Here is a 72,089-nt window from a genome sequence, read left to right as displayed (position 1 = left end):
TGAAATCAGTTTGGCAAGCAGCATCTCTGATTTCTGTAGCTGTCTGTGTCTGCATAGTTGGTACACCTGTGGGCTTCTGGAAGACGGGTTAGAAAAACATGTTCAATGTAAATCCAACATACAGTATATGGCACTTTAGATTTTTCTTAAAGCATGTTATGAAGGCACCAGCACAAAATACTGTTTGAAAATGAAATTTCTTGTTACTTACCCTTGCTTTCTTGGTTTTCTGTGAAACCTTCTTCTTCACTGTAACAACTGCACCAGCAAGCTGGCGCGCCAATTCGGATCCACGTGCCTCCTCTTCTATATCCCGATCTTGTATACATCCCTAGAAAAGAGTATTCATTAAAAATAAATAATTTGTATTCGAAATCAAATTATTCCATCGCACATATCGCTTACACAGATACCCTCATACACCGTGTATGTCACTTAGTCAAAATATACATTTTGAATTTCACCTGATTGATGGCTAGTTTACTCGATCAAAGATTACTGTGCAAAACCCACTGATTGAGATGTTGCACTGAAGCAATTTGCAAAAGATGCTCATTTATAATAATGTCACTGTCTAATGGGATCAGATCTAGGACCAACTTTCGTTCATTCGAGGGAACTGTCAGTACGCATACCTCTGGCTCTGTATCAGCTCTGAAGGATGATGTAATTGTGGTAGAGGTACCAGCATCACCCTGTAACACAGTACTTGTTTTAGTATGGATGAAAACAATGAAATTGAACACACAATGTGATGCAGACAATGGTACACATCAATAAAAACCCATAAATGAAACGTTATGTAAACAAACGACAGGATAAGTACATTTGAACATATTAGAACAAATTCCATGCATACAAAATTTCCGGAACTGAATAGCTAGATAAAACTACCTAAATGGCGCTAGAAGTTGTTGTTTACTCCAGGAAAGACCCGGATGCAGAATCTTGCTCCTTCATATTCAGTGCATTGTCATGGAGTTGTAAAGGGAAAATAAGATTTGATTTAGAAATGCTAACCTAATAAATTGACTTGTAAAGCAACCGATTACGAAAAGATTATGCTTATTTCCAAGGTAACTATAGCATAGTTCTCTGTGCCCATACATTGTTTTCTATGATGCTCCTAAAACCAAGGACAGATGTTTAGCAAAATGGGGTTTAGTTATAAAGCAATACAATCTTGTAAATATGAAAAGTATTATAAGGGACATATACACCTAAAACACCAATAAGTCCATGTAGTTACCTATTCAGTACCCCAAGGCCTACAGCTAAATCAGGAACTGTGACTTACCTAAGGCAGTGTGTGCATGAATAGAGTCGGAATTGCATTTGGAAGCAATTTACGAGACGTTCTGAGTCGATTCATTTTTGTGTACTGCGATTGGTTGTACATATTTGTGACAAAGTGCAGGTAGCAGATGTGGAATTGGTCACCCCTTGAGTCCCCGAAGACTTCATGGGCTCTACTTTCAAGCTCTTCCAGATCTAATCTGCAATATCTTACCCATTCTCTTATTAGATCTATAATCCTCGGGAATACATGCAATGTAGTGCCTTTAGGTTTGTTATTGGTCTTAGAGCAGCAACCGTAAACCGTACATGCAGGCATTGTTGGAAATTCTGTAAAGAAAAAGGTCAACATCAACAGAAAATGCACACAGGTGCTAACAGTCATTGATTCTGGAGGGGTGAATGGAGGGGGCTGAGGCATGCAGGAAAGGGCCGGAACACTGCTGAATGGAGACACACTTATGTGGATTGCAGGGGAGCAACCTGCTTCAGGGGAGCCTGGCTGGAGACACAGGGTCTGAGGAGGGCATGTGAACAATGATCCCTGCGCGTAAGGTACCTTTGAAGTGTACATGGTGTTTGGCACCTTGGCCGTTCCAACCCCTGCCAGCCCCCTTTGGAAGTGCACATCCACTGGTGCAAACTGCCTTTGATAATGGAGGGGGCATGGATGGGCATGAGGCGTGCAGACAAGGCCCGGAACACTGCTGAATGGAGACACACTTATGTGGATTGCAGGGGCGTGGCCTGCTTCAGGGGAGCCTGGCTGGAGACACGTTGTCTGAGGAGGGCAAGTGAGCAATGACCCCTGCACATAAGATACCTTTGAAAAAGGGTACATGGTGTTTGGCATCTTGGCCGTTCCCACCCCTGCCAACCCTGATTGGGAGGGCACAGCCACAGGTGATAACAGTCATTGATTCTGTAGGGGTGGATGGAGGAGCCTGAGGTGTGCAGGAAAGGGCTGGAACACTGCAGAATGGAGACACGCTTATGTGGATTGCAGCGGCGCGGCCTGCTTCAGGGGAGCCTGACTGGAGACACAAGGTCTGAGGAGGGCATGTGAACAATGACCCCTGGCGTAAGATACCTTTGAATTTACATGGTGTTTGGCACATTGGCCGTTCCAACCCCTGCCAGCCCCCTTTGGCAGCACACATCCACTGGTTCGAACTGCCTTTGATAATGGAGGGGGATGGATGGGCATGAGGCATGCCGACAAGACCCAGAACACTGCTGAATAGAGACACACTTGATTCACTGAAAAATTGAAACAACCATTGATAAAAGTTCTGTTGTGTTTTATTTTGTTACTGATTTTGATGGCACAAATGTACTACACATTGGAAACTTCGGGTTGCAGCACAGTGTGGGGAAATCCCATGTACTGACCGCTGTCACTGGGGAAAGTTTCTCTAATGGCACCAACGACACAGGCAGGTATTACTCATCGAACGTGGTGTCCGAGCCCCCCATGAAGCCACCATGTAAACGAATAATAGGCCACCCGCCTGTACCATCGGCGAAAGAGAAAGATTCAAACTGTTTTTAAATGAACAAGATAACTGTATTAAACCTTAGTTGACAATGACAAATCTTGTATCCAATGGCATTGTTGCCAGTACGAATGTAACTTAGACACTGTACAATATTGAATGACTATGCATTCCATTACATTTGGGACACAAAGAAATATTGCTTCATGGTTGTACATGAAATAAACATAAGGAGACCACTATGATTTCCCCAAATTGCAAGTGATGTATATGATTGCAAGACTACTTTTGTTTGGCATTGATAGATCAAAGTTACGAAAACATAGGAGACAACCATGAAATGTTAGTGGCCTAAGTGGCATCACAACTAGAGTACACTTACTCGTTACATGGATTGCGAGGGCAAACTGTTGCTCGAAGTTCGTGCATAAGCACCATCATAATCCTCAACACGGACTGTGTGAGGCAGGTTGCCCTGAAGTCATGCAGCTCGATAACGCATTGCAGCCGTGCCTCACCTTCCGGTATGTATGACAAGCATCCAGAGTTTTCTCGGCAGCAGCAGTTCTCCTCCTCGGTTGGCATTACCGCCCACCGATTGCAGGTACACCAGGTGGAAACATCATCCATGCGACTAGGCTCAGGCTCTTGATCTGTTGAATCATCCTCCCAACTGTCGTCTGAAGCCCCATCGTTTGCGCATCTTTCTCTTTCGAGTAATTCCGCCTTGGAATACCCCGGCTCGTACTGGTAGGGCTGTATTGTTGCCATTATGGGGAAAAATAAAAATGGATAGTAATGGTACTAGTATCTGTTTGCACGGGCTACGAGCAACGAAGGTAGCTGACCAGAGCACAGAAACGAGGCACAGAATACTCAAAATAAGACAGTGAGACAAATGGAAAAGCAAATCTGATGTGGTCTGATGAGAAGCGGTCTGTTTATACTTATTGAAGAAAGAGGCGTCCTGCCATTTCCATGGAGACACGTCATTAGCTGAAGCACAGAGAATGTTGACACGAGACGTTCATTGGCGTTGTGAAATGGGCGGTACGCATCTAGTGATTTCAGCCTCAGGGGCGGGGGATATGATTTAGTGCCACAGGGCAGTCCACCTTGGGCGATGCAGCAACAGATAAGATTATCACAAGATGGCTGAGCCCTGCTGCATGATTTTGCATGTGTAAAAAAGAGGAAAACTACAGTAAGGTGCATAGGAAATGTTTGAACGATCAATCAACGTATGCCTATAAAACACATTTCCGAACCCTCTGGACAATAATTATTTGGAGTGCACTATTCCTTTAAAAGCAGCAGCGGGGTATAGTAACCCGGTATATGCACCCCCACCCTTATAGTAGTGATGACAGTCCAGAAGAGAGTAAAAGTAGGAAGACGTGTGTAGGTTCATACTAATAGATATAGACAAGGAAATTAAGAGATAGAAAGGAGAAAAGGATAGGGCCGATGAGGTAACGCTTGTACAGAATGAATGGATAGGACAACAGATATTACTCAAGTTAGATGGGAAAAGCATCGTGGAGGTTAGGCAAAAGGAATACAAAGAGGAGCAAGAAAAGAAGGATATGGAGCGAGAGGAGCGGTTTAGGGAGGACGAGCAATGAAGGAAACGCAGGGAACGATGGGAAAAGATACATACAGAAGAACAAGAGAAAGACGAAAAGCGGGAAGAGTAACAAAGGAAGTATGAAAGTCAGAAGAATGAAATAGAAGAAAGGGATAGGAGAGAGAGAGAGGAAGAAGAGGCACAATAAGTGAAGAAAAAAAGATTACAGAGAAGAAGAGAAGAAGAAGAACCAAGAGAAGAAACAAGAAGGGAAGCCCGGAAGCAAGAAGAAGAGAGGGTAAGAAGAGATGTGAGAGAACGAAGGGAAGTGGAGGAAGGAATAAAACAGAATAGAAGGCAGTAAGACCTTGAAGACAGGTTCATTCTTAAAGATTGAATGAGAGCGAGCGACGAAAAATAGGGGCAATGGGAAATGATAAGGGAAGTTTTGCCAATGAAAGTAGTGGTTCAAGAAATACCTAAAGTAGTACATGAACAGGAAAGATATGATGCAGAAGGTATTGGAGACAGGATCGATATGTTATATCAGCAAATAAGGCAGAATAATGAATATGAGACAGGTGATCCCTGACACCAAAAGCACGGGATGAGGAGGAAAACATGTTCATCGATGAATGCAGAGCATTGTATTTGAGTAGATTAGATTTAGATAGGGAAGAGGAGGATGATAGCCACACCAGTTGGGGGGAGGGGGTCTGTAGCAATGTCAGATGAAGAAAGCGAGTCAAGACGTGAGATAGAAGGGGAGGGTGCATGCGCCCCCTGGGGAAGTCAACATCTGGATAAGGAGGTAAAATGGTCAGATCTGGAAGATCCTAAAGAAAAAACACCAGATCCTATACCATATCCCAATCTTTACCAAAGACTATTGTGTAGTTTGAGAGGAGAATACCCACCCTATTTTAGTAGGTTAAGGTTGTTACCAGCACAAAGACGAACAGGGGTGATTACCCCTCCATTGAATAACTGAATAATGGCATCCAGTTATGGGATGTGGTTCACACAATTCCCCTTTTTAAAGAAGGGGGGCAAGACCGCAATATATTCCATGGCTTCCGATGGATAAGGATAAATTAAAATGCAAGTTACCTAGTTTGACTTCGGGGCTGGAAAATGAATATGCGAATTAGAGAAAATGACAAGGGGAAATACGTTGGCCATAGGGGACATAAAAGGTCTATTGGCAGCTATTCTTGGAGAGACAGCGAAGGACTTTTGGAAATGAGCGGGATAGGCAAGTGTGACAGCACAAAACATGGTACATGATGGAATGTCATTTACTAATTGTAGTGCAGATGTTTGGAGGGCTCCAGGGTGCAGTATCCCGATATGTCAGATATGGGTGCAATTATGACACATAATATGAAAGAAGATGAAGACCCTATTGCAGTGGTATTCAAACTGTGGGTCGCGACCCCCTAGGGGTCCGCGGGTGCATCCCAGGGGGGCCCTGAGAGCTCAGCATGAAAAAAGATTTTTTTTTTTTTTTTTTAGATTGGAAGAAATGGGCAGGGGTGGCCCACATGGGCGGGCTGAAGCATGAAACTGTCTCAGGCAACAATGAAAAAGTGGCCCACAGTTGTAAATGGATATTCATTCCTTTAGTCACAGACTGGGCCTCATTACTACTATGGCGGACCAGTAACAACGGTGCTGGTAAGCTACCGGCACCGTTGCTACCGTTCCGCCATAGTAAGAGTTGTGCTCGTGGGTGCTTGACAGCCCCCGCCAGGTCTGACCTCAGCTCGTCGGATGCACCAGCACCGTTATTAACGGTGCCGGTGCATCCGAGCTCCCCCGTCCCATTTGAGCCATATGGGGCTCAAATGGGAATGGGGATCTACCGGCACCTTCGAAAGGGCAATTATCATGTCCGCCTAACTCGGCATGACCTAGTAATTGCCCATTCGCGGGTGCCAGACCCGGATGCAACTCCAGTGGCAGCCGTGCCGGTTTTACCGGCACAGCTACCGCCAGAGTAGTTATGAAGCCCACTGTTTCAATAGTACCCAAAGGGGTGCTTTGTGTTAAAATGTAAGTAAATTGTGATATATTCAGCAACAATGGTCAACATTACTAACTGCATAGTGGCCCCTCACCCATTATGGAGGAGCTAAGGAGCCAGCCCAGTGAAACAGTGAGCACTCCCTCAGCTGCTTTATCCAGCTAATGGAGTGCTCCTGGCTGGCTGAACTGTCAAAGGGAAACACTGTTTCCCTTTGACAGTTCAGTTTAGTTCCCCAGCCGCACATGCTCACTGAGCCATGCAAGTGCTGGGGCGTTTTGCTTCGCCAGCATTGCATAGCTCATTGGAAATGCTGGCTGGGGCACTGCATGTCTGTATGTCCGAGGGGGAGCTCCTGCGCCTCCTCGCACATACGGACAGAGCAGCTGGAGCAGCACCCACACACAGGCCAATGCAGAAGGTACGTTTATGTTCATTGTTTTTATTTAAACATGTGTATGGATGCGTTATGAGTGAGTGTATGGTGATGGATGCTCATGTGAATGATAGAGTGATTGCTGTATGAATGTGCAGCGCCTTGCATATACACATAATCATGTTCATTGTGTTAGGACCAGTGGGGCCCAGGGGACAGGGATGGTATCTTTTTACCGGACATCTATCATTCAAAACCCTCTGCCTTGTCCACAAGGCTTTCTGGGGCCTCGGTCCAAAATACCTTCAGCTATTCCTCCGCAAATACCTCCCCTCTCGAGCTCTTCACTCCTCTACCTCCAACTCCCTCAGGGTCAGTCGTTTATCAAAGAAACGAGCTGGGGGTAGATCTCCGTCTTCGGCTGGGGCCTCCCTCTGGAACAGCGCCCTGCCACTCTAAAACTTGAGGAGAACCATCTTTCTTCCTGCACTTATCAGACCTACCCTGTCTGCTGCCTTAAACGTAGCACTTGCAAATTGCTGGCTGCACTACCACTGTTTGTTGCCTTTATTATTTATTTATTGTTATTTATCTGTTTCTCCTCTGCTTCGCACTTTCCACTTCTCCCCCCTTCCATGCACTTTTCCCCTCACACTTGCGCGTTCTCAATGTCACTGGGCCTAGTAAGATCGCTGTTTTGTTCTCCTCTGTTCCCCTCCCTTGCCTTGTCACGCTCTGAAACACTTGTGTACGAGCGCGATAGAAATAAAATATCAATGCCTGCCCCCTGGACTCCCAGCAACAATTGCAAACTGTTTGGCTATTTACCCATTTTTTGTTAAAAGTATGCTCTACAATGCAACATTTTAACCTATTATTTAAAAAAAAATTCACAGGGGGAACCCCCCCGAACCTCCCCTTAATGCCCCTCCACTTAAAAAAGATTCACCAGCCGCCACTGGCCCTCAGACTGTGTTGGGAACGGGATGGGGGAACCGAGGGACTATGGTGGGAGCACAATGGGTGGGAACCATGGGATAGTGATGGGAGCAGAGTGGGGAGAGCCCTGGGTGTGTGATGGGGTGGGGAGAGACCAGCGACTGGGTAGGAGTGGGATGAGGGAGCCCAGCGACTTTGATGGGAGCAGGTGACGGCGCGCAATATATACTGTCCATTTGGCATTTCTGGGGGGTCCCGACCTGCCCAAATTTTGCTCAGGGGGGCCCTGGCCAAAAAAGTTTGAAGACCACTGCCCTATTGCCTATATTCAGGATATTCAAGAGAGATGGCAGCTTGAGATGCGTGAACCTTGGGAAAAAACAGGCATTATTCTATAATATGTTGTGTCAGGGATTGCCAGATGCAGTACAGAGACAAATGAAAAAAAAAATATGAATGGAAGCGAAGCCGTGGGCTGAAATACAGTTGACTATTGTGCATCATTGCCAATTGTTACAACAGAAGAATAGAAAGAAAGATGAGCATGGGAAGGATGAGGAAGCCAAATTAGTTCAGAAGAAAGTGCCCACATTTTCTATAGAAAGGGCAGTACTGACAAGTGGAGAAGGACAAGGAATGCAAGAAACATGTGCATCACAAGCAAATAATGTACACCCAGGGATCAAAATGGGTATGGCTTTTGGCCACAAGGTAGAGATGGAGGATTTAGAACAGCGGAATTCAAACTGTGGGGCATGCCCCCACAGGGGACGTGGCCGCATCCCTGGGGGCTGTGAGAGCCCAGCATGAGGAGTACAAAAAAATGTATTATTATTTTCTATTTATTTTTTTAGATTGGAAAAATGGGCAGGGGCGGCTCACATGATCGGGCTGAAGCATGAAACTGTCTCAGGCACCAATGAAAAAGTGGCCCGCAGTTGTAGATGAATATTCATTCCTTTAGCCACAGACTGTTTGAATAGTACGCAAGTGTTAAAATGTAAGGAAATTGTGATATTTAAAGAATATTTATTCAACAACATCAAACTGGCCCACATTGGCCAAAAAGGTGGCACATTTTGAATAGCCCACACTAGCATTTTGCATTTTTGATACAGGCATTGCCATATTTCCCTATAGGCCAGTCCGAGCCTGGCGGTTCATCCATACTGGTGATGGGGCGCCCACCCAGTGGCACCCTCACCCATTATGGAGGAGTTAAGGAGCCATCCCAGTGAAACAATGAGCACCCCCTCAGCTGCTTTTTCCGTCTGAGGGAGTGCTCCTGGGCTGGCTGAACTGTGAAAGGGAAACACTATTTCCCTTTGATAGTTCAGTTCAGTTCCCCAGCCGCACATGCTCACTGAGCCATGCAAGACTGGGGCATTTTGCTTTGCCAGCATTGCATAGCTCATTGGAAATGCTGGCTGGGGCACGTCAGTATGTGCGAGGGGGAGCTCCTGCGTCTCCTCGCACATACGGACACAACAGCCTGGAGCAGGGCGTTTAAGCACCCACACGCAAGCTAAAGCAGAAGGCATGTTTATGTTCATTTTTTTTAATTTAAACATGTGTATGGCGGCATGTATGCTTGTATTATGAGTGAGTGTATGGTGATGGCTGCTCGTGTGAATGATAGAGTGATTGCTGTATGAATGTGTGTGTGTTATTTTGTTTTGGCCCTAAGAGCTAATTTTGGCAAGTGGTGGATGGAGGGGGGAAGGAGGGTTGTTCAACAAAGGCATTTTAGAAATGCCTAAATGCCTTTGTTGCACAATCCCCCTACCCACCTGCCAAAATCAGCTCTCCTTCTGAGGCGCTGTGGAGCCCAGGGGACAGGGATGGTATTTTTTTACTGAATTTCTATCATAGATGTACAGGAAAAAAGATGCTTTTCCCCATGCCACCCCATCACCTTGCATACATACATAATCTTGTTGATTGTGTTAGGCCCAGTGAGGCCCAGGAGACAGGGATGGTATATTTTTACTGGACATCTATCATAGATGTCCAGTAAAAAATGTCATGCTTGCCCCCTTGGCCCCCCAGCACCAATTACAAACTGTTTGGCTATTTACCCATTTTTTTAAAGTATGCTCTACAATGCAACATTTTAACCCATTATTTAAAAAAAAGATTCATAGGGGAAAACCCCCCAAACCACCCTCCATTGGTTCGGTCTCCCTCACTGGGCACGGTCGCCATGGCATTTTTGGGGAAATAGTTATGTCCCTCCACTTAAAAAATTCACCAGCAGCCACTGGCCCTCAGAGGGTGTTGGGAATGGGATGGGGGAGCCCAGGGACTGTGGTCGGAGCAGGATGGCCAGGAACCATGGGATAGTGTTGGGAGCAGGGGTGGGGAAAGCCTAGGGTGTGTGATGGGTGGGGAGAGCCCAGGCACTGGGTAGAAGTGGGATGAGGGAGCCAAGCGACTGTGATGGGAGCAGGTGGGGGAGCCCAGGGGCTATACTGGGAGTAAGGTGCGATGATGGCGCACAATACATACTGTCCATTTGGCATTTTTCGGGGGCCCGTCCGCCCAAATTTTGCTCAGGAGGGCCCAGGCCAAAGAATTTGAAGACCATTGATTTAGAGGAAGAGGTGGTGGATTTCGGAACACACATGGTGGAATTGAAAATGCCAAGGGTGGAAGTCAGAACACTCACTGAGAATATAATGTTGATTTTGCCAGAGGGACACCGCCATTGTGTTGGAATTGTGGGATAGTAGGGCATATTGCACGTGTATGTAGAAGCTGAGGAAACATGCAACAAAATGGTAAAAATTAAAGACTGGGGACAGGTCATCCACTGCCATACAGCACACAAACACAAGAGGGTTGTGCCCAGGATCACACATCCTATCAGACACAGGCACCATAAACACAGCATGCACAACAGCAGGGGCCAGTGCAAATGTACCCACCAAAAGGGCAGTCGCAACAAGCACCTATGCAGACACAACAGAATGCGAATGCAGGGCAAACACTAGCACCTAGGATAGGGGGCATCACTATGGTAGGAGGGAACCCTTTTACGGAGACAGGGATGAATTTGTACCCTCAATAGGACAGCTCACAGGGTGACATGATGTGTTCAGTACTATCAGTAACACCAGACCCCCAAGAGGAACCAAGGGTCGATGTGACAAGAGGAGGCAAATCTTTTTCTTTTCTTGTAGACACTGGGGTGACTCACTCTTGTAAAAGGGAGGGAAAATACCCAATGTCAGGTATTGCGATGAATGCTCAAGGGTTATGATATGATATGTTATGATATGATATGGCATTTATAACTTGCCTATACACAAGTGTTTCAAGACGTGACGAGGCAAGCGAGGGGGAACAGAGGGAAGACAAAGACAATGATCCTACTAGGCCAGGTGTCATTCAGATCGTGCAAATGCATGGGAAGGGGGAGGGGGAAAGTGCAGGGGGAAGTGGGTGTAGACAGTGCAGTACATGGGATAATAGAATAAATAACAATAAATAAAAGTACGGCCAGCTGGTGGAAAGTGCAATGGTAAGTGCAGACATTGGGTGTCAAGTGCTGGTTGTGGGACTGAAGGGATACAGAAAACAGTCCCCAAGTGCGGGGGTTGCCCGGAAGGCAGTGCATGTGTGTGACTTGCAGGGGAGGCGACCTGGGTCCGAGATAAGAGGGTGACAGGTAACCAGTGCAGTTCCAGTTTCAGCCAGGAATTCAGCAGGGGAGAGGAGGAGAAAACACAGCAGCAAAGATAAAGGTTTTGAGGTGCTTCGGGAACGGAGATGATTCTCCTCAAGATTCAGGGCGGCAGGGAGGCTGATCCAGAGGGAGGCCTCAGCCGAAGAAAGAGATCTATCACCAACTCATTGCTTGTAATAGCTACTGACCCTGAGGGAATTGGAGGCGGATGAGCATAGAGCTTGAGATGGAAGGTATTTACGGAGAGAGAGTTGAAGGTACTGAGGCCCCAGGCCCCAGAAGGCCTTGTGGACAATGCAGAGGGTTTTGAACTTAATCCTCGCAGTCACTGGGAGCCAGTACAGAGATTTCAGTCCTGGAGAGATGCGATGCCTGGACTTGAGGCCAAGGACGTGTCTCGCAGTCCTGTGCTGAATGAGTTGCAGATATCAGAGAGTAGAAGCAGGCAGATTTAGAAAGAGGCTGTTGCAATAGTAGCAATAGTACAGCCTAGTGTAACGTTCACCTGGTATCCACGGGGACATCACTCAGCCTGTTCTGACCTCTTATGACCTCGAACCCTTCCCTGGTGTCTACTCGACTGTAGACTGAGCCTAAAACACAGGATTGGTAGAGTTTAACTCCCTATTGTCTCTGTGTGCTTGAACCCCCTCTTCCCCGGGGTCCAACCCTTCCCTTTGATCCACAGCTCACCTTGTTTTCTTGGAAAGTGTGCCCTCCGTCCTGCTTTCAGCGCAGGGGCGCATTGATGATTGCGGGCTCATTGCTGCCTAGTTACTTTACTGGCAAGAGTCCAACAGGTAAGTATAATGAGTCTTTTGAACAGTTCTCTAACTTCGTTCCTTTCCTTCCTTAGATGATGGCCGGCGTCCGGTGATGGCGACGTGCTGCTGAGATTAGTAGCGCTGACGGTGAGAGAGAGCGCGATGTGCGATGCGACCCTTTCGTATTTGTATTGAGCTGAGTTATTTTTCTGGGTCTTTTAGGTGCCGCAATGTTTTCAGCATGAATGCCGGTTATGAAGAAATATGCAGTGAGTAAGCGCGGTATGCAGCGCCTCTAGATGTTTTCACGCTAACCTGGAGTGTCTTTTCCTTTTTGCAGATGGATGAGAAGTTCCAGAGACAGAGTTCCCCCAGAGCGTCTGGATTCAGGTAAGCGTTTGAAGCTCGTACAGTCTTTAAAAATAAGCGAAGATTTGCTGAATGCTTACTAATACCTTTTTTCTGTTCTTTTCCCTTTTTCTTAGGAATCAGCGTGGTGGGATGGGAATGACACCTCCGAAGATGCCCGCAGAACAGAAGGAGCAATGAATGATGGGCAGAAGCGCCGCAAGGTAAGGCTGTTCCCAACGGTGTTCTTGTTCTTGCAGGAGTTGGGCGCAGAAGAAAGATGCAGGCCTACTGGAGACCGATCCGAACACGGTGAGTGTCATGCTGCAGGTGCAGAAAACACAAAGCATGTTTCTCAGCCTAGGCATGGCTTAAATAGTCTCTCGGTATCCCAGATGGCTCTGTGCTGAACCACACCCAAAAGACTAGACTGCACATGCAGTTCTGGGAACCGAAATATGTGGGGCCATCCATCTTGTCCCAATCAATGCACTACAAGTCCAATTCCCCAATGTTATCCTATGGGAGTGAGTGAGTCTGGTGCCACAAGCGCCTAGTCTGACTCCAAGTGGGTCTTTGGAGGGATGGAGAGGCCCTTGAGGGCCATGTAGGTGATCGTGGCCTGGCTCCAGCCTGACATCTTGGAAGGCTGGGGACATGAGGGGCAGGAATCATGACACCTAGAGAGAACCAGAACTCTGGAGACAGTGAACTTCTGGGGGAAGTAGAAGAAAGGAAGAATACCTCTGAGGAGGTGCAGCTGGTAGTGTGACTTCTAAGAGATGTCAGATATGTGAGGAGAGAAGGAAAGTGGGGAGTCGAAGATTACCCAAAGAGTAGGGTAGTTTTCTGGAGCTACACATTTTAGTTCCTTGTACTAATGAATTACCTGTTTCTATAGGGAAATGTGACATGTCTGCCCCCTTGGTATATAAATGCCGGTTAACATTTTGGGTAGAGATTTGATGACGAAACTTAACATTACGTTTAAATTCACGGATCAAGAATAGTGTGCTCCACTCCAAGAATACACTATTTAAATGTAGCAGAGCCTATACTGGCATTTACAGGAAAAGTGGCTCTATGAGGAGTTCCGGTAGATCAGGAAGTCTTCATGTATGGGGTGAGCATTTTATTCACATGGCTTCCTGGATTAGTAGCAACATTAGTGAGGATACCTGATGAGTTTTTATTTCGACCACAAGTACCTAGGGATGAGGAAGAAGGGCAGATGATTCCCATAGATTTGGAAGCAGCTACAGTACAGGGGGAAATAGCAATGCTTGAACGAGTAGATGACGAAGGCACAGCATGGAGAACAATGATAGCTCTTGAGGAGGGATACAGATTACTGATATAATAGAAGAATTATGTTCAGAGATGAACATATAAATAATGAGGTAGTGTTTTCTATAAGTACGTACTTGTTAAAGATTGAGAAAAGGGAAGTCCCACAGTGAATAGCACTGATGCGACAAAGACCCGCGCTCTTTCAGGAAGACATAGACAACGTGCCAATAGTCCTCTGGACTATGGGGCCAAATGATGTTGGCCTATTAAAGAGAATAGGGGAGGTTAAAATAAAACTCAAGCCAGGAGCAATTTTACCCCGGGCAAAACAGTACCCTATGTCTCGAGAAGCTGATGAAGACATATTTGAGACTATCTCGGCCTTGATGAAACAGGGAATCGTAGTGCCATCAGACACCTCATGCATCACTGTGTTGTATCCAATTAAAAAATCAAAAGGGGGGTCATGAAGATTGTAGAAGTGGAATTTCCATTAGTTCCAAACCATGAAACAATATTGCGTAGCATCCCAGTTGAAGCTAAGTATTTGACGATGATCGATTTAAAAATTGTATCTTTCGCAATGATCCCATTGCACAAAGACTCACAAGACCTTACTTCCTTTACGTTCAGACAAAAAAGACCAAAACATACTTGTTTGCCTCAGGAATACTGTGAGTACCCGTCTATTTTTAATAGGGTCCTATAGATGGATTTAGGCAATATTGAACTTAAAAGTGCGGTAATTCAGTACGTAGATGATGTATTAATCCGTGGTAAAAGAGAGGCTGCTTGTAGGCAGGACTATGTTCAGTTAATGACTGCATTGGAAGACAAGAGATACAAAGCAGATAAGGAGAAATGACAGTATTGCCAGGAAGAGGTGTTGTATATAGGCCAGTTAATTTCAGATGAAGGAAAGAAAGTGACACCTGATGTATGGGCCTATGCAATTATTGTAGGGTTTGGGTGTTCGACTACGGTGCATTCACAAAACAACTTATGCAAGCACTTAAGAAAGCACAAGTTGGTAAGGAAAAGATAGAATGGACTGAAGAAATGGAGGAAGGATTTGAGGAATTAAAAAAGCAATTTGTACAACTGCAGGTTTGGGAATTCCCAATTATAATGAAGAGTTTTATTTGTTTTCACACACAAATGGATCAGTAATGACAGCAGTATTCACACAAAGAACAACACTAGGGTACAAACCTTTGGCGTATGACAGTGGGATTTTAGATCCAGTTATGAGAGGACATTTTCAATGCAAACAATCTTTAGCTGCTGCTTCATTTGCGATTGAGTAGTCCACAAGTATTACTATTTATTTATTTTTTCATTTGTATAGTGCACATACAGCCCTTGGGCATCACAGTGCTGTTACTTGTTGGTAGCTTAGTTACAGATGAAAAATGTATGCATCCAAGTCATATATTCATAACAAACAATTGAGCACAGCATACATTACATACCTTTGAACATTCTAATCTTGCGGAATAGATCTCAGGTTAGCTGGGGGTGGTCAATGCTTATGTAAAGAGCAGTGTTTTCACGGCTTTGCGGAATGCTAAAAGAGAGTTTTCTCCTCGAAAGGGTGGTGGTAGGGCGTTCCATTGCAGAGCTGCTAGGTATGGGAAGCTAGCTCCCGCTGCTCAGGCTCTCTTGATTTAAAGTACTGTGAGTATGTCTGTATAGGGTGTTCTGGTCGGTCTTGTGGAGAAGGTGGGGTGAATTCTCTTGGAGAAGTGGGGGGCATTGTGGTGGTGGGGGGCACTATGGATATGAAATGACGATGTATGTGGAACACGCATTATTTGCCATTTTAGAGAAACCCAAAAGTACCTTGACGACACAAAGAGCCTCTGCATATGAAGTAATGATTTCTAATCCAGCGATTAAAATTGTGAGATGTAAAATAGTGAACACAGCCATGTTTTTAGCTGAACCGATAGAAGAAGGTGATCATGTACACAATTGCACTAACTATGTTGAATTTCATGATGATATACCCCATGTGAAAGAAAATGCTTTAGCGGGAGGGGAGATTCTTTTTATTGATGGTTCATAAAAAATCTATTAAACTAGTGGGGAGAGGCATTCAGGATACGCGGTTGTAAGATACAAGGTAAATAGTGAATTTGAGGTATTGGCGAGTGCAAGACTACCATCCCATTTTTCAGCACAGGCAGCAGAATTGGTAGCGCTTATTGTTGCGGTTGAGAAACACAAAGATCAGGAAGTGCCGGTGTACAGTGACTCCGCCTATGTGACGTCAACCGTACACGCAGGGCTGTCACGTTGGAAAAGGAGGGGTTATCTCCACGCAGACGGCACTCCAGTGCAAAATGCATCTTTATTGGAAAGGCTCAATAAGGCACTACAACTCCCAGTGCCCATAGCAGTCATAAAATGTACAGCACATACTAAACGAACAGTCCTTATTTCTCACGGAAACAAAGCTGCAGATTTAGAAACCAAAAGGGTTGCATATTCTTCAGAAGTTTCTAGTTTCTTAACTGAAAATTTTAAAGAAGTATTACTAGAAGCATGTTAGTATAAAAGGGGTTTAATATTCTGTCAATTATGAAACTAATAGAGATGCAGGGCAGAACCCCACAAGAACAGCAGGAGCTATGGCGACATAGGGGCTGTTCTTTATCCCGCAGGGAAGCACTATGAGCAGCTGCATCACCCCGTGCATATAACCCGAGAAAGTCTTGCTGCCACTATTGCAGAGGACTGGTTTGTTCCCAATATATTGGCACACGATGCACAGTTCATTGTGAATTGCATCGTGTGTTAGAAGTTCATAGCTGGGCATACACTAAAAATAATCAGAGGAGTAATATCCCATCCAAATGGCCCATTTCAGCATTTACATATTGACTACATCGATATGCTGCAGACATGTAATTGATATAGATATCTATGGGTGGTGGTGTGTCCCTTTTCTTGATGGATCAATGTCGGTCTTTGTACACATCGTGGTGCCACCTGCACAGTGAAGTTCTTAGTGCAGGAGGTATTTCTGAGATGGGTTGTGTGTACGAAGTATTAAGGTCTGATAATGGGCCCCACTTTGTCAATGAGCTATTTGAACAAATGCAGCCTTTATTGAACATAAAGCATATGTTTAATTCTGCTTATCACCCACAAGCAAATGGGATATGTGAGAACCTCAAGGAAAGAATAGCAAAGATCAGATTAACTTCAAAAAAAGGGATGGCTATATTGCCTACCCCTAGCCTTGTATGCCCTTCAAAATCAGCCAGATTCAGACCATCACCTTACGCCCCATGAATTAGTAACTGGGTGCTGCATGAGGATGCCCCTCACGCCCACATCTACAGTTAGGTGTGATGCCCAGAGTGTAGCACAGACTTTAAGGGATGAGATGCACGATTATTTGACATGTTTGACTACCAGTGTTTCTTTCATTTCAGATCAAGTCAAGCATCAGTGGGAGGGGTTGAGGAACACGGAAAGTATGGCCCAGTAACTGATCCAAGTGAATTGTTGACACCACCAAAGTAGTATGTTGGAGATCAAGTGCTTATTAAACATTTTACACGTAGATGGCATGAGCCAAGGTTTAATGGACCGTACCAAATATAGGAGGTTTCCCCTACTGCAGTTAGGGTGTCTGTAAGAAGAACTTGGTTATATTTGGGTGACATAAAAATCTACAGAGGCGAGACCCTCCCTCTAGCACCCGTTGACTGGGAAGCAAGACAAGGAGAAGAATTGCTGCGGGTGCAGACTTGATCGATGACCAAGAAGAAGGATTATAAAGCAGTGTGAGTAAAAAAAAAATCTTTTGGACTGGAATTCATTGCACACTCCATAAAAATATTAGCAGGAAATGCATGGGCTTGCAGAGAATTCCAGAGCTTAAACATACTTTTTAGAGATTCTTTTAAAAAGTAAAAACACATCAGCACTATGACCAAGCACCACTTCCTTATCAAAAACTGGAAGAGAGATCAATACCCAGATTCATTTTGAGAAAATATATAGAAAAAATAACACATGACACCAGCCGATAGTGACACACATAGGTTTGTGGTTGTAGATTTTCTGTTCATACTTTGTTCATACCTTACTCTCTTTAGAAGAGATGTTAATGGTCTCACCTTTCTCCAAGATCCAAAGAACAGCCCAGTTATTATAAGGCTTTTGAATGCAATAATCGATCAGATTGCACAACTACGAATGATTCAGGGAGTAGAAAATGCAGTTGCAAGAAGGTTAGTAATTCCACAAGAAATGGCGTGGCACATAAAATGTTTTTAAAACTCGTATGCATGATATACATATGCATATGCTTTCTTTTCTTCTTTTTGTATCTTACATTCCGAAGTCTTTATCATTTTTATGGTTCAATTGAAAACACGACACATGTGATTTTTCCCAGTATAAGTACAAATGATGATAATTACTTTCACCTATTTAAGCATGTAAAATGACATAAGAGGGATGCAGAAGAAGATAACCAGGAGATAAATAACTATCTTGATAATTCAGCTCACTTGGGTAATACTATGTGGTACCAACATATGAAAAAGGTGGGTAAGGGGGCATCTGATGAGAGCTGTTATGTCTGCTCTCTCATCCCCTATGCGATGAGTACAGTAAGTACATTAATTTCAAAAGAGATGCCGGCACATGATGCCAAGTGCCTCAGCCATCTAGCAGCATGTACTACCAGAGGGCAGTTCCAAGGGAGCTGGGCAACCCCGCAATGGAAATCAAAACAGACATTCCTGTACCTGGATGATTATATTAAGACAAAGCAAATGGAAAAGGAGCCTGGATGGACAGACAAGATTATTATTGTGTATCCTTCTAAGGAACAAGACAAAGTAATAATTGAAGAAATGAAGAGGATGAACTGCGCTGACAAAACTGAAAAGACTGGAATGTCTGTATGCTGGGAGCACTCACAGCTGTTAATCTATGGACAAGGGATTATGACCAAAGAGTGGGAAGATGGGATGCTGTCCTGGGCAGCTCATCTACTAAGGAAGGAAACAGTGCCCAAGGTGCAAAAAGTGAATGATGACTGCTCAAAGTCATGGGCCAAGAACTCTAAACTGCTGACATGGGTGGATGATGAATCAGGACCAGTGTCTGTAGTCCCATTGACTAATGCAACAGTGTGCTTTCATAGCAAAGGTAAAATCTCAGTTGGAGAGAATAAAGGGTGCAAGAACATAATTGATATACCAGGAATAAGGAGAGGGACTGCTGTCCTAATGAATCAATATTGGGCCTGTGGATCTTGAGAGTATATGAAGTTGCCCAGGAACTGGGAAGGAGTGTGTTCTATGGTACTCATTCATGTTCCAGCCTTGGTGATTCCCAAGAGTGATCTGAATTTTGCGGGATTCCCAAAAGTGGATGAACACCTGAGAAGAAGAAGGTCACTTGCACTCCAGTGGATGAAGAGGGATAATTATTTCTCAGCTAAGCCAATAGAAGTTTATCATGAGATTCCGGATGAATACAGGTTGTTCTGTAAGACTGCTCTGATAATGACATCTATATTTATGCCTGGACTCCAAGCAGCTGTGATTGCCAAATGGTTACAACTTACCAGATGGGAGATGTTACAGACAATCAATGCCACTATAAAAGGATTTAACACCATAAAAGAAGAGTTGAGGGTCATAAGGTTAATAACGGTCCAGAACAGGTATGTCCTTGACATGATTACAGCAATGGAAGGAGGTGTTTGCACCAAGGTTGGGCCTTCTTGATGTACTTTCATACATCCCATGATGGTGAGAACAGGTTTCTGATGGATGCTATAACTATGTTGACAGAACTGCACACGAAAAAAGGAGGAGGAAACAGAGGCTATTGGAGATAACGATTGGTTCTTATTTCTGTTTTCATGGATTTCCGAAAGGATGGCAAATGTGTTCAAGTTCCTTGGAGCAATATTGGTGATGATAATGTTTGGATTCTGTGTTATAAGGATAGTAATTGGACAAAGCCAGAAAACAACAAAGAAAGCAGTGGGAATGAAGATCATGACTGATGTGACGGATGAAACAGCAGACAACGCGCAGACTGAAAGTACCATTAGAGACCACATAAAAACAAGTATTGTGGCACCTGAAGGAACGAAATTCCTGTACCCAAGAGATCATAAGAATTATGTAGGACGTTGGGTCTTGTGTACCCCAATGGGAGAATGTAATTACCTAGCCTGGAGTGTGGACGAATACATCTAAAATACGGGCACCCTGAGGGGTGATGAAGATATGGATAACAAAGAAACCCTTCTTTAAGAGAAGATTCAAAGATGCAGGAAAACTTGAGGAGGTGTTCAAGGACACGACCAGAGGGGGGAATGTAGAGGAGCAGACATACACATCGGCAGGGGATCCTACTCCCCTTAATCCCCTGTATTGGAGACATGTGACCGTGCCCTGTCTAACACCAGCTATTGTACCAATACCGCAGCAAGTATTAGGTAGACGGTATCCATTAAGACAACCATATCGAATGTACTCTCGAGTTGACAACAGCCTTCAGTAGGAGATCCCTGTTAGGGAGAATTCTCATAAATGTGCTAATTCCCTTCACCTTAGAGAACCCCAGCCACTTTGCTGGATTTTGAGGACTTGATTTTCTTTATCTGGAAAGAGTGTGAGCCTTTTCTCCCACTCTTTCATGTATTTTGATGTGTGTTTTACACTTGTGTTCTTTTATTATGGATTTTTAGACGAACTCCATAGGCATAATTTTATCATGTGTGTTACACAGCACCTTCAGTGCAGTGACACAGGGATGTCTTTTAGACTTCCCAAAGGTTTAAATACCTTCTCTGGGATAAACTACTATTTCCCAGAGAATGTAAAGTGAAATTGGGCCTCATTACGAGTCCGACGGCAACCGAGGCGGTAAAACCTACTGGTTACCACCGGGCTCGTATTACCATTCCGCCTCAGTGATTCCCGGAATTACAACCCCGGTAACCCAGGAATTCCGGAGGCGGAATGGTGTAAATCCCCGTTCCCATTGAGTCCCATAGGACTCAATGGGAACGGGGATCATGGAAACAATGGCACCATCTCGTGATGGTGCCGGTGTTTCCTCGTTCGCCTGCAGGCGGGCGGTGTTAAACCCGCCAGGTCAGACCTGGCGGGATTGACGTCTCCGCCTGCAGGAGTTGTGATCACCCGGTTTGGAAACAACGGTGGTGGCGGGTTTACTGCCACCGTTGTTTCCATACCCGGTGAGTTGTAATGAGGCCCATTGACTTTACTAGTCTTTGCAAATTCCTAGACCCAGCACACACCATCTTACAATGGAGTGCTGGAGGAGTTACATAGTATCCCCTGTGTCTAAATACTCATGTAGCAGTCAAATGCTACCCTTTTCCTATTGAAAAAGCTGGTGGCAGTAGTTTTACAATGAACTACCATGATTTTTCTCGACCGTGAACACTGGTAGCTAAAAATCATGGGAGCCATGTTTTTCATTATGGAACCTTAAGCCCCATTGTTTAAACAGGTCGCAGTCTTCTTTTTTCACTGTTTCTTTTTGCAAAGGTCCTTCTAGAGTTTGTCTCTGGGCGCCAAACCAGTTTAGTCCCTTTGTTTGTGTGCCTTTGGCGGGCTTCAGGACTGAAGACCGCCTCTGGCGTCTGAGTGTCTGGGGTGGGCAGGGAGTGAGGGAGGTGCTTGAAACTCACTGTGCTTAGTCTCCTAGGAGACCCATATGCACTCTGGCGTGATTGGCTGGCTGACTGTCCGGCAAGGACAGCCACCCTGCTGGGTGAGTGACAGCTAGGCTGGAATGAAAGGGAGAGAACTGTTTAAAAGGTGAGTCTCTTGGACTGGAAAGTAGAGTCAACCACTGGAACAAAGGAACCGAAGAAGAGCTGGAAGAGGACGGCTTCTGCAACTCCTGGACCATTGGTTTGCCCGGTGAAGCCCTGCTACAGGTCTGAATTGCCAAGTGCATCTCGACCAATCAACTCACCTGAATACCATTCTCAAGGCTGGTTAACACTAACCAGGGAGAGGGACACCAGCTTGTATGCTTGAATTACAGCTACTGGAACTGAAGTGACTCCATCTTGTCAGTCTTTTCCGACGATCCCGTGTAGTGCAGGAGTCACCCAATGTCCTCCCTCTTGTCCCCATGACTGAGGCTCAGGAACAGTGAGATCTGCAGGAACCAACGTCTTCAGCTGCATTTTGTTCTTCATATTAAGGTACTGTGCCAACCCGATTGAGAGAACGCCACTCTTGCAGTGAAGATTTGTGAAACATTCCCAACTTGCAGGCCTAATCAGCTCTTTCCTATCCAAGACACTAGTCCATTGACTTTGGCATAGGCCTCTTGACGTGTGCCTTTTATTACCATTGAAAGTAACTGAAGCACCATTTTGCTCCTACTTCAGGGGATCCTAACTTGTTCAGAAACATATTGGTTCAGTACTGAAGCGTGTTTGTGTATAATATTAGGTTGCCTCCTTCTAGGGAATGTTTGCTAAATGATTGTGTAATAAATTAATAAGTGTTTTACCAAGAAACCTTGAGTATAAGTGTCTACTTGAACCACTGTGATTGAAAGACCTCTGTGTAACCTCTTGTACAGCTCACATTCACTCTTGAGATGAGCCGGGCTGCTCAGCTTGCTGCCAAAAACTGTGTGGTACAGACTTATACCAAAGGTTGGTTTGGCTTACACCTGTAGTCCTAATTGTATGTGGTGGTCCCAGAGGGTACTGCATGCAATTCTGTCTAACACTGGTGGCAAGCGGTGAGGATAAAGTTTAGTTGTTACATTGAGAGTGCTGCTCTTACTTTTGTTCAGTAACATTCACAAGACTAAGCACCACTAGAAAAGCAATTGTTTTATAATGCCAAATATGGATAACTTCAAACAGGAAGCCCTGATCATTCTTACAGTATATCAACTGAAATATATGCGTAAAGTCAGGTCTCTATCTGTTAAAGACAAGACAAATAAATTGATTGAGAGCTATAACCCCTACCCCCTCAGCAAATGTGGATAGTGTTGATGAGGATGATAATGATTCAGAGTCCAGCTCTAATGTTATTGATGAGCTAGAAGAGCCAGAGGAGTCTCAGAATGTAAGCCCCACTGCACTTCTACCTGCTTTAGCCACAGGGACCCTACCAGGTCCAGTACTGAGTCCGGAATGTGTCTCTCTTGAAAATATGAGGCTTGAGTTAGAGTTCAAAAGAATCCAAATGCAAACTGACAGTAAACATCAAGAAATCAGACTCAGACAAATGGAAATGCATCATGCTCTTGAAATGAAGAAATTGTCTCTTGAAAATGGTTCTATCCCAGAGTCTTCTAGGTCTTCCAGTCCAAAGAGACCTTGCATGCCTAAAGAAGCTGTGAGTATGTATGAGGTGAGACTTGATATTTTGGATTGGTTGGCTGCTTTTGAATATAACTATGGGATTCAGGGTTTAACAGGGAATCAGTTGATTTCTTGGCTTTTGTCTAGGCTCCCCCAGGTTGCAACTGATGCTGTAATGGAGGGAACTTGAAAGATTGGAGTATGAAAATGTGAAGCTAGCTCTGATAGCTAGATTTGTGAAAACTCCTTCCCAGTACCTTAAGAGGTTTAGGACCCTCAAAAAGCATGATGGTACCCCTTGGGCTACTTGGGTATGTGAATGTGTGAAGAACTTAGATGGTTGGGTAAAGGTTTACAGAGTCAACACTTTTGAAGGAATTAGAAATCTATTTTTGTTGGAATCTATTTTTGATGCCTGCTCTCCTGAACTGAGACAGCACTTGGCTGACTGTAAGGACATTTCTCCAAAGAAGTTAGCAAAGGCTGCTGACTTGTGGGTTGCCAACAGGGCTACTCACAAGGATTATGGGGCAACTCAGAAGAAGGATGATGGGATGCAGTAAAAGAAAGATGGCAAAGCGAATTCTAATATCTCCAATCCAAAAGAGGGCCCCAGACATAAGAAGGGTAAGCCACAAGGGAAACCAAATCAGGCTATTGAAACCTCTGGTGCCCGACCCGAGGGAGGTCAGCAGAAACCCCAATTTCTCAAAACATTTGGAAAATGTCATGCTTGTGGGTCTACTGACCATGTGAAAGGGGATCCCAGATGCAAGGGTAAACCTTGAGGGGTCCACACTTTCTCCTTAGCCTTCTCCCTAGAGGAAGAAGTACATGTGACAAGTGGTAACTGGTGTCTCTACCACTGTTTCTTTAGTGTCCCTGGGTCTGTGGGAAAAGCAGAATTTAGATGTCTATAATTAAATTCCAGATAACACAAAAGAATATTACAAGGACTGTGTACTTGTAAATGGTCAGGAGACCCCTGCCATTAGAGACACTGGGGCCAGGATTACAGTAGTGGATGCATCTTATTTCAAGGATGAGGATGTTGCTAAGGCACCCAAAAGCCTCACTAAACTTTCTGGAGGCCCTGTCCAAAGGCCTCCTAGACTACCAGCTCTCATCCAGTGCAACATCATGACTGTGAACATACCTGTTAGTGTGCAAAGTGAGGTGCCTGGGAGAGTCCTGCTGGGGTATGACTTAAAAACTATTGGAGTTGTATCAAGCACCCCCAGGCCTCCCAGTAAAAGGAAACAGGAGCAGACAAGGAGGGCCAGAGAGGGTACCTTAGATGGCTCTCCAGAGGATGTCAGAGAAGAATCTAAACCCAACCCACAGGAATTACTAACTGCTATTTCTAAGAAGGATGAGACAAAGGGGAAACCCAACGTTTCAAGGAAAAAGCCAGAAAGCACTCCTGTGCTACCAAGAAGGACATCCCCGAGAGGACTGTCCCAAGTCACACCTGTGACTGATCCACAAGTTGTGGCAGAGTGTGAGGAACAACCAGGAAAGGTTGAATCAGCTGCTGAGGATTCAGAGCAAGAAGAATACATTACCCCTGTTGGAAATCTGGATCCTAAAGACCATCCTGAGCTGCAGTCTTTACTGGCAGAAGGTAGCCCCCATAGGGCAGATTTCAGCAAAGGCCAGAGAGAGTGTCCTACTCTTGAAGGTCTTCGCCAACAGGCAATTTCCCAGCTGGACGGGCAAGAGCCAGGGAAGCATAGGATATACTGGGAAGAATACCTCTTCTGCAGTGAACCCACTGAGTCTATCACAGGGTACTACAGAAGACTCGTAGTGCCTCTAGAGACAAGACACCAGTTCCTACAGTTAGCCCATGAGATTCCTTTGGCTGGTCACCTGAGCTTCAAGAAGAGCAAGGAAATGCTTTCTCTATATTTCTATTGGCCTAAGTTGGGGTCTGATGTAGATACATTCTGTAGGAGCGTCACACTTTTCAGACATCTGGCAAGAGTGGAGCCAAGAATGTGGCACCTTTGGTGCCTCTCCCAGTGTTGGGAGTCCCTTTTGAGAGAGTAGGAATCGACATTGTTGGTGCTTTAGACCCTGCAACCTCTTCAGGCAATCAATTTATACTGGTTGTAGTGGACCATGCTACTAGGTATCCTGAAGCTATACCTATGAGGACTGTTACAGTCCAGGCTGTTGCTAAGGCCCTAATTGGTATTTTTACCAGAGTAGGTTTTCCTATGGAAGTCATCTCTGACCGGCGACCAAAATTTATGTCCCACTACATGCAGGCCATGTGGAAAAACTGTGGAGTGACTTACAAGTTCTCAAATGCCTACCATCCAGAGACAAATGGGTGGGCAGAGAGGATTAACCGTACTATGAAGAGCATGATAGGTGCTTTAGAGGAACCCCTTAGAAGAAAATGGCACCTTCTACTTCCATGCCTTCTATTTGCTTACAGAGAATCCCTCAGGAGGGAGTTGGATTTAGTCCCTTTGAGCTTCTCTATTGTCATCCAGTTAGAGGTCCATTGGCCCTAATTAAGGAGGGGTTGGAGAGTGCTCCTTCTCCCAAGCCAGTAAGAGTCACTGACTATGTGTTAGGTCACCGGAGGAGAATGACACACATGATGACAGAAGCATCTGATAACTTAAAAGCAGGTCAGGCTCTGGTGAAGCATTGGCATGACCAGAAGGCCAACATGGTTGAGTTTACTCAAGACCAGCAAGTTTTAGTTATGGTACCTAGAGGGCAGAGGGCCTTGCAGGACAAATAGATAGGACCCTTCAAGGTTGAGGGAAAATTTGGAGAGGTCAACTATCTGGTGGATTTAGGCAACCCTAAGGAGGCCCTCAGGGTTGTTCACACCAACCGTCTAAAAGCCCATGTCTCATGACCAGAAGTGGGAGCTTTGCTTCTAGCTTCAGCTCAAGAGGAGGAAGAGAGTGAACCTCTACCTGATCTCCTCAGAGGACAACCTTTATATGAGAAATGGAGTTAATCTCTCTTCTAATATGAACTGGAACAACAGGAGGAGTGCAAGTTGCTGTTAATCAGTTTGCCTCCCTGTTTTCACTAACACCAGGCTTGACCCCCTGGGGCCAGCATGATATTCTCACTGGTGAATGTTTACATGTTAAAAGCCAAGGTTACAGGATGTCAGACCATGTAAGAACCCACATAAAGGAAGAGGTCAACAAGATGCTTGATCTCGGGGTAATATAACCCTCTACCAGTCCATGGTCTAGTCCAGTTGTACTAGTACCAAAGGCAGGATCCAAGGAGTTGAGATTCTGTGTGGACTGTAGAGCTCTAAATGCAGTCACTAAGACTGATGCCCATCCTTTGCCTAGGACAGATGAACTGGTGAACAAACTTGGCGCAGCCAAGTACCTCAGTACATTTGACCTAACGTCAGGCTATTGGCAAATAGCCCCGACAGACCATGCCAAGGAGAAAACTGCATTTTCAACCCCAGCAGGCCTCTACCAGTTTAAGGTAATGCCTTTTGGATTAAAGAATGCACCTGCAACATTCCAAAGATGGTTAATCAAGTTCTGAATGGGATGGACGACTTCTGCATGGCATACTTGGATGACATTGCAGTGTTCAGCCCTACTTGGAAAGAACATGTTGACCACTTAGGATATGTTTTGCCGGCTCTTGATCAGGCCAGTCTGACCATAAAGGCAAGTAAATGTCAAATTGGTTAGACCAAAGTGGTCTACCTTGGACATGAGGTAGGAGGAGGTGAAATGAAGCCATTGCCTAGCAAAGTACAAGCTGTACAAGAATGGGCCACCCCTATTACTCAAGCCCAAGTGAGAGAATTCCTAGGTCTCACTGGTTATTATAGGAACTTCATAGCTAACTATGGGTCCATAGTGTCTCTCTTGTATGTGATCTACTCACCCAAAACTTCCTAAAAATGTCGGATGGAAGGAGAAGTGCACCAAGGCATTTGAAAGACTTAAGAAAGCCCTTTGTCAAGCTCCAGTCTTAAGAGCGCCTGACTACAGCCAGGCCTTCATTGTGCAAACAGATGCTTCCAATACAGGTATAGGTGCAGTTCTGAGTCGGCTGGATGAGAAAGGTTGGGCGCACCTCATCTGCTTCATCAGCAGAAAGCTGAAGGAACCAGAAACAAGGTGGGCAACCATTGAAAGAGAATGTTTTGCTATTGTGTTGTCACTGAAGAAGTATAGACCACACTTGTATGGATCTACTTTTGTGATTCAGACTGACCACCAACCCTTGAGATGGTTAATGCAGATGAAGTGGGAACATCCTAAATTGTTAAGATGGTCAATCAGTCTACAGGGGTTTGATTTTTCCATTAAACACAGGTCAGGGTGTAAGCACCAAAATGCTGATGGTCTCCCCACAATGTTTGACGGACTGGAGTAAGGAGATTCATCCAGGGGTGGATTAAATCCTTGTGTCCCTAGTCTGGAGGGGACGAGTGTTAGGGAGAATTCTCATAAATGTGCTAATTCCCTTCACCTTAGAGACTACCAGTAACTTTGCTGGATTTTGAGGACTTGATTTTGTACCTGGAAAGAGTGTGAGCCTTTTTTTCCCACACTTTCATGTATTTTGATGTGTGTTTTACACTTGTGTCCTTTGATTATGGAGTTTTATACAACTCCATAGGCATGATCTGTTCATGTGTGTTACACAGCACCTTCATAGCAGTGACACGGGCTTGTCTTTTAGACTTCCCAAAGGTTTAAATGCCTTCTGTGGGATGAACCACTGTTTCCCTGAGAATGTAAAGTGAAATTTACTTTACTAGTCTTTCCAAATTCCTAGATCCAGCACACACCATCTTACAATGGAGTGCTGGAGGGGTTACATAGTATCCCCTGTGTCTAAATACTAATGTAGCAGTCAAATGCTACCTTTTCCTAATGAAAAGGCTGGTGGCAGTGGTTTTACAATAAACTACCATTATTTTTCCCAACCGTGAACACCGGTAGCTAAAAATCACAGGAGCCATGTTTTTCAAAATGGCTCCTTAAGCCCATTTGTTTAAACAGGTCCTGGTCTTCTTTTTTTGCCGTTTATTTTTGCAAAGGTCCTTCTAGAGTTTGTCTCTGTGTGCCAAACCAGGTTTGGTCCCTTTGTTTGTGTGCCTTTGGTGGGCTTCAGGACTGAAGACTGCCTCTGGCGTCTGAGTGTCTGGGGTGGGCAGGATGTGAGGAAGGTGACCAAAACTCCCTGTGCTTAGTCTCCTAGGAGACCGAAATGCACTCTGGCATGATTGGCTGGCTGACTGTCCGGCAAGAACAGCCACGCTGCTGGGTGAGTGATAGCTAGGCTGGAATGAAAGGGAGCAAACTGTTTAAAAGACTATTCTCTTGGACTGGAAAGTAGAGTCGAACACTGGAACGAAAGAACCGAAGAAGAGCTGGAAGAGGATGGCTGCTGAAACTCCTGGACCGTTGGTTTGCCCGGTGAAGCCCTGCTACAGGTCTGAATTGCCAAGTTCATCTCAACAGAGAAGCCCCTTCAAGGACGACTTCTTCCTTTGAGTTGGTGGGCCAATCAACTCGTAAGCCACCTGGATACCATTCTCAAGGCTGGTTAGGATTAACCAGGGAGAGGGACACCAGCGTGTGTGCTTGAGTTACAGCTACTCGAACTGAAGTGACTCCATCTTGTCAGTGTTTTCCGATGATCCCGTGCAGTGCAGGAGTCCCCCGATGTCCTCCCTCTTGTCCCTCGACTGAGGCTCAGGAACAGTGAGATCTGCAGGACCTGCCAGGAACCAAAGTCTTCAGCTGCATTTTGTTCTTAATATTAAGGTACTGTGCCAAGCCAATTGATTTAACGCCACTCTCGCTGTGAAGGTTTGGGAAACTTTCCCAACTTGCAGGCCTAATCAGCTTGTGACCCAACATATGATTCTTTTTCGTCTAACCTACTTCTGAGAAGTTTTACAAAGACTTTACTGTTTACCACAAGAACTGCTCTTTCCTATCCAAGACACTAGTCCATTGACTTTGGCCTAGGCCTATTGAACTGAATTGAGTCTTCTTGTGAACTGAAACTATTTTCACTGCCTAAGAAAGCATTTATGATCTGTTCTACTAAACTTGTGCCTTTTGCTACCATTGAAAGTACCTGAAGTGCCATTTTGCTCCTACTTCAGGGGAGCCTAACTTGTTCAGAAACTTATTGGTTCCGTACTGAAGTGTGTTTGTGTATAATATTAAGTTGTCTCCTTCTAGTGAATGTTTTGTTAATGATTGTGTAATAAATTAAAAAGTGTTTTACCAAGAACATTTGAGTATACATGTCTACTTGAATAACTGTGATTGAAAGACCTCTGTGCAACCTCTTCTACTGCTCACATTCACTCTTGAGATAAGCCAGGCTGCTCAGCTTGCTACTAAAAACAGTGTGGTACAGACTTATACAAAAGGTTGGTTTGGCTAACACCTGTAGTCCTAATTGTATGTTGTGGTCCCAGAGGGTACTGCATGCATTTATGTCTAAAAACCCTGAAGTAATATGAGAAAGAGCTAAGATAATTGACTGTTGATGTCATAAGAAAAGTGTACACAAAGTCCTGAAATACTGAATGAAGACAATATATAAATCCTAGAGGAGAAATGACGACGCAAAGAATCAAGTGAACCTAAAAGTGTAAAAGAAGAAGATTACACATTAGAAAGTACTGGAGAAATCAGAAGTATAATGAATTTACATACGCTGAAACGAAAGATAGATCACACCATTGTATAGGGTAGCTACAAGTAGTCAATAGGATGCAGATGGAGCCGCCATTGTATATAAACTGGACATTGGTATAATGAAATAATTAAGCCAAAGAATCATGAAGAGAAAATGAAAGGCTGTGTCGCAGTAGAATAGCAGGTCGTTGGAGCTGCGTTGGGAGGCTGTCTGGACTGAAGTCAAGAACTGAGAAGGTGAGGTCAGCTATCTACGCTGAAGAGGAACATTTGTGCGGAGGATGAATCCTCTAACGTTAAGGTGCAAGAAAGAACACAGAGGATGCCAAGTCTTAAATTCATGAAAACATGTAAAAGCTTGCAGAATTAACAGAATAATGGTCTCTTGTCACATGAGTCGAGGCTGAAAATAGGGTTCTAAATGATCCGACCTGGCTGATTTTGCCGCGGCCAGAATGTTCGCAAGAGAAAGGTGCTAACCACCAAAAGTTTGCACCTTTCTCATGCAAACACAAGTACATACTACGGGGGATGCAGGGGTTTCCCCCGCAACCCCAGCAACCCCCGCTCACTATACTATAAAGTTCCAGGGGACACCTCCGCAGCCCCCGCCATTTTTTTTTAATTACCTGCAATGGTACTACCAAAGGTTTGAACTTTTGGTGTTCGAACCTTTGTTGGTAGCATTTTTAGAACTTTTGCTCCTTCTGACCATTTATAGTCAGTCAGAAAGTATATTTCCGAAAATATGGATTGAACTTGGAGTTCCAAACATGATAGCGATTGCCCTCACTCCCATTGCATTCCTAGGACAAGAATACTCTGCAAGGTCAAGTGCAAAGATATGTTCATGGCAGAAGGCATGGGTGATGAGAGAGGCTGGGCTAATTTGGTGGTATGGCAGCTTCATGTCCTATCTACTTGCACCTGGGTCTTGGTTTATGGCCTGCTAATTGAAACAAATGTTCCAGACATGGCACAATCATGCCAAACCAATTGTATTAGTCCATATAATAAAGGTCCTTATAGCTTGAGAAACCAATGAAACATTGTGTAACTGATTTTTCTTAAATGACACGTATGAAGAGGTAGGTATAAGTTTTCCATCTGATATCTGACAGCAATAACAAATCCAGTGATTGTATATCTATATGTGCTGCTTAACAAATCCCAACCCTTGATAGGTTTTTCACTATTGCCACGTAGCATGACGTCATTCTGACGCATAAAGAAGTGTATAATTGTATTTCTTATGCAGAGAATGAGCATATGTCTGTTGATGTTCGTTTTGTATTCATTGTTTTAGATAATTGCTAATAAAACAGCAACTTGCCATCTTTTTGAGTTTGTCCAGCTATTTGGAGTCAGAATTATTCTGGTGTAATCCCATCCAGTAACAGATGCGCGTATCATATCATATCATATCACGTTTCCAAGGGCCATAAGCTCAAACCCAAAGAAGAATCTGAGGTAGCAGTTGAGATAGGACCAAAAGAAGTTTTGTTTTTTTGAGACACAGGGGCCACCAAGTCATGAGTAAAGGCGGGTGGATTTCTGGTGTCAAACCAAGTTATGGACACGCAGGGGTTATCTGGGGCTGTCATCATGATTCCGATAACACAAGATGTGCCACTAATGATAGGGAAGCAGCATATAGTGGTAACCCTTCTGTACTCAAAAGACACAACAATAAACATTGTGGGGAGATATTTACTGTGTAAGCTGAATGCAACTATATCATTCACGGACAAGGGGATGGTATGTTCAACACCGGGAATGCACTATGCCTGAGTGGCAGTGCTCCTTCTGTCAACATACGCACACAGCAAGGACAGCCTGTGTACCCAGAAATTCCTCATGTATGGGGTTCACATACTGTTGGACTAGGCACCAGGAATACACTGAGAGGTGTTCAGATTGACATCAGAATATCATATTTTGACTGCAGTGTCAGAAGGAAGGAGCAAGGGGCACCACCATAGCATTACAGCTAGAGGAAGTAGTGTTCCACAAGGACATAGTTCTCTTAAGCAAGACAGATGAGGAAAACACCAAATTGTATTTATTTATTGGGTTTTTATAATGCGCCGATACAGCAAAGAAGTGTTTCAAGGCACAAGACAAAAGAGGGGCGGCAGGGATGAAGAAAAACAAAAAGCAGTCCTACTAGGCCATATGACTTTCAGATCATGCAAGTGCAGTAACATGAAGTTCAAGGCGGGGAAATGCTGGTCAGGGCGGAATGGCTCATGGGTTATGCGAGCTCCAACAGGAGGCCAGGTGGCCAATTACCAGTGGATTGCTCAGGGGAAGATGGACACATGCTAAGTTTGAGGGACGGGCTGAAAGGGAACAATGGGGTGCAGGCCCAGCCAGGGTAGTGTAGAGGGAGGGAGCCCAAAAGGAAAGTGCAGGTTGGGGGGTGGGATCAGGGGAAACCAAGTGCAGGGGTAGACTCATTCAGGAGGGCCTAGTGCCCTGAAAGCATCTGAAGGAACCTTGCAGCCAGTCAAAAATAAGCAGAGGGGGACATTAGTAGGGGATGGGGAGAGTGAAGGAGGAAGAGAAAATGAGGGTTTTGTTGACCAGAGGGCCCCAGGATGTAGAGGTCCTACAGGGAGCAGGAGAGATGAAAATAAAACTGAAAGAGGGAACTCTACTGCCCCGAGCAAATCAATACCCACTATCCTGTGAGGCTGAAAAGGGATTTACTCCACTCTTCTCGTTATGGCAGCAGGGCATAATATAGACATCCACATCGCTGTGTAACACTGCGATATACCCGATAAAGAAGTCAAAAGGGGGTCTTGGAAATTCATACAGGATTTATGCTCCTTAAACAATATCTTGGAAGCAGAGTTCACTATTGTGCCGAACCCTGACAGAATATTATGCAACATCCCTACCAAGGCAAAATACTTCACGGTCATTGACCTGAAGAATGCCTTTTTCTCCATCCCACTGCAACCCGAATCTAGGTACCTCACAGTGTTTACATATCGGGGGACTAGATTTGGATATATGAGGCATCCACAGAGGCACTGTGAATCACCCAGTATTTTTAACAGACTAATCCAGATGGATCTAAGTGTAACGCTCACCTGATTCTCGCAGAGGCGCCGGTCTTGACTGGGCGACTACCGTATCTTCAAAGGTGATGTGTAGCACCCGGTTGGCTCTTTGGGCTGGACCCCTGTGCACTGTATGCCTGACGTGTAGAGTAAGATGTCTGCAGATAGAAAAGATGGGGTTAATGAACTGGGGTTATTGGGGTGTCCCTATCTCTTTCCTCTTCTCCTCTCCTGTAGACCCCCAAAGGTTAACGCTCTCACCTTAGGTAAGTGAATGCCGAGCTCTCCATCTGCCTCGGGGCAGGGTGCTGTAACCAGTTTCTTCACTGGATAGGTAGCGCAGGCCTCTTGACTTCAGAGGACTGCTGTCCGTCGTTTACTGCACGAACGGTAAGTTTCGAGTCATTCAAATGTCTTTAAAGTCTTTAGTAATGATGTCTCTTGTTTTGCAGGGTTCCGGCGATGGCGGATGACGGGCTGAAGTGAGTTGAAGATGGAGCCCGTGTGATGAATAGAAGCGCCTGGAAGCACATAAGTAAGCGCTTGTTGCCTGCTTCACTATGCGCTCTAACTGTCTTTTTATTTTGCAGGTACGAGTTCGGAGCGGCTGCAGGGTGCCGGAATACCCACTGTATTAGATGTGGAAAGGAGTAATGGCACGTGAGTATTAAAGTTCCCCAATGTCTTTAAACGCACCTTGTTTTGTCTTTCAGATGCGGGATGCAGCGCCGAAGGCCTCCGGAGCGTGCAAAGAGTTGGTAAACTTTTGTCTTTCAGATGCCGGAATGCAGTGTGAAGACCTCCGGAGCGCACGAAGAGTAGGTAAGCCTTTGCCTTTCAGATGCCGGAATGCTAACCTGTTCTTTCTTGTCTTTATAGGTGTTGCTGAAGACTGGATTCAGGATGGTAAGCCTTTGCCTTTCAGATGCCGGAATGCTAACCTGTTCTTTCTTGTCTTTATAGGTGTTGCTGAAGACTGGATTCAGGATGGTAAGACTTTTTCCTTAGGCCCAGGACCGGATGCAGAAGACACGATGAGCGTTCTGCTGCAGAGGTTGCAGAATAACGCAAAGCAAGATTCATCCACCGGGTGTGGTTTAAATAGCCTCCTGTAGTGCTTAGGTGTCTCCTTCCACAGCCACGCCTAAGTAAGAAAAGAGTTCCTGGTAAGAAAAGAGTTCCTGCCTTCCAGAAGAGTTCCAGTGTTCTGAATCTAGGGAGTGGCTCCAGCCCCACCCAACAGGAAAAGTAGTTCCAAACAGAAGAGGATCAGAGGCTCAACTGGCAGGCAAGTAAGCAGCATGGTCTGCTGAAGGTAAGTCCACCCAAGCATTATGAGCCCGGCGCTTCCAGCGCTGGGACTGGGCATATTTATGAGCCTGGTGCCACTTGCGCCAGGACTGGGTCCAAAAGGTCCCAATTGGGACTGGTTGGCACTCGGAACCTGGGTAATGGATCTGCTTCCAAGGGAGTTGGGAAAACCCTGACCTTTTGGAAGCAGAGATCATGACAGTACCCCCCCTCAAGGCCCCTCCCAAACCGGGCTTCTCCGGGGGTTTTGGCTTGTCAGGAAATGTTCGGTGAAATCTTTTGATTAGGCGAGGAGCGTGGACATATTCAGCAGGTTCCCAGGATCTCTCTTGGGGGCCGTAGCCTTTCCAGTCAATTAGGTAGAATAGTTTAGATTTGGAGATCTTGGAGTCCAGAATGCTTTTGACTTCAAACTCGAGTTCTCCATCCACTAGGATAGGTTTTGGAGATTTGGTTAGTCGGGTTTGAGGTTGCACGGGTTTTAATAGAGAGACGTGGAAGACCGGATGTATCTTCATGTGCGGGGGCAAGTCCAACTTGACCGCTACTGGGTTTACTATGGTAGCGATGGAATAGGGACCAAGGTATCTTGGGTTGAATGTGCGTGGCCCTTTTAGAGATAGATATTTGGTGGATAACCAGACTTGATCCCCTACTTGATAGTGAGGGGCTTCCTTCCGATGTTGATCTGCTCCTTTCTTGTATTGTTCTTTAGCCCTTTGAAGGTGAGAAACAGCTTCCTTAAAGGCTTGGGTGATTGTAGAATGCAGGTAGTCTACTGCTGGTGTTTCAAGATCTTGGAGGGGATCCAACTCCGAGGTTCGAGGGTGACTGCCGTACAAAAGAAAAAACAGGGTTTTCCAGGTTCCCGAATGGACAGAGTTATTGTAGGCATACTCGGCTATCCAAAGGATATCTTTCCAAGTTTTTTCAGTTTGTTGCAGCATGCAGCGTAAATACTGTTCCAGAGTTTGATTGGTCCTCTCGGTTTGTCCGTCGGTCTGAGGGTGGTGACTGGTCGATAGTCTCACATCAATTTGAGCCGACCGACAGCAACTTCGCCAAAAATGAGAAATAAATTGACTACCTCGATCCGAAATTAGAACCGAAGGAAAACCGTGCAGTCGGACGATGTTTTCGAGAAATTCTCGGGCCAGAGTTGCTGCTGTTGGCAAGCCTTTGAGCGGAATGAAATGCGCCATCTTGGAGAATAAGTCCACGATTACTAGAATCGTATTGTATCCGGAGCATGGAGGTAGATCGGTGATGAAGTCCATAGAAAGCGTATGCCAAGGGCGAGGTGGGATGTCAATAGGGCGTAAGAGGCCTGCTGGTCTTTCCTTTTGACTCTTGTTTTGGGCGCATACTCCACAGGACATTATGAAGTCTCTGATATCTTTTTTCCAAGACGGCCACCAGAAGTAGCGCTTGATCTTTTCTGAGGTCTTGGCTATACCGGGATGACCTTCCATTAAAGAGTCGTGATAACAAGAGATTACTTTTTTCTGTAAATCTGTGCTGGGTAGGTATAATCGTTCTTGGAAATACAATAAATTGTCCTTTACTGCAAAGTCCTTTCCCTGCAGATGCCAATTCTGTATGTCTGCTGGAGTTACAAGTTGCCTGGCTTTATCCTTAACTTCCTCTATGGATTCTGTGGCGATTACACCCAGAATTCTTTGTTCGGGAATGATTGGTACAGGTTTAGGGTTGACCAAGTGTTCTTCCACTCCCATCCGAGAAAGGGCATCGGCTTTACCGTTCTTTGTACCAGGTCGATAGGTAATTATGAAGTCAAACTCGGCAAAGAATAATGCCCAACGGAGTTGTCTAGAGGATTGGGCTTTTGCGGTCTTCAAATATTGCAGGTTTCGGTGATCCGTAATCACAGTAACGGTGTGTCGGGCCCCCAGCAGATAATGCCGCCAAGCCTTAAAGGCAGACTTGATAGCCAGAAGTTCCTTGTCAGTAATCGTGTAATTGATTTCAGGAGGCGAGAATTTGCGGGACCAAAATGCCACGGGATGCAACTGATTGGTTACCGGGTCCTTTTGTGATAGAACTGCCCCCATGGCAAGGCTTGAAGCATCAGTTTCCACGATGTAGGGGAGTTCGGGGCGAGGGTGTTTTAAGATTGGTGCAGAGATAAATTTAGTCTTCAAATCCTGGAAAGCTTGTTCCGCCTCGGTAGACCATTCAAAACGTTTGTTTTTCTTTAACAAGGCAGTGATGGGCTGGACTATTCGAGAGAATTCGGGGATAAACCTGCGGTAAAAGTTAGCGAAGCCTAACATGCTTTGCACACCTTTTACGGAGGATGGTGATGGCCATTTGAGAACTGCATCGACCTTCTTTGAATCCATACGCACTCCGCCAGGTGATAATATGAATCCCAAGAATTCAACTTCAGTCACGTTGAAAACACATTTTTCCAACTTAGCGAAAAGTTTGTGTTGACGCAATCTTTCGAGGACCATTTTCACGTGTTTCCGATGTTCAGATTCCGATGAAGAATAAACGAGGATGTCGTCAATGTAAACAACAACACATACATCTATGAGCTCTCTGAGGACATCGTTCATAAAATATTGAAAGGCGGCTGGGGCATTGCAAAGTCCGAAGGGCATGACCTGATATTCAAATAGCCCATACTTGGTGCGGAAGGCCGTCTTCCATTCATCGCCCTCTTTTACTCGTACCAAGTGGTAAGCTCCTCTAAGATCCAGCTTTGTATATATGCATGCTTTTCTGACTTGGTCCAGGAGTTCAGGGATCAAAGGTAACGGATATCTATTCTTAATGGTGATCTGGTTCAGGGAGCGATAATCGATACAAGTTCTAAGGTCTCCTTCCTTTTTTGGAACGAAGAACAAAGCTGAAGAAGCAGGGTACTTGGAAGGACGAATAAACCCATTTGCCAGGTATTGATCCAGGTATTGTCGAAGGTGAAGGTTCTCAGGCTCGGTGAGGGCATAAATTCTACTACAAGGAGGAGTAGATCCAGGTATCAGGTCTATCTGGCAGTCATAAGACCTATGAGGAGGTAGAGAGTTAGCCTGATCCTTCCGGAAAACATCTTGGTATTCTAGGTATTCGGGAGGTAACTGGGGAGTCTCTGAAGAAATTGCGGCCAGTGCAACACCAGGTGAAGGGTGACAAGTAGAGACACATTCTGGAAACTGGACCGTTCTTGCTCGCCAATCGATCAGAGGATTGTGTTTCTCTAACCAAGGTATTCCTAGAATAATCTGAAACTGAGGGGCCTTGATCACATCGAACACGATCTTCTCATGGTGTCCATCTTGACTTACTAGCGTCACCTCTTGAGTGGTATGCGTTACTGGCCCGGAGGCTATCTCCGTACCATCCACCGTAGTAATGACGTCCTTTACAGCCTTGGGACAAAGAGTTAGATTCATCCTCAAAACCATTTCATGATCCACATAATTGCCGATGGCACCGCTGTCGACGTAAGCTTCAATTGCATGTAATCGATCCGGATTATCAGGGCTAATGAGGACCATAGGTATCACGAAATGTGAGGTCACGGAACTGGTTTTCACGCTCGGCAAGAGGACCTCTATTCTTGTCGGGCGAGGTCGTTTCCCTGCTCAGAGTTTGTAACTTTGGTAACTGCAGCTCCTACTGCCTTCTTGGCAGGTTTCACCGGACAGTCTCGAAGAAAGTGCCCTGAGCTTCCGCAATATAGGCATAATTGCAACTGTTTCCTCCTCTCCCGCTCCCTTTGTGTTAGAGGACCTTTCAGACCCCCTATTTGCATGGGTTCCCCGGAGTCTACTCCTTTGGAAGGAGTTGGCGGTTTGGAAAATACTCGAGCATCAAACTTGGAACGATCGGCCTTCCTGTTCTGCAGCCTGTGATCTATTTGAACGACCAAGTCTATATAATCCGAACAGTCTTGTGGGGGATTCACTACTTGGGCTAAAACGTCTTTGAGCTCTCCACGTAGACCTCTATAAAACAGCGTAATCCTTTTGTCCTCAGGCCATTGAGTTTCCACTATTAGTCTATTGAAAGATGCAATATAAGCCAAAAGGTCTTGATTACCCTGTCGCAACGAAAGAAGCTCATTGTCCAAGGCCTGCCCCTGTGAATGTCTTGCGAACAGTTTTTCCATACTAAGCTGAAAGGCTTGAAAATCATGGAGAACCGGATCATCTTGATTAACTAGAGGGATCGACCAGTCTGCCGCATTGCCACTAAGGTACGAAAGTACAAAAGCTACTTTTGCTTGATCAGTTGGAAAGGCTGCTGGCCGGCATAAGAAGTGCAACCGGCACTGATTGATAAATACTGCAAACCTCTTTGGGTCACCAGAAAATCGTTCGGGCGGAGCCAGAGGTACATTCCCAGGTAGGTTGATCTGCACTGGATTCATAGAGGATGTTGAAGGAAGATTTGCCCCTGATGCGGGTAACGGGGTCTGTCCGGCTTGTGACTGTAGCACTTGTCTAGCAAGATTGTCTGTTCTCTCCTTGGAAATAATTAGTTCCCTTCTTAGAGCATTCGTTTCCTGATGAGCTGCATGCACTTCTGCCCTTAGTTCCCCAAGTAACCGGGCTAGGGGGTCAGTATCCGAGGTTTCCATAGCGCCTGGGCGAGAGTTTTGCGGTAGGCTTTGCGTTCTGTAACGCTCACCTGATTCTCGCAGAGGCGCCGGTCTTGACTGGGCGACTACCGTATCTTCAAAGGTGATGTGTAGCACCCGGTTGGCTCTTTGGGCTGGACCCCTGTGCACTGTATGCCTGACGTGTAGAGTAAGATGTCTGCAGATAGAAAAGATGGGGTTAATGAACTGGGGTTATTGGGGTGTCCCTATCTCTTTCCTCTTCTCCTCTCCTGTAGACCCCCAAAGGTTAACGCTCTCACCTTAGGTAAGTGAATGCCGAGCTCTCCATCTGCCTCGGGGCAGGGTGCTGTAACCAGTTTCTTCACTGGATAGGTAGCGCAGGCCTCTTGACTTCAGAGGACTGCTGTCCGTCGTTTACTGCACGAACGGTAAGTTTCGAGTCATTCAAATGTCTTTAAAGTCTTTAGTAATGATGTCTCTTGTTTTGCAGGGTTCCGGCGATGGCGGATGACGGGCTGAAGTGAGTTGAAGATGGAGCCCGTGTGATGAATAGAAGCGCCTGGAAGCACGTAAGTAAGCGCTTGTTGCCTGCTTCACTATGCACTCTAACTGTCTTTTTATTTTGCAGGTACGAGTTCGGAGCGGCTGCAGGGTGCCGGAATACCCACTGGATTAGATGTGGAAAGGAGTAATGGCACGTGAGTATTAAAGTTCCCCAATGTCTTTAAACGCACCTTGTTTTGTCTTTCAGATGCGGGATGCAGCGCCGAAGGCCTCCGGAGCGTGCGAAGAGTTGGTAAACTTTTGTCTTTCAGATGCCGGAATGCAGTGTGAAGACCTCCGGAGCGCACGAAGAGTAGGTAAGCCTTTGCCTTTCAGATGCCGGAATGCTAACCTGTTCTTTCTTGTCTTTATAGGTGTTGCTGAAGACTGGATTCAGGATGGTAAGCCTTTGCCTTTCAGATGCCGGAATGCTAACCTGTTCTTTCTTGTCTTTATAGGTGTTGCTGAAGACTGGATTCAGGATGGTAAGCCTTTTTCCTTAGGCCCAGGACCGGATGCAGAAGACACGATGAGCGTTCTGCTGCAGAGGTTGCAGAATAACGCAAAGCAAGATTCATCCACCGGGTGTGGTTTAAATAGCCTCCTGTAGTGCTTAGGTGTCTCCTTCCACAGCCACGCCTAAGTAAGAAAAGAGTTCCTGGTAAGAAAAGAGTTCCTGCCTTCCAGAAGAGTTCCAGTGTTCTGAATCTAGGGAGTGGCTCCAGCCCCACCCAACAGGAAAAGTAGTTCCAAACAGAAGAGGATCAGAGGCTCAACTGGCAGGCAAGTAAGCAGTATGGTCTGCTGAAGGTAAGTCCACCCAAGCATTATGAGCCCGGCGCTTCCAGCGCTGGGACTGGGCATATTTATGAGCCTGGTGCCACTGGCGCCAGGACTGGGTCCAAAAGGTCCCAATTGGGACTGGTTGGCACTCGGAACCTGGGTTATGGATCTGCTTCCAAGGGAGTTGGGAAAACCCTGACCTTTTGGAAGCAGAGATCATGACACTAAGCAACCTGCAGATGCCCAACATGGTGATCGAATACGTTGATGATTTATTAGTGTGCAGTGAAACAGAGGAACAGTGTCAAGCAGATTCTCTTAACACTTCTAACAGACAAGGGGTACAAGGTGGACTATGAAAAGTTACAATACTGTCAGGAGGAGGTATTGTACTTGGGGCAAATTATACCCACAGAAGGCCGCAAGATAAGGCCAGAAAGAGTAGAGACAATACACAAGTCCCAACGCCCCCGTACGGTGAGAGAAATGCAACAGTTTCTAGGATTGTGCAATTATTGCAGGGCCTGGGTGTTTGGCTATTCCATCTACACAGAATCTTTACTACAGGCACTCAAGGAAGTGCAGAAGGATAAAAGGGCAATACGGTGGACAGCGGAGATAAATAAAATGTTGCCGTACTCAAAGAGTCATTGGAACACGTGCCAGTGTTGTGAACCCCCATTTAGAGAGAGAAGTTCTATCTGTTTTCTCATTCTAACAGCTCCGTAATGATGGCGGTCCTCACACAGAAGAAGCTGCATGGGCACAAGCCTCTCGCCTACTACAGTGGTCTTTTAGATCCAGTGACGCAGGGTCACTTCCCCTGCAAACAAGAGTGTGTGGCTGCAACGTTTGCAATAGAAAAGGCATCAACTATTACTATGGGTTACCCAGTGTTTCTATATGTGGAGCACTATATTTTTGCCATCTTAGAGAAATCACTGAGCATCCTGACCATGCAGAGGGCTTCCTTTTATGAAATTATCCTGACAAGTCCAATAATTAAGGTATTGAGTTGCCGGGTGGTTAATCCAGCAACATTTATAGAAGAACCGGTGGAGAAGTGGGACTACATGCATGACTGTGCGGCCAACATGGACCGCATGGAAGGATATATACAGGTAAAAGAAGAAGAGATTGAGGGAGGAGGGATGATATTCGTTGACAGGTCATTGAGCATAGATTCAAATACAGGAAACAGACATACGGATGCTGCCATAGTTCTTTACAAAGACATACAGTTTCTGATACAGTCGCAAGTAAGATTGCCAATGAACTGTTCAACACAAGCAGCAGAATTGGTGGCCATGATCAATGAATTAAGCATGATGGAGGGGCATGTAGGGAACATCTTCTCGGACTCTGCATGCATCACATCCACTATACATTCTGGACTAGGACAATGGGAAAGGAGGGGATTCAGGAGGAGTGACAGGTCCCCAGTAAAGCATGCAGAATTACTAAGTGAACTAATAGATGCACTGAAGTTGCCGGTGGAAGTGACAATTATAAAGTGCACTACCCACACAGGGGGGCAAGACCTAAGTTCTGAAGGGAACAACATGGCTGGCTGAGCAACAAAGGAAATGGACTATATATCCAAAGGGACCCCTAGAATATACCCAGGCACAGAAGGGAGGATACCAATGATGGTTGCAGGGTGAAAAATAAACACAGAATACAAAAAGAGCACAGCCCTTTAATTACATGCCAATTGTACAGATAGTTGACTTACGGGGGAAGTTCCCCAGGCGAAGAAATATGTATGGATACAGCAGGGGTGGTCACTCCTACCCACCGATTTGGCTTGGAGCCACAACAACTTGGGGAAACCAGTAATGCCCAGAAAATTGTCAGCTATTTCCGTAGAGAAATTATATTTTCCCACCAATGTCTCTGAAGAACATGTGACAGCAGAAATAAATGAAGGGTGGAATGGCCCCATTACACGATTTTGTTGCAGAGTTTACTCTGAATTGTCTGGTGTGCCAAAAATGTCTGTCTTGTCTTGCACTGAAAACTATCTGTGCGCATTACCATAACTGGAAGGACCCTTCTGGCACTTGCATATCAACTATGTTGAATTGCAAGACAGATGTACCTCCTATAGGTACATGCTTCTTGTTGTCTGTCCTTTTTCACATTGGCTTGAGGCATGACCCTGTGCACACAATGATGCTAGTTCAGCTGCAAAATTATTGGTGCGGCAGGTGTTTCTGAGATGGGGTACTTGTGATGTGAAATAAGTTTGGATAATGGGTAACATTTCGCAAATTAACTTTTTAAGGAGATAACTAATTTATTGGGGATAAAGCAGTGACTATGCACAGTGTATCTGAAGCCAGTGAACGGGCTTGTTGAAAGACTAAATGGCTTGCTTAAGGAGCACTTAGCTATGCTAACTACAACTTTGTGCAAAAAACTGGCTCTATTGCCTCCCTTTGGCCCTTTTTGCTTTGCACAATTCTCTAGGTGCGGATCACCACCTGAACGCATTAAATGTTCAATGCCAGGACGATGCATGCATCTGTCCCTCCTGCTCATTCAATTTTGGATGGTCAGACAATAACACAGGTTTTAGGAGATGTAATGCAACTGTATCTGACAGAACAGACCAATACCCTGAAACACGTGTCTCGTCAGGTCCAACTTTCAACAAGTAAGCATCCCAAAAATGACACACCCACAACTGTTCAAGATACTGAGACTTTGCCACAAGCAACACCCCTCTATCTGGGAGACAACATTTTTGTCTGCAATTTCATGGGGAAGTGGAAGGAGCCGCGGTTCTCATGGCCCTATGTTGTAGTATATACAACTGACACAGCGGTAACTGTTAAAGAGAAGAAAGCATGGATCAACATATCCAAAGTTTTCAAAGACAGCAGAACCGCCTCTCAGGAGAAACAGGGAGGAGGCAAACATAATGGTAGTTTTAACACAATTGTCATTAACGTTCTTTTCTGTTATGCCATGATGCAAAGGCCCGTTAAGGTAGAGACTGAAAGGCAAATAGACATGGGGGGAATGAGAGGAGATGCAAGAATAATGCATAATTTCTAGGGATAGGATTGTTTTGTCTTGTTTTGTTTTGTTTCTTTCCTTTCTGGCTTTTATTGCACAAAGAGTACAGTAGCTTGGTCACCAAAAATGAAAAATCACCCATGATAAATTAAGAATATTCAGTGCGGAAAGGTTTCATGATTCAATTGGGGGAGAGCGAGACACAGCACCTGGAAACATTTGGTATGACAAGATGAAACATTTGGGACGAGAGAGGGCTAATGGCAACTGCTATGTGTGCTCAATAAAACCATTCGTTTCAGGGACACTGAAGCAATTCTCCCATCAAGCGCTAACTGAGAGGGATGGGGGACACTTGATACACCTATCCTTGTGCAGGACTAGTGGGTTGTTCCAAGGACAGACGGTGGAGGTCCCGTTGGTAGAAGAAGGATAGAGGGTTTACTCTGACAATGATATAAAACTAGTAAGCATGTCCAAAAAAGAAGCCACATAGCATATAATACTAGAATATGGTGCCCAGGGGAAATCCTACAGGCTTTGGTTGACCTCCATACGAATAATGAGGACTGCGTACGCAGTGGCTCTGGGGGGCATTGCACTGCTTGCTTTCAGGTGGGGTGTGGTGTGAGGCAGGGTTGTGTACTGGCCCCCATTTGCTTCTGCCTCTACATTAATGGCCTTTCACAGGACCTGATTGGTGTATTGGCTGATTTTCTAGTTTTGGGAGGAAGAGTGTTCCCAGTATTGGCCTATGCTGATGACACTGTCCTTCTCGCAAGAACGCCTAGGGCCCTACAGATATTGATTAATGCTTATTCAAGGTTCATGGATAATTTGGGCTTAAAAATCAACTCTAAGAAATCTGCAGTAATGGCGTGCGTTGGTAGAAAACGTCCTGTGCCCATGAAACCCATGCTATGTGCAGATGAAATCATCCCCAGAGTTAGGACTTTTGATTACCTTGGAATATGTTTTTCGGAGGCCTTAAATGGTAAAGACCACGTGGCCAAACAATCTGTTAAAATGAGTCAACAGATAGGCGGAATCTTTAGATTTATGTCGAAGTGTAGGGGCCGGCCTTTGGATGTGATCCTTAAGATCTATGGTACCCAAACTGCGGCTTCCACTTTGTACGGTGCAGCTATCTGGGGTTTCCCGAATGCAGCGGAAATCCAGAGTAAGGAGAGCAAATTCTTTAAAAACCTGCTCGGGCTCCCGTCCAGTGTATCTGGAATAGCCGTCCATAGGGAGTTGGGTGTGGAGTTTTGGGAAGATCAGTGGGCGTTGGCCACTCTTTTATTTTGGGTCAGGCTGTGGGCTAATGAGCATGCTTCTTTGTGCCATACTATTATTCGTACTGTGCTAGGTAAATGTGGCTAGAAAAAAATTCCCTGGCTAGAGTATGTCTTTTCTATTTTGGGTGAAGCCAATTTAGGCGCCCTTTTTCCGCCTGATACTATTTTGTACAAAAGTGAGGGGTCTGTCTACAAAGCCATGCTGGGTGAAACCATAGTAAGTAAAAGAATTTTGCTAGAGCGTGGCCATAGTAACAGTGTATTTCACTGAAGCATTAGTTGCCTAACTGGAATCCAACCTTACTTGCTTTGGAGTACGCTAAAAAAGGACAGGTGGTTGATTACGAGGGCACGGTTCGATTGCCTTCGGCTGCAAGGCAACACTCATAAATGGAAGGGTTTTCCCGACTCAGCGGGTTGCCCGGTTTGTGGACACGGTAGAGAGGATCTCTCTCATTTGCTATTCTTCTGTATAGGGTATGCAGGTATACGTAAAGTGTCCCTGATTCCTGCCCTTAAGAAGTCGATGATCCGCACACACAGGGCTGCTCTTGTGTTTCTGCTGAGCGCCAAAACAGTTTACACCGCATGGGCTCTTTTGACGTTCCTGAAAAGAGCGATGTATTTTAGAAATCGTATTCTGAAACTGCAAGGTGGTGAAGGTCTGTAAGAAAAACTTTATAGCACTCGTAATGGGTCAAAGCATTCTGTACTGTTTTTCGTATGAATCATCACTAAAATATCCTTTAATGTAGTTCATGACGAGGCAACCGTCCAATTGCTAAATGTATTTGTATGCTGCCTTTGGTAATGTTCATTGATTCTATTTTTATGGAAGTGTAATTTTAAGATTTTGTAATTTGGATCAGTGTAATAATTGTGTTTACTTGTCGTTTAATGGTTGCTTTATACAACCGAATAAACTTGTTTGACTGACTGACTGACTGATATAATACTAGAATATGTCACGGAAGAGGCACAAAGAGCAGAGATGCGTTTCACGAACCATCAATATATCCCGTGGTGCCACACCAGACCACTGATGAGATAATGGGGTTCAGTGTTTCACGACGGAAAAATGGGAAAGAGGTATGGTGCAATGACGTGCAGAGGGATTGGTGGGGTTGGAAGAAGCAGTGATCAGAAAAATAAATGAAAGTTGTCTGGCATTTGGAATACGAATGTGCAGGTTTTGACCTGGATAGAGGAGAGATGTCAATCAATCAATATAAAGCCTCTTACACACCTTTCTTTGTGTTTCAGAGCAGTGGGGGCGACTAAGCTGGGGGTGAACACTAGCTGCCAGAAGACAATGAGCTTCTCAGGACTGTAGAGTGGGATGGCGGTGATGAAGGATTGATGGTGGGCCTGTGGGTATAAGGCATATGCCCAGTTGCTTACGAACTAGGGGGAGTGTGCAGTTTTATCATGCTTGACAACCCTGATTTGATCAAGCCTTGAGCTGACTTACTGCTGTTTATTGACCCCTCTATACTACAGTGAAGGAGGATGGTAAATGAGCAAAGAAAAGATGGAGATGAAAGCAAGAAGACAAGGAGCAAAATAAGTAGCAATTAGTGTCTAAAGAATCCCCACAAGGTCTGGATATGGATACCATCCTGCAGCACTTAAGATTGTTTAATAAGGCATTTATTTTTTTTACATCGTTATTGCTACCTGGGGTGTAAGCAGCTACACATGCCAAGTGGCTGCAGATCATCTGGTATGAAGGGCTACAGCTGGTAAACGTGACTGAGAAAGGACTGAACGCAGTAAGAGAAGAACTCTGAGCCCTGCGGTTGGTAGCACTTCAGAATCATTTTGTTCTCGATTTAATGACAGCAATGGAGGGAGGGGTCTGCCACAAGATCGGCATCAGTTGCTGGATGGAAGTACCCACTAATGATGCAACGAAAAGGACATTTACAGAGGCGGTCAAGGAGATTTGTACAATGCATGAAAAAATGATTAAAGAGACGGTGGATGTAACATCAGACAGTTGGTTGAACTCCTTGTTTGCCTAGGCACCAGAGTGTTTGTCTTTGTTGTTTAAAATAACTGTCCCCATGCTTGTCATGATGCTTTTTGCCATCTGTGCAAGACATTGGATCATCAAAAACTGTAATGGTGCAAAGAAAAGGGTTCAAAATATAATGTTGGCTAATGAGGTGGGGAAGGAGGGCAAAACAAGGGAGAATAAGCATCCCAGAGGTCTGACCTGGCGGGAGTAACGCCACCCGTCTGCAGGTGGAAATAGAAACACCGGCTCTGTCATAAATGGAATTATCGGACTCCATGGAAAGGGGATTTCCGGATTCTGCCTCCGGAATTACCGGGTCAACAGGGTTGTAATGCCCCGGTGATTTCGGCAATCATGGAGGTGGAATTGTATTTCTGGTCCGACAGCAGCCTGTCGTTTTTTCGGGATGGCTACCGCCGGACTCGTAATGAGGCCCTATGACACCTTCTGGGTGGCCTGTTCACAAGGTGGGAGGGAGTGCTTGGTTATAGGGGACACTCGGAGGGGTATAAAGAAGAAGGTGGGAACATTTATAGGGTAACAATAAAGTGTTGATCGATAGATCAATTGAAGGGGGGAATGTAACAATAATGCTGATACAGCAGTGCCTAGGGGGGCACATCTAACAGTTGCAGGAATAATGGGAGAGGGGGAAGGCTCCCCCGGTAGGGGACAGGGCATCAATGACGGCTGTGCACTGAGTGCCTAGAGCACGAACACAGCCTAAGGCACTAGAGGACTGAAGGCAGGAGGAGGTGCTTGAGGGGGGACCTAGGAGGCACACACGTAATGTATACACTTGTGCAAATTGTAGAGGGTGATGCTGCACTTGTTGAAACAGGTGAAAACTACAGGTGAGTAGACTGCATTGGGAGGGTCCAGACAGACTCTGCACGGTAGGTCACCAAGTAAAAGGCACAAACGTTTGACACAAGGGGGTGGGGGGAAAGAAGCACACAAACCGGCTGTTCCCAGGAGATGGTCAGCACTGGTAGCAGAATCAGTTGATACACACAAGGTCGCAAGCCAAATCCTGGGACGCTTGCCAGGACTTGGCAGAAATTAAGCATGCAGACACTTATTTGGGAAGGTGCAGTCAAGGCATGATCAGTGGTTTCCAACTACCCCTTGACAGGTAGATCTGGCAAGATATATGGGGGGCGAGGGATGATATGCAAAGGGGCCAATCATAATGTAAGTTTTGATATCCCTGAAAAGCAATAAGAATCTTGTGCTCTCCCTGATGCCCATGAAGCACCTCATTGGTCAGACGCCGTGTGAATGTCTTCCTTCCCACATGCTCAGGATGTCTTGTGTTGTTCTCAATGTGTGCTGACCAATGGCAGGTGATTAAAGTCCCAGAGGTCAGCATGATTATTAGCATGCAGTAAGAACTAACGATTGGGCTGCGGTAGGAAGGAATGTGGCGCCACAGGCGAGCTGATAGACAGGGGGGCAGTGGACCCTGTATACACCACTTTCAACTACATACATGGTCAGCTTGATCTTCATGTCATTCCCACTGAACGACATTCAATGTTCAACTGGAGACTGCTCAGACTTGCTCACCATGATTTTTCCAATTCACACCAACACCTTGTTCCTGACTGTCTTCCATGTTCATGGCATTGCTGTAACAGTGCATTTTCATCACTTGGACCGATCACAGTGTACAGTTTTGTCAACACATTGAAGGTTCCGTCCCGTTCCTCCTCATGAACACCCTAAAAACCCTCTGTCTTGGGTGTCCAATGATAATGTAATTATTGTTAAATGTGAAAATGTACTTTCACGTGAGTCACACCACCCCAGTCCTCCACATGCATGGGTAAGGCAGCAAACAGGCTATGGGATCATTCAGTGACTTCTGAGTGTTGGCTGTCAGGTAATCCTAAAATATATTCTCCTCTCATGGGGCGATGTTTATGAAAATACCGTAACTAAAGGTGGCAGTTCCAATCAGTATTCAATGGTGTTGCTGACAATGTGAACCACCATTCACATGTGTGTTAACACACCCGGTAGCCTTGTACTTCCAAAGACTCATACAATGAAGACCTCATTCTCTGCAATGGAGAAAACTTTAGAGGAGGAGTAACCATCCACCTGAGGTAAGTGTGCTCAATTAACAGTTATCTGATGTCCAGTGGAATGTGCAAATGATGCAAATGATGCATTGGCATCATTGCCCAAGAGAGCAACAGATATTATCCTCAGTAGTGTGTCCACAACACACAGATGCATTGGTCCATAGAGTATTCAATGCTATGGGATGTGTATTCATGTTTTGTATTACATGGGCTCACATGCAAATGAATCATCAACAGTGACTGGCTATGTTCAGTGACAGGGGCATTGTCCATGGTGGCCATCCTTCCTTTATCCATACTCCTGGCCTTTCCAACTGCAGTAGTTGTCCGTTAGCACACAATCATCCACAGCTCCCTCAGTCATGGCACCTTCATGTCACAATTGACATCTGGAAAGTGCTTGTAATTGTGAAGTAACCAAGAGTGGGCTCCAAGTGGCTTAATCAATATTGGCACATTCTGTTTTGAAGGGTTCCTCCTTGAGAATCCAATGTGCACACATGTGCTCCAACAGATGTATTCTGACTACATATTTAAGTGGAAGCAATGTTTTCTCAGAGTCAAGAGCTGCACAGGCACCACTACCATGAGTACTGTAGTTTGACTTGTTTGTGATATCATTGGCTTCACATCATGGTGCTGTTTGTTGGGGTGACACTCGCTAACCAGTCCCTCGTTCTGGTGCACCTGCTTGTTCTATTTTGAGCACTTGCATGATAGATCCACTCACATATTGTCTTTGACTGGTACTTCTGGGTTGAGTGGGCAGCTATTTCCTCCACATCCCTCTTACTCACCACAGTAAGACAGAGCCCTTTACCCAAAAATATTAATTTGTAACTTTTCTTCTCGCCCTCCCCCTTATAAGCCAACAGTAGAAACCTCCTAGATATTCCCATGACCCACCTGTTGTGCTTTCTGTCCTCCAGCTGGCCTGGTCTATTGTTTTCCAAAATGGTTGATCTCATTACAGATATTTGTGGGTCTGAGTATGCAGTTTGTGAGGTCCCCTACAGTGCCTGCAGGGCTTAGATTTCAGGAGAGGGAGGGAATCCCTGGGCGTATCTGAATCATCCCTGCAGTTTCAGCTGAACAGAGCACCAGGGATGTGCAGGACTGTGGGTGGCAAGTGCAACAGATGGATATCCCTAGGCCTGCAAAAGGACAGGGCACCAGGAATGAGCAACAAAGGTCAACAGCATCAGGAATGAATTGAGGAAGGAGCCCTGCAGTTGTATTGGACCAAGCCTCGTTACCTGCTTCTTTGGGAGTACCTGCCCTGGTGCTCAGTAGTCCCCTCGGACCCCGGCATCCCTTTTTAATCCCTTTGGTTCCCCCTCTGCAATGGTTGGCCAGTCTCACACTTGCACTATGTCTGGTCAGATGTCGGTGGAGTATTCTTGGATGGGGGTGTTTCTGAAAGGCTTTGCCTGTTTGTATACCTCTGTGAATAGGGTAGCTGTTGTTGTTTTTTTATGCAGCCACAGTGCTGAACCTCTGTCTTGCCCCGTTATTCATCAGGGCACTGGGAGTTGGGCAAGGGTTGCTTTCTTTTCCAGCCATTGCCTGTTGCTTCTGTGATTCTCTGGGTGTGTCTGGACTGTCCATGGCTAGGGGCCTTGTGCTTCCTGACAAAGGCCTGTTGAACAGAGTCCATATGTGCCTATCCATTGTGCATGGATTTGCACCCCTTTCCTATTGGTCTGATTTTGTGAGGAATGACCTCTACACTTCCCTCTCTCTCTCTTTGGAGGAGGAAGGTGCTTGTAACTCTCCATACAATGGCCAGTCTTCCGTTGTGCAGAGGCGATGTAAATGCTTACTGGTATAAGTGTGTGTCAGTCCGATATTTCGTATTTGATATGCTTTGTGGAGTGGGTAGTGGGACATAGAAGAGTAGGTGAAGGAGTAATGAGGATTAACAGCGAATGATTGTTGGAGCGAGCATTCATAGTGTACGTACTGTAACAAGAAAGAGTAGGGTAAGAATAATGGGAATTACCAGTGAATGATTATCACTGAGCACCCTCATAATGTAAGTACTGTGATGAAGAAGAGCAGGTGTGGAGTAATGGAGATTACTGATGAATAAATGTCATGGAGCACCTTCATAGGGTACAAACTGCGACGAGGAAGAGCAGCAGTGGGAGTAATGGGGATTACCAGTGAGTGATTGTCACAGAGTGCACTCCTAGTGCAAGTACTGTGATAAGGAGAATAAGGGTAGGCGTATTGGGGATTTCTGGTGAATGATTATTACGACGTGCCTAAGTAGTGTAAATACTGTGATGAAGAAGAGCAGGAGTAGGAGTAATGAGGATTGCCGGTGAATGGTATTCACAGAGTGCCTTCATAGTGTAAGTAATGTGATGAGGAAGAGTAAGAGTGGCAGTAATGAAGATTACTGGTAAGTTCATTATGCCATGCAATCCCTTGTTTAGCGCTTCTCGTCATGGCACAATTTGGGGCCCTGGCAGTATCTTTTTCTGCTCTGGGCGAGTGTTGTGCGTGTGGCCAGTGCTAGAGTTTTTCCTTTCTGCCGTTGGTTTCTGCATTATTGTGTGAAACAGTTTCCCTTTCACTAGTTTTGTCTGCCGCAATCTTAGCAGTGGCGCTAACGCTTTGTGCTTTTTTGCCTGTTTTTTTTAACTAGGCACCATATGTACCAAAATGTGTTGCCTACTGCTCTGGACAATAAAGTTCTCAGTCAAATCGTTTCTTGTAGCAGAAACAGTTCAGGTTTCTAGGTCTCGCTGGACTTTAGTCCATGCTAGAAGAAATCACATGGCTATTTTTCAGACACTAAACCTTTTGTGTCATGCACAGCATGATACCCTGCATTGGTAATAACTACATAGCCCATAAAAATGGTCTAGCCAGACCTGTCTGCCCAAGACATCACCCTAACATCTGCCCCACACCTTTCTTGCCCACCACACCAGCCTTCCTCCCGGTCCCACATTCCGCCGATCCTTCCTTTGGCTACGCACACTTCTCTGATGTCCTAGCCAATAAGAACTCAGATATCCCCAAGCGGAACCCCACCGACACGAGAGCCCCTTGCCCCACCCTGGACTACAGCCCCTCCATAACTACAAACCTAACTTTCTCCCAAACTACCACCGTCAGCCCTACCGATCGTAACAACAGACTTGGTGCTAGAACCCACTACAGAACCAGTAAACGCCCAGCTAAACTACCCGACAAGACTAACAATCACACGGTAACACCCTTCAACTCCACCCCTCCTACTCTAAAAGGAGCTCTTCTAAATGTTAGATCATTAGTCACCCAGTCCACAGAAGTCGCCGACATTATTCTAACTAACAACCTGGACTTCCCCGCTGTGACCGAAACCTGGTTGCATGATGCTGCGGGACCATTTCTTACCTTAGCTATCCCTGATAACTACACCATCCTCAGAGTAGGTAGACCTAACGCTCGAGGAGGTGGTGTAGCCATTATCTTCATGCCCTCGCTTGATATTAGACTAGCCTCCTCTCCTCCACTCAAATCATGTGAGCATCTCACAGTCAAATTACAAACTTCCCCCAAGAGTACTATCATGATGCATCTAATTTACAGACCCCCGAGCCCACCAGGCTCATTTGAGGAAGACATCACCGCACTAGTTGCCGAAAGTTAAAAAACCATAAGCACAAATGATTATACTCGGAGACTTTAATCTTGGGTTTAATGACCCTCTCGACACCCCAGCCACTGCCCTAGCCACTGCATTAGAGGAGCATGGCATAAAAAGCCTGCAATTGCACCGGCCTGCCCAACTAGGAAAATGAGTAACATCACAGCGGAAGCCTTAATACCCTTGGTGACCCCCACTCTGAATGCACTACCAGCTACAACTGACTTGAACCTACTGGTCAATGTTTATAATGATTCCATGGCTAAAGCCATAGACATCATTGCACCATTAAAAATGCGCAAAGGGAAACCAAAAGCGCACCTGAACACTTGGTACACCCCGGAGCTCAAACTTCTCCGCCAACAAAAAAGTAAACTTGAATCTCTATGTAAATCGGTGCCTTCAGTGAATAACAGAACCAACCTCACCAATATCTCCACTCTCTGCAAAATGAGATTACACGTGATAAGAAAGAATCTCTTAACTGCAGGATCTCTCAGGCAAGCTCTAGCACAAAGGAGCTCTTTAACATCCTAAAGGAATTAGAAAACCCCATTCCTCCCACAGATACTTGCACCAAGGATAAACCATGGTGCGCAGGGATCCAGAATGCCCTTGCTGACAAAATTTCAGGGCTCCAAACTAAAATTGACAACAAACGACAACAACTCACTCATGGCCCTACTTCCAGCCCCACCCTTCCCCCACCCTCCACCACTAGCTCAGGCTTTACTTTTAAAAAGGTATCCATACCTGAAGTACAAAAAACTATAGCATCTTTGAAACCTTTGAACTGTAAGGGGGACAGCTGCCCCGCACAGATCATAAAAGATGCAGCCAGGGATCTCTCCCCCTTCATCACCAAATTAATAAACCTGTCATTCTCCAATAACTTGGTCCCTAGTAATCTGAAACAATCCTGGGTCCTACCTCTGCTAAACAAACAAACTCTCGATCGAGATATACCCACGAATTATAGACCCATTACCACTGTCCCGTTCTTACTAATAATTCTTGACAGAGTGGCCTACAAATTCAGGATTACCTTGAGACAAACCAATTACTAGGAACCCGCCAATCTGGCTTTCGTCCTCAACATGGGACAGAAACGGCTCTTGTTGATCTCAAATGCCAGATAGACGAATTCAAAGATAAAGGTAAGACGGCCATCCTTCTTCTCCTCGACCTTTCCGCTGCCTTTGACCTGGTTGACCACAAAATCCTGTGCACCACTTGCCATCGGCAGCACACTTCTCCCACTCTGCGGTCACATGGATCCAATCCTTCCTGGACAACAGGACCATGTGGGTCTTCTCACCCCTAGCAGCGGCCGACCCTATCCCCATTACTTGCGGTGTCCCACAGGGATCTTGTATCTCTCCCACTTTGTATAATATATTTACAAAGCCCCTTTTCGACAAACTGGACCATCTGGGTGTCACCTACACGAATTATGCAGATGACACCCAGATACTCATCACCTTATCCGGCAATTACAAGTCGGACACCAACCGGATCAATGAAGTCTTCTCCATCATTCAGGCATGGACGGCCACACATGGCCTCTGCCTGAATGATGATAAGACCGAACTGCTCCTTGTCGGCTCACCCAACACCATCCGGAAATTCAGTCCCAACTACACCAGCTTCAACAGTGACGGTAACACCATTCCCATCGCCAAAAGTGTAAAAACCCTTGGTTTCTACCTAGACACGAATACCAACCTTGCCAAACAAATTAATATGACCGCCTCAGCCACTGCCTACACTGGCAAGCGAATTAGGGCCTGCAGACCGCTGATCTCCCCCAACAACTGCCTCACCGTAGCCAGAGCACTTATACAATCCAAACTGGATTATTGTAATAGCCTTTATGTAGGGGCCAACAAAACGGTAATCAATAAATTGCAAGTCGTACAAAATAATGCACTCCGTGCCGCCCTAAATATTCCCAGAAGAGAACATATCTCGGCCACAAGAATCTCATGCAAATGGCTCTCTATCCAACAGAAAATAGACCTAAAACCATCTGCCTCACCTACAAAGCTCTTAACCACTTAGCCCCGCCCTATATAACCAACAAATTCACACTAAGACAGAATACTAGAACCACTAGATCCTCTAACACACTACAATTGACGGTGCCCAAATATTCCCTTAAAAGAGCCGGCGGATCCAGCTTCCCAGCTCTAGCCTCACAACTGTGGAACACCATTCCACTGGATTTCAAATCCACCCCCACCTTCCAACCTTTCCGAACTAAGGTCATCTCTTGGTTACTCAACAAATAGCCACCTATATATGCATGTAGACCTAATGTAAGAATGTATCCTTTACTATGTCTGCCTGTTCCTATCTCTGCACTAACTGCTCTCTTGTCAAATATACATATGCTTCACAATTGTACAAATGTTCCTCATCCTTGCCTGTAACCTGATGTTTTTGCCTGTAACTTGATGTTTTAAGCGCCCATATACCCTTGGGTCTGGAGCGCTATACAAATAAACAAACAGACAAAATATATATCAAACATGTTTAGTCATAAATAATTTATTTTTTCTTGACAAATGTATAAATAAGTTGCACAAACATACAAAAGTAATAAATTATTTAACAATACTCTTTACAAATATCTTGACCAGAAACAAATATTTACATAGTTTATAAGCGTTTTCTGAAATGTAAACCAGTGCTGTTAGAAAAAGAAAACATTTCTATAAAAATATTATTTAACTTTTTGAAAAACGAGTTCCTTTCCATTTCATCCTTCTTCTGAAGTCCTCTCAGCATCCCAACCAGCTGGTAGTCTCCAGTGTGCGAGTGACTTTCTTAGACTTCATGCTGAACTCAAACTGCTTGTGCCCGCTGAAGAAGTACAAAAGTCCTACAAAGAAAAAAGGGAATTATTATAATTATATTGGATGGGTACTTGTGCAAATGACCTCTCTTTAAATAATACAGGTTGAGAATACACATTCTATTTTCTCTTAAGCCTAAACCACTTCATGTATGGATCACAAGGATGCTTTTGCATCAACAGTCCTTCAGTAGAAACTTCAATTGAGAGGGCTCATTTTTTTGGGCCAAGGAATAGATTGCTGTAATGATGGCTGATTATGATTTAAGCAATGTTGGTATATTTAGAAATGCTTGATTTTAAGATTATGACCAAGCTGAGTGATACTGAGTGGTGCATCTTGTTAGAGAATCGGTTGTTTCGCATTGAAAAACGAAATTCAAACAGTTTTCTCTAATGAAGTGATTAATTTATATATTAAGGTGAATGTGGTTGGTTGGCTTAGCTGCCATTTTCACAAGAGATACCAATAACTTGAATAGCTGGGTAAACAATGTTTTAACAACATTGCAGTAAATAGTTTATGGACATATTCTGCTTGGATATGAAAGATAACATCTGGGGCCATATTAAAAAACAAAAACATTGCAATAGTGGAAGTGCAATTTTGCATAGTGGGCCTCATTACGATGTGGGCGGAATGGGTTTAATGGCGCCAGGTAATGGTGCCGGTGCCGGTAAACCCATTCCACCCTATTACGAGGTTCCCTTGCGGGACCCGCTCAGAACATCTGGTCAGACCAGACGTCCTTTGCGGGTCCCGCAAGGAGACCAGGGAGCTAATAACAGGCCTGTTATTAACGGGCACGTTATTAGCTCCATCCCCATTCCTATTGAGCCCTATGGGGGCTCGAATGGGAATGGGGATGGGTTTTTTGAATGAGGAATTACCCGGTCCTTCAAGGTTGGAATGACCCGGTAATTCCTCATTCAAGGACCCCGGACCTGGACAAGATTTTGGAGGCAGCCATGGCACTAATAGCACCATGGCTACCTCCAAACTCGTAATGAGGCCTCGTATTAGTACTATGGAAAAACTCACAATAGTGCACAAATGCATTATTTCAATGCATGTTTGCACCAGCACAATGTTTGCCCTAGTGCAGGGGTCTAAAACCTTTGGCTCTCTAGATGTATTGCACTACAACTTCCATCAGCTCTAGCCAGAATAGTCAATGGTGAAGGATCATGAAATCATAGTTCAAAATATCTGGAGAGCCATAGATTGCAGATCACTACCCTAGTGCTAATAAGGAATAGTATTAGCAAAAGGCACCACTTTCCTGGTGATAGACTGGATTGAAAAAACATGTTTTTCTGAACTGGTGCAATTTTGCCGTAGGGGTAATATCATGCAAAATTGCACTTACACTGCTTCAACACTTCTGTAAAATGGCCACAGATTCTGACGGATCGATGAAGAAGCCATGAATTGAGTTAGAAAGACATCTAGTTACTGGTTTCCACCTCTACTACAGGGAATACTTTCTCTAGAGACTGCATTGATGGATTGCAGTTTCAAATGAAGAGTGGCATCTTTCCATGGGTGTGTGAGCATGTTAAGACCAGCTATGGTGTTTTGTGACCCCTTTACCGTCACAGTTCGCACTTAAGTATGGGAAATATTTTATATGGATAGTTATATGCAGCAAGGTGTGTCTATTAAGCATTAGTGTGCTGTGTTTGGGTTGGAGATGTATTTCATTTAAATTACTTTTTTATGCTGTGCCTTGTTGTGCCTAGTGATACCAAAAAATGCACTTTAAATCATCTTTACTGTCCCATATTTGGTTAGTCCATAGAGGTGATTAGCAGATGGATAGCGTTACTGACCCCCTCAGAGCCAATCTGAATGTTTAGAGTGTACTCAATAACGACTGGAATTGACTTCATTCTGAACATTTGTTCTTCAGAAGCCAACAGGGAAAAAACAATGCAATTTTCAGGCAAGAATTTGTTTCAACAGGACAATTCCTCGGTTAGAGGACCTTCCTTTCTGCTGCAACATGCTATTTAACACACGAAACAGAAAGATAAAACATTGCAAAATGCTTTCACCTTCTTATGTAGAAACCCTTTACACCTAATGCTTGTTCATAGTAAACCTGTTCCAGTTCAACCAAGTTGCAATTAAAATGCTTAACTTATGACGACATCCATATTTAAAAAATATTGCTAAATAAAACACATTTAATTCACTAGCTCTGTTTATTTACTTTACCCACTCTTAAAGCACAATTTTTAACAGCACCATAAATACTCCAAAACATGTGTTGTTAAAACTAGCAGGTGCTAATAGCCTTGTAGCCCTCGAGAGTGGTCATTATCGCTTGGGATAGTGACCCTTCCCCAACGCGTGGCCTTTGGCCACGATAATGACCCCTCCCTCATACTATAAGGCAATAATATGTGGATGAGGTGGTCTGTGGGCAAAACCTTCCAGGGTGGTCAATTTATAACTCTAAAATGGACATTATAAACTAAGTCTGTAAACATAAACAAATCTTTTCTGTAACACAAATCCACAGTTCTCGAAAATAAAACAGCATGAACATGTTCGTTTTTTAACCTATTTTCTTCAATGTACTGAAACTGGACAAAGTTTGATAGATGAATGTGGACAGTGGTATGCCAACAATCTTATTTGCCTTATTTCACCAAGAACAACGCATATCCATAAAAAAATCCAAAAGCCAACAACTCCACATGGATAATTTCAGGGCAACAAATGCCCTAATACCAGAACTAATTTCACAGGTGATGCACTATGTGTACTAAAATGTGATAGTTTCTTCACAATACCCCATTGTTTAATGGTGTTGATAGTTTTAACTGATTCCTCTGCTTACCATTATCTTGGAAAACAGCATTCACTTTTTTGCCTATTCCTGGGAAGTCATCTTCTATCTTTCGTGGTGAGTCTTTGTCCATGACCTGACGGGCTTCATCATAACTAAAAGAAATGATTAGGAGCAAAAATGTAATGTCTTCTTTGAAGAATCAATCATTCATTTGTTGAATTTGGCAATTATTCATAAACCAACACACATTTTAAAAAAAAAAGAATTACCCTTTACAATAAAAATTTTAAACTGAATGTCAATCAAAAGTTGTGGTTTCCTGTGAGGAAAAACAGCATTCCAATTAACTATGATGCACTTTTTGAGCACCATTCCCCATTACAGGTATATTCAGTATACATTGCTAATTAGAACATTCACAGTGGTGAAATAAATCAAAAGCCCTGAGATAAAACAAAAGGTTTCAGAAGGTTAGTGAAGAGCAAATATTGCTATACGAATTTGACAGTTTTCTGTTCTTGATGCCCTATTATTGGAAACTATGGACCATGATTTCCAAGTTGGGGATGTCTTGATCTTCTATTCAAGACATCTCTCATAAATGAAATAGATGTTTGTTATTGAATGACCATGAGTCCAATTAGATATCCTTAACATAGGACTGATGAAAGTGATAGGTCATCTCTAGGCATTACCCTTTCGGCAGATTTAGAAGTGTAAGGTCATGGAATGCTGTGAAAGAAAGTGTTATGTTCCTCAGTTGTACAATTTCGACAGAATCACTATGGGAAACCTCTGCTTTTCTGTGAGCACTTATTATGTAAACCCAACGATAAAGCTCTCTGTCCTTACCTCCAGTATTGTTCTCCTACAAAGAAGTAGGTTTTGTCGGTGTCCTGAAGATGCACCGCTGCATCAAGCCGCGTCACAGTTTTTGGGAATCCAAGTTTGTAGATGTTTTTAGGGTAACTTGGCAGTATGTCAAATCCCTGAAGAGCCCAGTATTTGGATCCTAGATACAACAGATGTCATGATCATTAGCACAATGTCATGTCCTAGGTTACCTATCGGGAACATGTCAGAACTACTAACGGCTGATTTTGGCAGCTTTCCCAATGTCAAAGTAACCACAGTGCTGCATGTTAGGATTTTTGTATACACCATGATGCTGCCTTTTATTTATGACAATGCACCATTTGTTAATGAAAAGCTTATAGATCCTTTCTCAAACCACATTTAAAAGTATTAAAACATCCTCATCAATTTATGTAATGCTATGCGAAGTGTAAAGTTGTCAATTATTGCCAATTATTTATCTGCTACATTCATGTGGACATCAGGGTTTAGTGTTTCCGATAACCTATACCTTCTCATTAACAGTGCCAAGCAAAACTGAAGTCCAACAATTGAGGCACTATGCTGGATTCTTTCTGCATTTAATGATTGATTTTACTATGTTCATATTACGAGGGTGTCACTAGAACACAGACCATGCAAGCATTAAGAAGGAACTAATATAGCACTCTGATACATAAGTAAAACATATTGGCCTTCATTACGACCCTGGCGGAGGACCATGGTGCAATTTGCACCATGATCCATGGCGCAAAGCTGCCAACTCCGCCATGGGGGTTGGCGGACTTACCGCCCCATTCCGACCTTGGCGGGGCGGTAAGTCCCCAATCCCCATTTACCCTTCCCCATTCCCATTTTTGCCCTATAGGGTATAATGGGAGTGGGGAAGGTGTTAATTACGCCACCGTAAATTACGGTGGCGTAATTAACAACAAGTCCCGTAGCGCCATGGATTTTTCCGCCTGCAAAAAGCAGGCGAAAAAATCACCATGGCGCTACGGGAACTCGTAGTCTGGCGGAAAGGTACGCCATGCTTTACGCCGGCGTAAACCCCTTTCCGCCAGGGTCCTAATGAGGGCCATTGTAATTTAGCACTATAGACTGAATTCCTCCTGATTTCATCTACTGCAACAATTGTTATTATTCAATTGAATGGTACTCAATGTATTAACTTCAGTAGGATACATTGGTAATATGTCCCTGCTTAAGTTAATATTTGCAAAGCGCAAGCTTCTCCGTTGTCAGAGGTGAGTGCTGAATCTATGAGCTGCCCAACGGGATAGTATTCACGTATCATAATGCATACGTTTGAAAACACTCTGATAATATGTTATTACACTCAAGCTTGCTGGAATTCATGTTATCATCCACTGGAGGAGAAGCTGAGTTAACGTTTTAGGATTCAACCATGAGACCTTCCACTTAAACAGCCTTTTTTAAAGCAGGTGCATCACTTTACGCAGCTGAATTCCCTTGCAAAATTGGCAACTTCCATAATTTGAGACATTTCAAAATATTCCACCTTTAGGGTCTGATTTACAAAAGGGTTTTTGAATGGGGAAAACCCCATTAATAAGGCTTTGTACTCAGGCCCTTAGTGTATAAATCAGATCAGAAATAAGCAACAGGAAAGTGCATTGAATTTCTCGGTACAAAAAGATCATTGCAGACTTGGCAAAACGCAGCTGATCGAGAACAGGAACATACCTTTAAAGAGGAAAACCTGGTCCTTCTCTTGATTTTCATAGGCAGCCTGGATCCCAGATGGCAAAGATGGCCAGAATGATGCAATTGCATATTTATGAACCTCTGGGGTCTGGGGCACCTTCCGCCAGAAGAGGCTGTTTTGGAACAATACGTTTCTAAGGTTAATTCACATTTCTGCAAATGATAATAACGGTGAAGCACTTGGTTGCCTTTAATGATTAAGATGGATAAAGTAGCAAGGTTTGGTTTTAGGCTAGACAAACCTACTTTGCAAATAGAGAATCATTTTGAAAATCTAAAAAACTGCTATTTCTGCAAAATGATTTGGAAAGTATCTCCACTCTAATTCAAACAAGTGATGTGTATTTAATAAATCATTTTATTGAATGAAAGAATACCAGTCGTAAATAAACGAGCGTTGTATGTGTTACTTTGATTTATGCGAAAAACTGTGTTCTTAAAGAACAATCTTTTTCACCAAACCTAATTGTTCTCTTTTTAGCAAATGTGCTCCCTCTTCGTCTTCAGCAAAATGATCAGCGAAATAAATATAATTTGGATTTCGCAAACAAAGTGAAGAACACTCAGACATCTAACAAGTTCAACTTTTGGCAAATTCAATTAACCCGGCCTGTTTGTAACCGTGTAGCCTATCATTTAGAGAGGGGCTGGGTGTTGAGCTGTACCCAGAGCTAATAGACCTTAAATAGATAGCACGTCTGCTTTTGGTCAATTGTATATTTTTCAGATATACCAATTTCCGGCCCATTCTCAATTCATCACATTTTACAGTGAACGTAATGTTTCTTTTGTTAAATCAACTCGTACCTGTCTTTGAAGAAGATGATTTCTCCACGCAAGGTAGTAATGGCATCAAAAACAAGAGTTGGGTCACAGTTGGACGGGCTAGTGGCTGGAGTGGTGGTTGTGGGTGTCGTTTGTGTGGTAGTTGGTTTAGTAGGTGCTGGTGTTCTTGGAATTGGGTTTGGGGATGCACCTAAGCAAAGAAAAACGAATCCTCTTTCAGAATTTCTGTCAAATATTATGTAATACTATTGAATGCAGTGAAAGCATCTCATACTTGTGTTTATATTTCATTTGCTGTGTAATTATATTTTAAAGAAGATACAATTTGTTGGCGATAGCAACATTGCTCATTGTAGGAAAGTGAACAGAGTAAGGTGAGTGTGAGTTCAGCTCACCATAGAGGGCTTGAATGCCATCAACGTCGTCCTGGGGAAGTTGGAACCGGGTGGGGTCGGTGTAGGAGTAGGTCGGGTACATCAGGGCCCTGCGGTCATTGGAGTGAGACAGACCCAGTGAATGGCCAAACTCATGAGCAGCCACAAGGAACAGGTTGTATCCTGAAAAAACAAAGTGTGAAAAGATCATCAAAAACAGATATGTACTAGGACACTGCTTATCATGTGATTATTTCATTATTAGCATTTATTGTAGATGACATTTTCGGAACATATTCTGTCTAACCATGTAAGTGTTTTAAAGTGGCTTGCCTACAATACAGTGTGTTATAAAACTCTAATCAAATACAATGTCATTGATAGTACAATAGTTACTGCAGCAATGTTAAATGAGCAATGCCAGTCTGAATACAGGCTGTCATTAGAGCAAGATACAGGAGACATACAGTTGAACATATGCCTGGGCCTACCAGGGGCTATTTTGACCTTCCAGAGTCTGCCTGATCTTCTGAGGGCCTCCTAAGGCCTGCGTGAGAACACCAGAGTCAATCTTTGTCTACCTGGATCTAGAGGGTATATCTGGACTTACCAGGCTATCCAAGCAAGGCAGAGCATGAATCTTGCCCTCTGGCAGCATATAAATGCTGCGGTCAGTGGAAAGGTATTAGTCAGGGGAGCATATAGGATGTAGCAAAGTTAGCATAGCGAGCAGCCTATTTGTTAAATGATTCACAGCCATGTTGCACGGGTCAGAGTAGCAAACAAGGCCTAGAAGTTGCTTAACAGAATGACTGTGGTGACTCCAGGGATAGAGGAGAGAAAAACACCAATTACACATGCATAACCAATCATAGCAAGCGGCCTGCATTTTGTGATTCAATGTCAATGATTTACATTGTGGGTTCCGCTTTGGAACTTCAGTGAAACCTATGCTTCTAGCATTAGCGTTTACTGGCATGGTCGCATTTGCAGAGTGGCTAGCACGCAGCTGTTGTGTTAGGTGCATGCATGGCATGCATACTGTGAGCACTTGTCCTTGTTGTATGCACTGTTGTATACCACTTGACAAAAGGGCGACTGTAACCATTGGCTTGTTACCTTAGAGCACATTGTAACCGTGTCCCAGAATGAAGAGGCATGGCAATGTGTTCAGGGAAATAGTTGCCCTTAAGAGAAGACAAATGACAAGAAAAACAGCTAATGCTGAACTAGGCTGTCTCTTGATTAACGTGAATCAGTGAATAAAAAGTAATTCAAAGGTACATCAATCACTCAGAGGAACATCTGTTGCAAATTAAATAGACCGCTCGGGATGCAAGTCCAGAGCAAGGCAGGCTTCACTCCCAGTGACTTATTTGTAAATCGGGACCACTGTGTTTAGGCTCGGAGGGCTCCTGCTGGTCAACTAGACCAAGAAGTGGGATCCACAGAATTCCCTCTCCATCCGGGCGTGTGTAGAAGTAAAAGCCTGTTTCTTTTAGTCCACTTTACTGTTGGCTTTAATATTGACTTTTTGTCACTCTCTCACGATATTGTGGCTTTTAAATCTGCCCAGATCGACTAAGCACAGTTCGCTGTTGCACAGGTCAACTTTCTGTTAGGTTGAAAACCAACTTCAGTATACACAATTTAAATTACTCCACTTGTGTGAATAGTAATGCTATACATAAATGCTAATGACCATTAAAAGAAATAGATAACAGGTTATGCTGCATTAAGTGATGCTTTGCATTTGACTATGAAATATGCTTAACCACCCTGGCTGATGCTTGAACCCCTTCACTCTTCATTTTGTTCAATTTGGTACAATATTTAATTACAAAGGTTAGTTATATGGGTATTAGCTGTCCCAGCGGGATTAATGAAATGGATGGCTACATGTATTGCAGTATTCATGTATTCATGTCTATGCACTTCCTATATTTATTGAGTAAAACGTTTGAACATGAATTGAATGGCAATGTTCATAGCAAACCGGAGAGTAATTGAACATTCAATCAGTTGGTATTTTTAATACTTAATTATTCAGGAAAAATATAAAAATGATAAAAGTGTAGGACACTTTAGACATTGGCAGGGCATGTATGAGGTACTGTCTTGTAGACTATTGTGGTCGAACCTCTTGTGTGTGTCTAGCAGTAAAGTACGCCAAAAGATTAGATATGATTAAAGCATGAATTACACAATGGTCTCTTCACTTGGGACTGACATCTCTATGTGTGCATTAGCAAGTGAACACTTAAAGAAAGTACTCTATATAGCGACTGTAATCACTCTCATATCTGATCAATTAATTTTAAATAATGATTATATGGTTCTGAGGTATTCTTGTAATTTTTACTTCCTTAAATTGATGTTTTCTTCTAAATTATACATTCTAGATTATTAACCCGCAAACGAACTCTGTAATAGATGTGTTTGAAACAGAGATGCTTAAAAGTATACCATTGTTTAAGCCCTTTTGGAAATTAATCACAAAAAGTCAATACATTTCAAATACTAGTATTAGATAAAGTTTACGTTGTTAAAAAGGAACATAAATTGGCCTAGAGGAATGTCTACTCTAATGTGGATGTTATCAGTCCTTGTTATGCAACACAAATGCAACCATCGCACTATTCGATGAGTACGGCACATTTGGGGATTTGTCAGATATGGGTATCACCTACCAGCTGACTCTTCAGTCCAGGTTTCATCTTCATCGAAGTGGGCGTCTCCACCAATCCCATTCCCAGGGGCATAGGCATGGGCAAGGGTTCCATGAGGGCCATCAAACGGGTAGAAATCACCATGCACTGGAAATAGAAAATGGGAGATGAGCTTCATCTGCAGGAGTACAGAGCTGAGGCATCGTATACACCCATAGAGTACACAGGACAGGATGACCTCTGCACACCAGTCTAGTCATACCTCCTGCTCCAAAGGAGATCTGGATATCAGCTGTGCCATCGTAGATCCGGGTAAAGGTCAGCGGGGTCACATCACTCCAGACCTTCAAGGCTCTCCGGATGGCTGTATCCACATCTGCCTGATCCATGTCCGGAGTGTAGTTCAAAATTCTGTTTCAGATAGAAATGAAAGACGACATGTTAGATCCATTCATGTGCATCTGAACACAGTAGAACACATTCTTCAAAGCACTTAAATGTTTAGCTCTGAGGGTACCTGTAGGTCAAAGCAGTTGTTCTCCATGCAGGTCGTCCACCAAAATGGCTGTATTCACCGACATCGTTAACTCCACACCGAGGCATGTGCATAACTTCTAAGGTGTTGGAGTCCAGCTTCCCGGTCACCTCCAGGCCAAAAAACTCTTGCATCTGCTGAAGCTTCTCAGAGAAAGGGCTGCCCTTCTTTCTTGCAACTGGTGTTCCATCTGTGTTGAGACTGTAGAATTTCCTTAGGTACTCCTAAAAGCACATTAGACATTAATTCATAAAAATTCAAGAATAGCCATATTTGGCTTTCAGATTCATTAAATACATGCCATTGCATAGGAACACACTACGAGCTTGCCGGTCCAGATACAACGGTACCGGTAAGCTTGCCAGTACGTTTTATCCGGACCGGCAAACTCCGAGTTGTGGTCGCGGGTGCCTTTCATTCCGTCATGTCTGTCCTGGCGGAATGAAAGGCACCCGCGAGCACAGCATGCTTGTAGCACAGGCACCGTGATGAACAGTGCTCAAATGGGAATGGGGATCACCCAATTCGCGCACCTGCGAAAGGGCTATTACCGGGGTCCGGCGGGGCCGGAATACCCTGGTAATTGCCCATTCGCGGGTGCCGGACTTGCATGCAAGGCTACCTCCAACCTTCTAATGAGGCCCACTATGTTCCATTAACAGTACCACTGTGCGGAATGGGTACTTCTAGTGCCCAGCCTAAGTGATAGAAATTACAATTTTCATAGCATGGTATTAAAGCATGCTATTGTTTTGCATTTTATGGAACTAATTAATATGTTTCTACATATGCACTGCAGTCCTTCTGGAGATAGCAGCCTGGAGATGTGTCCACCTCACTCCTATTAGTTTGAAATTGCTCTTGCTGCCTCTTCACTTTCTTATTCAATTAAAAATGTGCTGAATGACCTTTAAGTTGCTTCTCCAGCCTGTCCAGGGAATTGAGAGATGTTGGAAGTCATTCTGGGGTCAGGATGGACACATAGGACATCATTTTACATTAAGTGTTAATTGCATGGAGGATACCACCAACATTATTATGTGCTGTTGGGTCCTCGCCATGCAATTGTCTGCATTTCCAAAACAGAGCAGAAAAGCAAAGTGTAAAAACAGGCAAAATCACATTTATGCCTTCAGGTCCCAGTAATACAATGCATGGCAGACAGCATTTACTGTGGATTCTTATGGAATCTGCCTGCTTTTATCAACTTCTAAAAACGGGCAGATTCTACGAGAAACCACCCGTTTACCACACAAATATCACTCGGACATAAAAGCAGGAGGACTTTGATGGCATAGTAGAAATGCACAACAGAAGCGTTAATTCCTTTCCGTGTCCCTACTCTGGCACCAAATGAAATGAACATCCCCCAGGGAGTAAACGTGAAGCGTAAACCACTTGTTACTTGGTTATGGACTTTACTTTCATAGACGAGAGTTGGACAAGGACCACTATATAAGCAACGGGAGGAGGCTGGAATTGCAATGATCACTCTTGCTGCCCTCAAATCTAGCCTCCTCGGCTGCCCTCTCTCCCTTCTCTGCTCCCTGAGGTTCAGCTTCCATCAGCTGAGGAAAACATTAGGAACGTCCCCTGTTCAGCAGACCGTCCCCCCTCTCTCTTGCTCAGCCTCTACGCCTTCAGTCAGGGCAGGCTTACAATCAGGTAATTCGAGGTGGCTTCCCCCCAAAAGACACACAGAATACTGTCATTTTCAACGCAGTTCCCTACCAAATGAGGCAGGTTGAAACTACACCCAAGCCTTGCCATCATTACTAAGATTTTCCCACAACAAACACCATTGTCCCATACAAACGGACAGATGTCTATCCAACGTTAACTAATACCATTTTTTTAAAACACCCTCATTGTATAACCGAGCCAAATCATTCCTTATCTATTGCTTCTTCCTGTACATCGTAGTGGATCTTGTATCACCTGGGCAACAGCAATTGTGTTATTGCCCTGTCCCTAAGCTTCAGCGCTCTCACACATCGGTGCCCAGATAACAGCCTGTGCTTGGCAATAAATAGTCTTTCTAGCACTACGGTGTGGTTTTGAGGGAAAAAGTTAAAATACAAAAAAAGTAAAATTCCTAATTATCAACATACCCATTGTCATATTAAAAAAAAAAACATGTACACTGACATGTCTTGCAAACTACCAGGCTGGCATACCCTAAGGTGTTAGGTTTCCTACCTGTAATTCCCTAACGTTTATTGCAGGAGAGAGATAAGCCAAACCATAACCAGACATGTTGTGCAAATTACAGAAATGTTCAGCTTGCTTTTATGTGTAATGTAAATTGCGTGCACGCCACCACCAATGTTAGCACTTACGTGCTGCGGGGTCTCCTGCGTGCATATTTCAACATTCAAAAGGTGAAGGGGAGAAGGAAAGAGTACATTTTACGCTTTCCTTTAGTCTTGGCACAGTTTACTAACGGATTCCTCTGGAAAATGCCTGATCTTTAGCAGGTGCAAAAGGGAGGTGGATTCAGTTGGAATACATTTGTGAAGCAGGCAAAAAAATAAAACACACTAGTAAAATAGAGGAGAAACGCACGGCAGAGCCTTTATCGCCACTGCAGCAACATGGGGTAGATGGGAAATGGAGGCGTAGAAGCACTGTGCTGCACTGTTTCACTTCCATTTCAGGTCTGTCCCAATGAAAAGGAAGATGCTTGTGTTGACACTATGGCAAACAATTTCCCTAAGCAAAAATATACTTTAAGTGCAATGTGCACCATAGTAAAGGACGAGGACTAGGGCAAACATTGCCCTTGTACACAAATCCATTGAAAGAACATTTTGTTTGTTGTAGGGACATTTGCCCAAGTGCGCTTGTACTGGTGCGGAGTGGGTGTTCTACCCCCGCTGGTAACGCCTGTCCTCACACCATTAACAACCCTTACCATAGAGCCCAAGTGTCACATTTCGGTATTTTAACTTGGCCTCGATATAGACATATTTTGAGATCGGTTTGGGGTGCCAGAACTCACCTGGGCCAGCTCGATGTTTCCCTCGGGTTCTGCGGTCACAGGCAGGGCGGGGAAGGCATGTGTGCAAGCCGCGCACAGGAGCAGCAGCAGCGGGCAGGACTTCATCTTCTCTTCCCTCTTTGGTGGTCCTTGTGTTCAGGGAAATGTGGAGCTCTCCTGGGTGTCTGCCTGTCCACCCCTCTGCCAGCCTTTATACAGGTCCTGTCGGATATAGCATGCGTCACGCCTCGCGCTTCCTCCAGGGACAAGTTAAAACACATCAAACGCCTTACAAGAACCTCCTGTTTCGCAAAAGCCCTCGATGTCGCAATCCTTTAACGTGATTAATTCCCAGGAAGAGGGGTGTCCGGGACGAAATACCCTTCTTTCAAACAAGGTATTCTCTATAAAAAAAAGTATAGAGTCAGTCAGTATAACATATATTTTAGTAATAATAACTGTACCTGCACCGATCTTTAGGAGCTTAATGCAGAATATTGTAGATTGTGTGTGAATGGATTTTAGTGCCCCTATAGAAAAAAAGAGAAGTGAGCGGTGGGAGTATTTCCCTACTCTCCTGAGTGCTGCGACCCTGGACCCGTTCCCACTAACCACAATTACTCACATTTTCTGTAATGTTTAGTGAGGTCCTTTTTTTCACGTAACCACTGGTTTGGTATATTTAAGGAAAACAGTACACGCTCAGTACATGGAGCATACATAACATCCGGGACACAGCAATCTATGTGTACATGGTGCGTTCATTTAAAGCACAGCTCCATGCACTGAGCATGCGTTTCCTTATATGTACTGTCATCCAAAGCAAAGCATTGATTAATGCTAAGGATGACAATATGTTTAAGTAAACAGTAATAACCCGGTGTGGATAATTCCCTGGGACCAGTGATAAACGCGCCACACCAAAACGCCCAGTGCAGAAAGGACGGCACAGAAAGAGGGCGCACTCTACTTCTCTACAATACATCAGGAATGCAGGCACCAATTTGACTATATTGCCTGATCTCTTGCACAACACGTAGAAACCTACATATCTGTAATTTCTCATACTGGTACATCTCATGGAATATATATGGAATGGGATTTCTTTATCAATGTTTAAGAAAAGGATGAAAACCTTTGCTCTTTCACCAAACATAGAAAATATCCCCCTTCACTTTGGAGTTCCATATTCACTCTCTGTAGAGAGAGTGTGCTTTTAAATCAGTTATTTGTGCCTTTACTTAACACCTGGCAACACTTCTCTGAACAGCACAGACCCAAAGATTCAGTTGAAAGTGTGCACCCCCCTCTGCTAGAATGCAGGTTTCAGGGATTGTTGAACAGTTGGGATTTATGTTTCCTTAACTGCACACCTACCCTTTAGGGGCATGGAATTTTGGGGTTGGCAAAAGGGTAATAAGTGTTCCACAATCACTTTAACAACTATATAATTATTCACACTTGGAATGATGTTGAAGATATTGAATGTCCCCAAGATCTCCCCAGTGTCTGTTGACTAAATATTAGGGATCTTCTTCTGTCGGCCCACCTAATAATAGGAGGAAGATATTAATTCAAACAGGCCCCCCCCACCAATGGTTTGTTCTGTTGGACAAATCTCCTCACTTGATTCTCTCTGGGTTTGTGCATTCGAGAAATTAGCAGGTGAAATCATTAGAAGAAATGGGCCCTGGTAATGTATTTATTTATTTAATCTATAAAGCACACAGCAACCCATAGACATTGAGGCACTGTTACAGAGACCAGTTACTTGCAAAGGAACAAAAACATATGGTAAACCAGGAAATAGTTAGAGCAGACAAAGCATCAAGTTACATTTGGTGGGATCTCTGGCCTGGGCAAACAACCAAGTTTTGAGGGATCTCCGGAATACCCAGTATGAGGGTCCAGCTCTCAGAGTGGGTGCCAGAGAGTTCCACTGTTTGGCAGCAATCAAAGGGAAGCTGTAGCTTCCAGCTTTAGTGCATCTGATTTTGGATTGAAGGAGTCGGTGTGTATGATGGATGGTTTTAAATGGTATTCCAAAAGCCCTTCTCCTCTGGCAATGGATAGCACCCAGCCTCAATCCTTCTCTCTGCCCTTTATGATGGAGGGCCCCAGCCCCTTTACTGGTTCTGTCCAGATTTTAGTTTCACCTTCCTAGTGGCCTTCTTGTCTCCATCAGTTAGTCAATCTCTCTACCTTTTCCCACTTTGTGTCCAGTTTTAAAATCTCCTATCTGCACCCGAAATATGTCTAAGTTGTGAGGTGCCGGCTCATTGGTGGGTACTCCTGATTGGGCATCTCTTGTTCTTCCCCCAAAACAAGACCTAAGCCCTTCCCTTTTTATTGGTTCTCAGGTTTCCTGGCCCCATTTCTGGGAGTTCTAGCTCCACCCATGTGAAATTGCATTTCTGACCAACTAAGATATGAGATTAAAAATCTTCTACATGACATTTTTCTTCAATTCACAGATATGGGTCGCAATCCATATATTTCTAAATTGGTCTTATCATACCAATGGCAATTAACTGAGTCTGATGTTGGTACGTGGTTGCATGTGTGAATGGCAGATTTTTGTGATTTCCCCCTAAGGATCTTCAGTTAAAATCTTGATAATTGACAGACAAGTTTCTGATTTAACAAGTTACAGATTCCTAAATATCTAACCTATAACCTTTTCTGGGAAGCTACAATCACATGTTAGCTTATAGCTCTCATTCCCAAGGTTGGATTTTGAGGGGATTCCTATCTGAAATAGCATTTCTGGCCAACTCAGATATGAATTTAAAAATCTTCTACGTGACACTTTTCTTCAATTCACAGATAAGGGTTGCAATCCATATATTTCTAAATGGGTCTGATCATGACAGTCACAATGAACTGTCTGATGTTGGCACACGATTGCATGTGCGAATGGCAGTTTTTATGATTGCCCTCGAAAAGAACTTCGATTAAAATCTTGAAGTTTCACAGACCGGTATCTGATTCAATAAGCTACCAGAGGTCTGGACTCTCCAATCTGTAACTTTTTCTGGGAAGAGACAATCACATTTTAGCTTATTACTCATTACGCATTCCAATGACATCTGGACCATTTCTGTGTCTATTATGGTTCCCCAGTTTATGAGCAAAATATGATTCCCCATATCATTCTATGAGACCCTTTAATTACATGCATGTTATTAATTCAATATAACAGCACATTTCAGTTCCCAGCCCTGTAGGTAGCTGCCATCTGGCTTTTCTGTTGACCTGACCTGCAATAAAACCAATTACATTCTTTCAAGGCTAAGACCTGAGCATGTATTTACTTTTCTGTTTGATCAGAGGGGTGTAACTCTGCCCTCTGACTCGTGTGACATTCTCTGGTGCCTGTCAACTGTCAGTCAGCCCATAACTTCACCATGAACTGAATTAAATGTTAAGTATTTTACAGAGTTCAAACATCCATGGGCTGCATCTTAATTTAATCAGTTATGGTAATTTCACCCCAATAATGCTCTGTCAAAGGCCCAAAGGGCTGCCCCCTTCCTGGCTCTGTTGAGCTTCAAAGAGTTTCCAGATAGAGAGGTGAAGGAGTGTTTGACCGTTGTGGTCGGTTGTATACAAATAGATCATATTACAATTGACCAAATCACAATTGACCTTCTGCACAATTGACTGAATTTAAAAGGTCAATTAGGATGTATATGCAGGTGGAATCCCCTGCAACCCCCCACCCAATCCAAACTCCCTCGCAATCCCCACCCAATCCCCTTATATTATTATAAACCCAAACCAACCCACTATATATATAATAATAACCAAACGGTCAATTGCACAGAAGTTCAATTAGGACCACTGTAATTTGGACAATTGTGTCAAACGGTCAATTGTGATCAGTCAATTTGGGTAATACCTTGTGGTCTGATGGGGGGAAAGTTTCTTTGAGGGTTTCAGCACCAGAGGAAGTCAGTTCCTCATGAACAAAAACTAGTGCTTTTAAATTCTTCATTTTTCTTACTTTACATGAGACCTACTTTAATATTTGACATCATACCATATATATTTTTCTCCTGCACCATGCCATAAATGTCCATCTTTGCATTATAATATATATTCGAATTACTCTGGCAATGTTGTTTCATCTTTAAAATGTTCAGTGTTCAATGCTGCAGTGTTCATGGATTTCTCCATGGCAGCTCTCTGTTTTAGCAAATCTGCACTTTAGTGCATTTATCACGTGTAGTGGAAGTAAGTTTCATTTCGGCCTTGTCACTCAATCACAGGGCACAATTAATATTTGTATTTTTATTTTTG

General features: G+C 44.3%; 1 protein-coding gene across 1 annotated transcript; it reads right to left on the bottom strand.

The window, feature by feature from the left end:
• Positions 1–54,736: 54,736 nt before the first annotated feature.
• LOC138527767 (matrix metalloproteinase-18-like) lies at positions 54,737–67,983 on the bottom strand. Its single transcript, XM_069639050.1, has 10 exons — positions 67,809–67,983; positions 64,790–65,031; positions 64,535–64,683; positions 64,294–64,419; positions 61,625–61,786; positions 61,251–61,419; positions 60,423–60,556; positions 58,713–58,872; positions 57,909–58,012; positions 54,737–55,086 (listed from the first exon to the last, which is right to left on the bottom strand). Exons 1-10 carry the CDS (start codon positions 67,911–67,913, stop codon positions 54,986–54,988), a joined length of 1,452 nt encoding a protein of 483 aa, XP_069495151.1. The 5' UTR covers positions 67,914–67,983; the 3' UTR covers positions 54,737–54,985.
• Between the last annotated feature and the right edge of the window lie 4,106 nt (positions 67,984–72,089).

This window comes from Ambystoma mexicanum, chromosome 7q (assembly GCF_040938575.1).
Source record: "Ambystoma mexicanum isolate Mex_15411 chromosome 7q, UKY_AmexF1_1, whole genome shotgun sequence".
NCBI lineage: Eukaryota > Metazoa > Chordata > Amphibia > Caudata > Ambystomatidae > Ambystoma > Ambystoma mexicanum.
The sequence above is the reverse complement of the archived record's forward strand: the minus strand, read 5'-3'. Positions and strand labels throughout refer to the sequence as shown.

Coding starts and splice junctions, on each gene's coding strand:
- LOC138527767 (XM_069639050.1), bottom strand. CDS start 67,913: ATGAAGTCCTGCCCGCTGCTGCTGCTCCTGTGCGCGGCTTGCACACAT. Junction 65,032..67,808: donor GAAACATCGAGCTGGCCCAG/GTGAGTTCTGGC, acceptor ATGTGCTTTTAG/GAGTACCTAAGGAAATTCTA. Junction 64,420..64,534: donor GATCTCCTTTGGAGCAGGAG/GTATGACTAGAC, acceptor TTCTATTTCCAG/TGCATGGTGATTTCTACCCG.